At 40.9% G+C, this 59421-nt stretch overlaps 1 protein-coding gene and 1 long non-coding RNA gene across 3 annotated transcripts; both read right to left on the bottom strand.

Annotated features, from left to right (window-relative positions):
• Positions 1-2185: 2185 nt before the first annotated feature.
• LOC123653126 lies at positions 2186-3401 on the bottom strand. Its single transcript, XR_006742761.1, has 2 exons — positions 3004-3401; positions 2186-2769 (listed from the first exon to the last, which is right to left on the bottom strand). It is a non-coding gene; the product is annotated as an uncharacterized LOC123653126 (long non-coding RNA).
• A 221-nt stretch (positions 3402-3622) lies between these two features.
• PAH (phenylalanine hydroxylase) lies at positions 3623-50693 on the bottom strand. Of its 2 annotated transcripts, XM_045587585.1 has the most exons (14): positions 50522-50680; positions 43897-44007; positions 35215-35398; positions 29335-29466; positions 22824-22912; positions 15030-15097; positions 12161-12357; positions 10381-10516; positions 9259-9328; positions 8333-8389; positions 7453-7548; positions 6783-6916; positions 4895-5010; positions 3623-4171 (listed from the first exon to the last, which is right to left on the bottom strand). In XM_045587585.1, exons 1-14 carry the CDS (start codon positions 50582-50584, stop codon positions 4128-4130), a joined length of 1497 nt encoding a protein of 498 aa, XP_045443541.1. In that variant the 5' UTR covers positions 50585-50680; the 3' UTR covers positions 3623-4127. The 2 variants fall into 2 exon arrangements, with proteins under 2 accessions (XP_045443541.1, XP_036312573.1); XM_036456680.2 differs by lacking the exon at positions 29335-29466 and having other exon boundaries at positions 50522-50693.
• Between the last annotated feature and the right edge of the window lie 8728 nt (positions 50694-59421).

Here is a 59421-nt window from a genome sequence, read left to right as displayed (position 1 = left end):
ACTCTTACCAAACCTAAGAGGCAAATACTATTATATTCTTAATTTACTGATGAAGGAACAGAAGCAGAAGGTGGTAAATAAATTGCTTCAGGCCATATATTCAGGGAATGGGAAACTTGGGGTTCAATCCAACTTCAACTTTTTTTATTAATCACCATGTTCTGTTATCTCCTTATTCAGAAAATGCTTCCAAGAACAAAGTTTTGAGAATTCGGTGGCACTTGACTATTCCAAAAACTACCTTAAAATGATACGAGGTTAGGACACCCAGCTAATCCAGGGAAATGACAGAACTTCATCTGTACTGTTTTGATTCAGAAGAAATAGGAGAATACAACCATAGGCCTCTTTCTTCTGAGTGAATATGTGTATCTCTGAGCTTTTATTCTAAGGCATCAATAAACAGGCTAAAACTGGACTTGGGGAGATAATTCATATTATAAATATTCATGTAAATTCATATTATAAATATTCATGTAAATTTCTACTTGGGGCCAAGCATCGTTGGTCTTGGGAGCAGGTTTGGGTGCCTAGCTCAAGGCATGACTCCAGGCTCTTAACAAAACACCCTGGGAGGATGGAGAAAGCAGAGCTAGAGGAGGCCTATCTGGGGAGCCACACTCCAGTCATCTCCAGTGGAACTGGAGGCTCTCCAGGGCCAGAGGGGCAGAAGAACTGGGGCGGGAGCTGTCCGTGGTTCTGGCTGAAGTCCACTCCTGGATATTTAAGGTCCAGAGCAGCTGGCCCATCTTCCCCTAAAATGGGTGGAGAAGTCTGGGGCTTTGGCAGTGGCAGAAAGGGAGGTTGGGGAGGGAGGGAGTTGGTTTTAATCAACCTGCTGACTGGGGAGGTCTGAGAACCCCATTTTCACGCCCTCTGGAGCATATGTCATTGCCTGGGCGAATCTGAAAATTTCTTTTCATGTTCTCCCTCAATGTCACCTCCCGTTTTAGATTTAAAGACTTTAGCTATTTTGATGTCTCTCACCCTTCCCTCTGCCAGAATCTATTTCTCCTCCAGATCCCTCCTCTGCCCCACCTCTAGATGTAGGTGGCAAAGCACAGGTGAGGGCTTCAAGGGCACATGGCCATTTTAATCTTTACTCTTGGTAAATCCAGGGCAGGCTAATACTGGGATTGGCTTAAAACTCACTGTCCTGGCCTGTATTTCCAGGAGATGGAGATTTTAATTTAACCAAATAGAAACTGGATTTTTGGAATGCTGAGGTTTGAGTTTCTTAAAATGGAGCTTTGGTTTGTGGTTCCATCTGAGCAAATTCTAAGCCAGGACTTAAAAATGAAAGACTCTTCCTTTTAGTTCAGAGAGCCCCAGGGTGGAAGAGAAAAGGAGGTCCAGGAGTGGGATGGTGCATAGATGGAAACAAGAACCTGCTGAATCAGCTCAACACAGTGGGGCCACAGAAGCACTACCCCATGCCCCACCCAGTAATCATTTTAATGAGCCTGGTCCGATTAATGAACTGGCAGGGAAGTAGCTGGTCAAATAAATATTTGTTGTTTTACTGAGGATTCAAGAAATTGCAATAAATTGCATTGTTAATCATTGTATATTAGTTGATTCTTTTACAAACTATATAGCTAATGGCTAATTTTGGTGACATTTATTTTATAATCCTTTAATGGGTGGTGATAGAGCAGTACTCTTAAAAGAACAGGATGCTTTCTTATCACATCCATAGTTGAGGGACTAATATGTCCTGCTTGGTTTTTCAAGAATTATTTCTAAGGTTGGCTTTGGAGTGCAGTGCTCAGAGCAGGAAATGACATTGATAATGGTATCAATGTCTTATTTTACTTAAAAACATGTTTTTATTGATTTTAAAGACAGGAAGGGGGAGAGGAAGAGACAAAAATAAACATCTATGTGACAGAGAAACATTGATTGGTTGCCTCCTGCATGCACCCCGGCTGCGAATCAAACCTATATCCTGGACATGTGCCCTGTCTGGGAATCCAACTGGTGACTATTCAGTGCCCAGAGTGATGCTCAATCCATTGAGCAACACCAGCCAGCATAATGACTTTTATCTTAAAAATTGGTCTGGAGTTCCTGCCCTTAGAAAGACAAAAAGTTTGACCACTTGGGCAGGAAAGTCTTAAGCTTGGGCAGCAAAGCAAAGTCGTGTTTTCTTGTGTTGAATTCTCAGTAAAATTCTGGAGAATGATGATGTTTAAATCAATTTTCTTTATGTTAACTGTTACATAAAATGAGCACAACACAATATTCCCAGATGGAAAAAAAACAATTCATTAGCAGCATAGTGTTGACTTTTTGGAGCTTGTAAAACTGGTAATTCTATAGCTCTAGAAGGAAAAGGAAGCTTCAAAATGGTGTGCAACTGTTAGAAATGGGAACAGAGGAATGAAGGTCTACTGCCTTCAGCATCAAAGAAATTTCTATTTCAATCTCCAAAGTTATATTTTTCAAGACACAGGTTTAGCTTCATGTTAATGACATTTCATTATTTTATTGCTTACAATATTAATTTGCCTGTATATATAGATTTGGACTGTGTTGAAAGGTTTAAATTCTGTAGTGTGAGAATTATTTCAAAGCACAGTTTTTAAGGCATTATTATCCTTCCCACTCTTTCTCAGACATCCAGTATTCATGTGAAATGTACAACCAACAAAAGTCGAAGTCTGTTGACTATCCATCCAGATATGACTTAGATGATCACAATGAGCCCCTGAAATGGATTGGAAATCAGATCCTTTGACCATTGTTTCCTGTCACAAAATTATCCAGCTACTATATTTCTTTCTTTTTTTAAAATATATTTTAATGATTTTTTACAGAGGGAGGGAGAGAGATAGAGAGCTAGAAACGTCGATGAAAGAGAAACATCAACCAGCTGCCTCTTGCATACTCCCAACCAGGAATGTGCCTGCAACCAACATACATGTCCCTGACCGAAATTGAACCTGGGACCTTTCAGTCCACAGGCCAACGCTCTATCCACTGAGCCAAACCGGTTTCAACCAGCTAATATATTTCTAAGGCAGTGAAAGAAATGTTTCATTCTAAGAAACACTTGAAAGTGCAAAATTTTGTAACCACTAAATATTTTTAACATAATTAGAAGTTCGCATTTGCTCTTTAATAATGTATTTCCTTATTCATTCAATTACTGTTTACTGAATATCTACCAGCTAACCTTTTAGTTAACATCTAATAAATCTTAAGCGTCTTCCAAATATCTCCCAAACAAACTTTACAATTACTGGAAAATGATGCTGCAAGTTGTAGGGGCCAGGTGGGGAGTAGTATCATCTTCCACAGCAGTATTTATGGTTACAATAAAACATACAGAAATGTTTTTATATTATACTATGGATTTTAATGTTTCTATTTTAATAGGGTTCTGAATTAAAGAATATCTTTTTTTAATACATATTTTATTGATTTTACACAGAGAGGAATTGAGAGGGATAGAGAGTTAGAAACGTCGATGAGAGAGAAACATCGACCAGCTGCCTCCTGCACAGCCCCCACTGGGGATGTGCCCGCAACCAATGTACATGCCCCTGACTGGAATCGAACCCGGGACCCTTCAGTCCGCAGGCCAATGCTCTATCCACCGAGCCAAACCGGCCTTGGCTAAAGAATATCTTTATAGGCAACACAGTAAAGCAGTTATTAGAATCATAGTTCAATGAAATAGAAAATGACTTTTGTAGGATAAGATTTATATTAAACCCCAAAGTTCAATTCTGATCATAGACTTGTATTTTACATTAAGTGATACATACTCCTTTAGGAATTCTCTATGGTAAATATGTGCATGAAGCAGGTCACAGATTAATTAATTTTTATATAAAGTGACATTATTCATTTTAACTCAGTTGAGAGTATATTATTATCATCTCAAAATCAAAAGATGACCCCAAAAGATCCACCTTTATGCTTTGGGGTATGTATTAATATGTTGTCATTTCAGATTATTTAGACTTATTTGTTGCTCCTTCACCTTGTTCAAAAAAGTGACTTAAGGTTGTCATTTCTAATTAAGGTTTGATTTCCAGACTTTCTCAGATAAAATAAAAGAAGTAGTTGGATTTCTATCAACAGATTCTTAGTTGATGGACCTGGTTCTGTCCATGGCTTCACTTTATTTTCTGGAGGGCACTGCAAAGGATTCCAACTTCACCTACAAAAAAATATAGATGAGCCACTCATATCATGAACACATACCCTTCAAGTGTCCACAATGTGTAAAACACTAGGAAATCACTGGGATGCATCTCAACCCTCAAGGAGCTCACAGTGATAGGATTTGGGCAATCATGGCTTAGATAGTTTCAAGTTTTAGAAAGTAAGAGAGCTATTAATGCAATTGGCTTCCTCTTTCTATAGACTGCTTCTCAGGAAAGGAGTTAACAGTTTTCTCACCCAGGAAAATCCCCTTTTGTTCTGTTTCTCTTTTACTTGACCATCCACTGATGCTTGCAAGAAGCTAAGCCACTGAACCTAAAACTGTGGTTCATACAAACCTACTGTGTCAGAATCATCTGGGACCTTATTACAAATACAAACTTCCAAGCCTCACCACATATTTAGTAAATGTATTCTGGGGCTATGATCCATTTATTTTTAACTATTATCCCAAGTGATTCTGATGCACAGTAAGTTTGAGAATTTACAGTCTAAGTAGATAACTCACCCTAGACCACTGGACTAAGTAGGTCTGATGAAACTACTCCCATTCATGCCATGTTCTTGCCATTCTTATTTTTATTCTAATTCATATTTTAATCTTCATAAGAACATGGCAAGAAATTTAATAAATTTCTTCCTCTTTATATTGTGAAAATAAGAAAACACAACTCTCGATTTCTGGGAAAGAGAGCGGCCTCAAAGGTATGTTACTTACTGTTGATGGAGTCAGCCAAAATCTTAAGTTGCTGGGTATTGTCCAAGACCTCAATCCTTTGGGTGTATGGGTCATAACGAACTGAGAAGGGCCGTGGGATTGTAGCAGCAAAGTTTCTGAAACCAAAACCATAGATCTGAGTGAAGGGCACCATTTGAGGAAAAAGTAATTCTGAAAGGTTTTTCAATGGCCTTTCACTTGGCTATTAGTAACACAGAAAACACTAGAACAGAGGCTTTAGACATGTGATGGAGTTTTACTGAAGTCCTCTTGGAAACCCTTTGCTGTTTGTGTGCCTATGTGACTATATAAACACATGTAGACACATATTTATTTGGTCACCTACTTTCAAAAAAGACATAGGCAGTTTATAATAAAAGCCCAGATTACAATAAGGCCCAAATTCTCATTATAAAATAAAATAATAAAATAAAATAAAATAAAATAAGTAAGTAGAATCCAGCTACAGAGTGTTATAGAAAAAAAAATAAGCTCTGAGATGCTTGGCAATCAGTGCAAAGAGGGAATATAGCTCTCAAGAGTTGAAGAAAACACTCCATATGAGTGAAATTTAGCAGGCTCCAGTGCCTCCCCTATAGCAAGAACTATGTTAAGTTCTTACTGTTTTATAGTCTTTATAATTCTCACTCCCATTTTAATCTTCATAAAAACTCTAGCAGGAAGGTACTATTATTTCCCCCATTTTACAGATGAGAAAACTGAGGCTTGGAGCAGCTAAGTGTCTACCAAAGCCATACTGGCAATATATTGTGAAGCTGAAAAGACCAAGGTAGTATGACTTCAGTAGGCCTGTTTCTTCTTTATTACTCCTAGGTCTGGGAGAAATGCACGTTAAGCAATGTAATTAACAAGATCATCTATTCCAAAATGATCCATAAAATGCAAAGGTATCACAAATTATATTTCTAAGTTGGCTTCTGGTGAAAGTAGAAGCTGCCATAATGTGAATACAATTATAAGGGAGGCTAGTAGCGCTCTCCAAGTTTATCAAGTCTGGTGGAGCACAGTGGCTTGATATCCAAGTTCCAGAGCTCACTCACATCCTGAGATTGGTGCATTTGCTAATTACTTGTTGAGTGCCTACTATGTGTCATGCAATGCTCTAAGGGCTGGGAGAAGAGTAGAAAACAGAATAAAACAGAAATAACAAAATCTCTATCCTCATGGATCTTAAATCTCTGTCCTCATCGATCTTAAATTGGTGCATTTGCTAATTACTGTTTAAGTGCTTACTATGTGTCATGCAATGTTCTAAGGGCTAGGAGAAGAGTAGAAAACAGAAATAACAAAATCTCTATTTTCATGGATCTTAAATCCTATAATACAGTATAGTAGACATTATTAAGTAGAAAACAAACAAATAAGTCATAGAAGGGGATAAGTAGCGCTTGGGTAGGGATGAGTAGTGATTTTTAACTAAGTTGGTTAGAGAAATATGTACAAAGAAGGTTAAATGTGGGTGAAGATTTGAAGGAGGTCAGGGAGCGAGTTCTGCAGGTGTCTAGGAGAATAAAGTGAACATCGGTTATAAGATTTCAAAGACTGATTTGGTGGAGGGACTTCTGTATCCACTCTGCACACAGGAGGGTTCAATCTGTGGATTTGGTAGCTATATTGAACAAGGATCGGGTGGCCAGATAGTCTGCAGGGATTGGCATGTGAGGACAATAAGCTGTGAAACAGGGTCTTATGAAGGAACTCCTCCCAACAGAGGGTGGAAAGGGACAAGGGTGGGAGGCTCTGTCTACTGCACACTATTGCTGTGAGCATTGGAGTCCACCTTGTGGCTAACCACCCACCAATCAGTGGCACCAGAGCAAGTAAGGAGGTACCAAGAGCTGCTGACCTGCATTATTTGCCATCTCACCTTACTTTCTCCTTGGCATCATTAAAACTCTCAGCCACATAATACAGGGGCTGGAACTCTGTGATCGTGTACTCCTGGATGGCTGTCTTCTCCAGTTCCAGAGGGAGGCGTATGGGCTTGTCTGACAAGCAGTACTGCAAACATCAAGTGGAAAAATTTCAGTTATATCGGGGCCAATGGTCCCTGCTGCATCCCACAGGCCATTTGTGTGCCTTCTCACACCTCATTTGTATTCCTTCCACACCACAGCCCAAATTCAGTAAACTGAATTACTTTGCATCTGCTATATTCTACCCTCTATAGTTCATCTAAAACCTACAACCAAGATAAAAATAAGTAATGCATTGCAAGCATTTTCAAATAAGGTGATCAACAGATGAAGGGGCCAACCACATTTGCTGGCATGTGTTTTCATACATCTGTAGGCACAGTTCAACCTTGGAATCAGGAGGCCCCTCTGTCCTGGAGCCCTCTGAACTTAGAGTTCAAGTAACACCTACACTCATGATCAAATCATAACTTCGAAGGCAGCAATATCTTCAGGTTAATCCCCTTAGTTGGATCACAATATGAATGTAAATGGGGTTTCCATAGCACCAAGGGAAAAAAAAGAATGGTCAGCTGTTTCCACCATTTTCAAATCTATTGTTAGTTCCTGCTAGAGTCATACCTGTAATTCACCAAACGATGACAGGAGCCCAGCGCCATATGCCTTTATGGAGTCTCCTTGTTTGCAGAGCCCAAACTCCACAGTAAACCAGTAAATCTGGAATGGAAAGTCAAGTTGAGAGCACACCCCAAGGGAGGTAAAGGCAGCAGATGCCCCACAATCAATAAACGGACTGCCCAAGTAAGAGTTTGTGCAGGTTTGTTCTCTGAATCAGCATGACATGAGGTCACCTCTCTGTCTCTTGTGTCTCACCCTAACCAATCATCTGTTGAACCAACAGTTGGCTGAATGCAAGATGAGACAGGAAGCAGTGACAGTGGGGGAGAGTATTGAGGGTGCCCTAAAAGTATACCCCTAACAAATTCTTCTCTCTAGAACAGGAACTCCTCTACCACTTTTGCTTTCTTCTTCATGGAATAAACTAGAGTGAGATGTTCCCTTTTTGTTGTTTGAACTTACCAGGCAATCCCATCAGGCTCAGCAGTGGGAAGCAGGTGATAGGAGGGTGATAGAATCAGTGAAGGGCCATCCCCTCCTCTGTACTAAACTTGGAATTTCTGAAAGACCCCATATCAATCATTGCTTCTAATTACACACATACTTTATGCCAGAGAATTCTCAAGAGCAATCATTACAGCTTATTGATATTTTCAAGGCACTCTGTTTAGAATCACATGTAAACATCTGCATGCAGCTGATTTCAAAATCCAACCACGAAGGAGAAATACAAGTGCAAAATCATACTTTTGCAAATATAACCCAGAGCATTCTGATTTTCTTCCCAAATGACCTGGCTTTCAGGGGAAGATCAAAGCTTCAGAGACCTGAGGGCTGTAACCCAAAACATTTCCACTTCCCACCACAGAAAGACAGAATTTACCGTGGCGAGTTTCTCAATGTACTCATCAGGTGCACCCAAAGAGGCAAGGCCAATTTCCTGTAATTATGAAAAAACAGAGTCATTGGCATGACAAGATCTGCCTATTTTCAACTTTTATCCTCAGTTAAAGATAAAGGTACTTGACCACAGAAGGTAATAGTTGGCGAGGTGTCTTCAGAAGAGCTCAGAGAGACTCTGATTGTTCTGTCAAGTCTTCCTTAACCACACACCATAGAATCACAGATCTCTAGAGTGGGGAAACGATTCCCTAGCTGGCACCTTATATTTGTTTTACAGATGAGAACACTGTGGCACAGAAAAAGGAGAGTCTTTCATGAACCACTTCTCATCACAGCTTTAACTGCAAAATTTCTCTAGCTATCTTTTTTGTCTCTGGTGACATGGTAGGGCCTTGTCATTCAACAATCTCATGATCCATTGATGGTTCTAGGCCACCTCTCAAAGCCTAGAGCATTAGTAGGATTCTTTCATTGATTCCCAAAGCCTTTTTTTAACATGGTCACCATGGTATAGATGAGTCAAGATCTAGCCTGCTGTTTTGATGATAGTGAAAAAACATTTGGCTTATTATATTTTGCCAACTCTGAGTAGGGCTATTGGCATTGGATTCTTGGCAATCTTACTTAATGAAAACATACACCAAATGACTGTTTCACAAGGTAAGGTCACTTCTACATGGGAATCAGAGAGTTTTCATGGATGAAAGGTTGTTATACTATACCTGGAAGGACAAATGAGTTTAGCAAATTCAACAATATAATTTAGAGGATAAAGGATTAACAAATCAAATGCTGTGATCCTAGAAGGGGTATTGCCATAGGACCATACACCCATCTCAGGTGGTAGCACAGAAGTGTACCTTCCAGAGACATGAGGCTAAAAGGCTAAAGAGATTCATTCCTCACCTGGGAAAACTGGGCAAAACTGCGATCTGAAAACAAGGGCACATGTCCCAGCAGTTCATGGCAGATGTCACTGAAAGACAGAAAACATAGAGCTTGGGGGTGAACAAGGGTTACAAGCAATCCTGACTCAGTCTTTCTACATAAGGAATGGGTGGGGAGAAAGGAAGTAATCCCTTCAGGTTTATGCTCTTATTTCCAAGAATAAATTGTGTACAACCTTGGGATCAGGTGAGGGAGAGTACAAGAAAAAAGAAAGAAGGAGGAAAAAGTAAGAGACAGGACAGGACACAGCAGCCAGGGGGTCTTAGGTATGGCCAGTGGGTGCAGAAGAGCCAATATTTCTGTTGGCATTCCCCCAGATACCTGAGTGGCTGTGGATCATGAACACCTCCCATCCCAAGTCCTCACCTTGGCATTGACATTCCTGGGCAGATACAATGTGCTAGTTATTCTCCACAGGAAATGAAAAAATAATTTTTAATAAAATTGTTCCTCTCTTATTCTAGAGTGGGCAGCAGTCAGTCAAGAAAGAAAACGTACATTGATTTAACACTTTATGTGTCAGGTCCTTTAAGAGCAAGTCTTTTCTGATTTATAGTAATAAGCTTTGTAGGCAGGGAAAGACCATTTTAGATGTCCTGTTGACTTTTTGTATAAATTGCTAGCTGCCTAAAGAGATAGATAAATGCAAAAATAAGCAGCATAGTAGCCAGCAATTCTCTACTTCCAGTCAAAACACAATCTAGGCAAAGAAAGCTTAAAATCATGTAGGCATGTATTTAAAAAGTGTTGAGATAGCTTGCCATTTCTTTTTTCTGTTCCTATTTTGGAATTTTATAGTTCTGATTCCTACAATCCCTTTGAAATTTGAATGTGACCTCTCATTCCCATGGTCAGGGAAGTTCTGGATCTTTAGTTCACAAGATGTTCTTATCTCCAATTAGTATGGTCTATTTGAACAGAGAAAAACCCCCAGAAGCGATGAGTTTTTCTCTTAGCATCAAACAATCCAGGCAACTTGTTCTACGGATGAGTCCACAAAGAAACCAAACCTCGTTCCTGGATTAGGGAGAGGTGGCAATCACTGTTGCTGGCAACTGGTGGAGGGAGGATAATACTCACGGTTCAGGTGTATACATGGGCTTGGACCCATGTCTGATGTACTGGGTGCAGTGGAAGACTCGGAATGCCAGGCCACCCAGGAAATCCCGAGAGGAAAGCAGGCCAGCCACAGGTCGGAGGCGGAAGCCAGTGCAACCTAGGAATCAAGAGAGAAAGAAAACTCAAAGCCTATCACAGCAGAGCCAGAGGGCTCTGAAGATTTTTAGGTAGGGAAGCAATACACCCTCTTGTCCAGGAGACGGGTGCCAATGCCAGATAGACTTCTCATCTTCAAATATCTACCCGAATATTTTCTAGTTGGGTGATATGGGCCAAATAAGTTCAAGTCTCTGAGACTCAGTTTCCTCACCTGCAATATGTGGATAAATACTTCTTAGGATCATTTTGAAAATCAAAAGAGCTAGCAAAGTACTTTCACAGAATCTAGCACTTTGGAAACATCCAATAAATTTACCTTCTATTATTATTTGTTAAGTCGAAATGCTTATTCCCCTACTCCTTATATTTCCAGATTATAGAGAAAATTTTCATGGTATTTCCCAGGAAGGAAAAGGATGAAAGGAGCTCTCTAGCTTCTCTATCTCACCTCACACAGTCCACCCCATGAGGACCAGTGACTTCCCTGATTGGGGCCTTTGGGAAGAGCAATGAATATTCACAATTTCACACTTTCTTCCCTTTTCTCTCTTGACTGTTGGTCCATAGAGGAGCACACTCTGGTCTGCTCTTGGCCATGCAATGGACTACACACTGTGCCAATGAATTGGCAAGGAAGTCCATGGTGGCTACACATCTCTACAGCATTCTCTAAGTAGCTTTTATTAATAAAGGTGTCATTTTGTTCTCCATCTCTTTGGTTCCTCTATTTTCTTCTCAATTCGTTTCATACTTAGGAGGAGAATAAGAACAGTGAGCATCATTATAATAATAGCTAATGCTATACATTGCATATTATTTGTCAGACACTGTTCTAAGTACTTTATGCATAATAACTAATTCTCACAATCCCCATATGAGGTAGATGTTTTTACTATCCCCACTTTACAAATGGGGAAGTATGTGTTTACTATGGTTAGTTGATTGTTTTAGTTTGGTTTTGCTAAATTGACACCACCTATTGTCAGAGAGGAAAATCCTTATAACTCCTTGAAAGTGATGTCATCCCAATGATGCGGTTCCCCACTAAGATAGTGAGTCCAAGTTAGCCAAATGCACTGAGCACCTACTATATATGTGTCACTATGCTGGTGATTTCACATGCAGAATCTTATTTCATTCTCACAACTGCTCTCTAAGAAATGCTAAAATGCTGACCCAAACTCCATTGGACAGATGACAAAAGTGATATAGGCTCATCCAACTAGAGAAAGTCCAAAGCAAGATTCATACCAGATGGGTGTATAAACTTGGAGCTTGGGCTTTCTTAGCACTGCCCACAGTGCCCACATTTCTTACACACAGACACACTTCTGCCATCTCATAACATAGCAGAGATGCAAGGAAAACCATGACTGGGCAATCTGGGCTTTGAGTATGAAAAATAAAACTACAATGTTTCAGGGGCATTGATAGGTAAAACCCATGTCTTGTGCCTTTAGGGAGGGAGGCGATGAGCGTACATTAATGGTGGAGGCTGGAAGGGAGGAAGAGCTCAGCAGTGACATTTCATTTTTTCCTGGGAGAATCAATCTACATGCATTGCCACCGGCATACTCACACTAGACTCCATTTATTGCCCTCCCCTCCTGCCCCTTTACCTTTGATCCCTATGTTCACTTACTCTGCAGAAACTGAGACACCTCCTCCAGCTGAGGAATGTTATCTTCACGGAAGCCACAGTACTTTTCCAGAAGTGGGAAGATGTGGTTGTGCTCATAGCAAGCATGGGTTTTATACAAGGACTTCAGGGTCTTGAACACCGTCCCCCAGGTTTTCTTTTCCTCCTCTGTGTATTCCACTCGAGGGATGGGCTGCCCACTAGAACAAAGGCATGAGATATTTGTCTCTAGCAGGACAGGTGCATGAAGGAGTGATAGCAAAGCTGTCACCACTTGGACTCCAATGGATTATGTAACTTGTATGAAAGAGGAAAATTCCACTTCTCGATGTAGGAAACATTCAACTGAATTGGTTAAGCAATGATACAAGATCTAACCTCATCAACTGCCCCAATGATTTGCTGTCACATTGGGAAATCACTTGGCCTTTTTGCTCTCTTATCTCTCATTGTTTACTTAAGGTGGAATTTCATTTACCTTCAGAGGCCAGGCAGGTAATGTAAATATATAAAGTATCAGGTATAGACAATAGGAGTGTGGGATTGAGACAATGAAGAATGCATCCTCTTTCTAAACAAAGGCATCCAAGTTCAATTAAAGCATCCGAGTTCAATTAAAGTTTTGTATTATGTCAACTAAAGTAATTGTGGGCTAACGTGGATTAAATATGTGCACTATGAGTTTAAGACTGACCCTTGTTTAGTGGGCAAGCACTTGCTGGATTTGAGATGTTGGTCCCTGAGAAGTTCTGTAGGTATTTAAATGCATGCTAAGTACGAGATCTGCTTATCTAACATCTTCCGCTATGACATAACAGAACTACAGGGAGCCCTGTAGATCCTGAATCAGTGGGGAGAGGAGGGCCCAAGCATCTAGATTCCTATAAGTTCCCAGATGACATGCTATCATTCCAGAGTCATCAGTTTGAAAGGTCCTTTTGAAAACTATCTAAGAAGGAGCTGTATTGTGAATAGTAAAATAAAAGAAAACCAAAGAAAGCCTGATTTAGAAGACCTGTGACTGTTCTGTGGGCTGGAGGCCTGTTTCCTAACAGGATACACAGTGTCTGGGACAAGGAAAGACTGTTTATCTCAGAATAATGGCTCATCATTAGGCTCCAAACTGGATCACTCCTGCCTTTTCAGAAGTGTAGCTCACAGGAAAGTAAAGTCACTGCTATGGCCTATAGGTGGGCAGGGATCAGGGGGCAGAGACAGATTTTTGCTTAAGTATTGAAAGCAAAACATGCTCAGAGGGTTCTGTAATGGCCAGAAGTGATTGTGGAAAGGACATCAGGTGGATCCCCACCTAAGGCTGCACCATTATTTCAGGGCTAAGTGCTGATGAAGGGAAAGAACAGGCTTTTGACACAAACAGAATTGAGTTCAATACTTGGCTGTGCCAGTTCACAACTAAATTGCCTTGGGCATCTTAGTAAACCTTTCTGAGCCTGTGAAGCTATTACATGGATTATTTGGAGACACATTTTATCAACTGATCACTATACTGGGACTCTATGATTCATGGTGCATAAATTTGACCCCCATGTGGGACAATTATTGAGAAGGCACTAGAGACCCAAATGTGGGGGTTGTTGGCATTGAGGGTAGCAGAAGCTAAGGATGGGGACCAAAATTGAGTCCTAAAAAATGTTACAATTTCTGGGGTGGGAGGAATTGGCCAGAGGAGATGAGAAGAAACCTCAGAAAGGGAGGAGAGAAACCAGCAGAAAGTGAAATCTATGGAGAAGTACAGTCTCCTGCTTCTGAGAGTCCCCAGACACCCATGGAAGAGACTGAGAATAATTGTGGAGTTAAGTAAATCTAAGTTCCTCATTTGAAAGATGACTTTGTCTTCTGTATACAGAGCTCTACCATCTCTTTTGTCTCCCTCAAAATTGTTAAAGAACCACTACTCAGGGTTCTGGTCAATTGCTAAGTTTCTTTTTGTAGACACCTTTTCTCATGCCCTTAACTTAGGAACAGAGCTCAGACACTAAGTTTCCCACGGGAACATCTGAAGTTCCTGGGGAAACTCACAATAGTTCACCAGTTCTCCTCCAAATAACATATTTTTAAAAAATATTTTATTGATTTTTTTTTTTTACAGAGAGGAAGGGAGAGAGATAGATAGTTAGAAACATCGATGAGAGAGAGTCATCAATCAGCTGCCTCTTGCACACCCCCTACTGGGGATATGCTCGCAACCAAGGTACATTCCCTTGACTGGAATCAAACCCGGGACCCTTCAGTCCCCAAGCCGATGCTCTATCCATTGAGCCAAATTGGTTTCAGCCCAAATAACATATTTAATAATTGCATTTTCCTTTGGCTAAAAGAAAGCAGAAGAGGAGCATAGAATCCTAGACAGGGGGAAAAAGACACTCATCTGAAAATTGCCCTTCTCAGCTGGATCAGCTGGGATGAAAGAAGAACACTGAGGCTGGTGTGCCTGAAACCTCAGATTCATTATTTCAGCAAAGCAGCCAACTCCTGAATGTAAATGATGCTCTTTCTCTTTCCATGTTTAATGTGGAGAATGCCAGAGGCTCTTTTATTCAGCACTGAGGCCTTTTATAATTACATCAAATATCGCAGCGTAATTACACAACAAAGCCTGATAGAGAGATAGGCCCTGGTGCACTGGGTAATTTTGTTTTGTCTAGTAGCATTTTTTTAAAACAGGTGTTATTAAAAGGGGCTCTACATGTGTTTGTGCACATGGGCGCGCGCACGCGCACACACACACACACACACACACACACACACACACACAGCAGGCAGGATTCTTCATGCTGGTGTTTTCCAAACTTAGGCAAGGAAGAGGCAGGTTAGGAGTGTGCTCTTCCCCCCAACAATCAAGCAGACTTACTGTCGGTAGTTGTAGGCTATGTCAGCAAAATACTTCCGTCTTGCTCGGTACACAGGATCTTTAAAGCCCTAGGAGAAAGGAGACACTTGGTATCTCAAGGCTTTGAGTGAGAGCCTTGAGCTCCTTCCCTTGAATATACCCTGAAAATAAATTCTCAGCTAAACCAAAGGTAAGCTCTCACACCAATATGAGAGATGCATTATTAGCAATGCCCTTAATTTACTGAGCCCCATGCCATGGGATTCCAAAGTGTAAATAATGTACAGGTTTTAAAGAAATCTCATTCATAAGCATTTCTAACTTGTAAACCTGCTAAATTAGACCAAGCTGGTAGGATTGACATATACGATAAAGATATACAATATCCAGTAAGTGTTTGACTAATGGTATTTAGAATTGCCTCCTAACTTCTTGATAGATAAACAGTACATGCTTACTGCCATTGCAATTTTTAAAAAATACCATTTATTGATTGTCTACTATGTGCCAGTCTCTGTGTGCTAGAAACTTATTTTATGTATAACTCTGACAACACAATTGTAAGGTACATTATTTTGAAGAGAAAACTGCACTCTCATGTTAAGTGTAGCATAAATCACAATAGCCAAGACATGGAAATAACCTAAGGGTTCACTGATGAGTGAATGAATAATATTCCATTGCCTATGAGTATTTATTCAGCCATAAAACAGAAGAGAAAAAACTTCTGACAATATGGATGAACTTTGATGGCATAGTGCTAAGTGAAATCAGTAAAAACAAATACTGTATGATCTTACTTATATGTATATGATTTGAGAAATAGAGAAATCCAAATGTTTCACCATGGAAAAGTAAAATTATCAGACTTTTTTTTTCATTCCACACCTAAGTTCCAGATAAGTTAAGTAATTATTAGTTTAGAAAATTTCTATGACATGATTATCACAAGGTATAACTTGTTTTCCCAAAGCATTGCATTGTTTTTCATCAGTAATTGCTATAGAACTCTGAAAAATCAGAACTACCATTGGGTCTACTCTTCTGGGAGAAGATCAGTTGATGTGATAGGAAAAATGGGCACCATGATTTTATTTCCAAGCAGCACCAACATACTCTTTCATGAAGTCATCTACTGGGCTGAAAGAACAAAGCATCTCCAATCTGAGAACTCAAAATATAAATTTAATGGGTGTCAATCATTAAAGCTTGACCGTGACTGTCATCCTTACCTCCCAGTCTTATTTAACAGTCAGTAGTAAATGGCTTAAACAGCCCCTAGGTAAGAAATGTAGACTTTTGTCCTTGCAAGATGCCTTGAAGAACATCTAGTTCTATACTTTGATCTACATCTGAAGAAGGGGAAGCTCAGAGAACCATCTGCCCAAGAACCCTCAACTAAAGAACCAAGATCTCCACACAGGTTTTCTGGTCCTAACCAGGCTGATGAGTAGAGGTTTGAGGTTGAAGCTAAAAAAGGGAGACAAGAGAAGGATGTCCATAACCCATGGATTTCCACCTCATCATGTCATATCCAGAAATGGGGTGTCCAAGACAATGTATGTTCCCTTTTAGACTCTCTATCTTTAATCTGTAATGTACTTTGTCTAGGTAGTTTAAATATTTTTTTCCATCAGTGAAAAAAAAGCTTGCAATAAATTCATATATCCAATAAATGTCAACTCTGTCAGAGAAATAGGTAAATATATTCATGAAATGGTGGAAGAAGTACACCAAAGCCTAACAAAAGTTATGAAAATGAGAAAAAAAATAACTGTTTTAGTCTTATATACTATTTATGCTTTTAAAGTTTTCTGCTGTGTGTAGGGTGTTTTTAATAGCTAGAAAAAAGTAAAATAAAAGTATAAATCCATCTCAAATAATTATGGAGAGTGGCAGCAAATTCACCCATTGAGATACATCAACATACATACGGATTCTCTCTGTGGGATGGTTTCTAACCACGGTTCTTTTCAACTCAAAGTCACTAAAAAGTTCATTATTAGCCTGCAAGGGGAATCCCATCAACTAGACTGCATAGGCTTTTGCTCTTCTTATTACCAGTGAAAGGGAGCTATAACCTGGAAGTCCATCTCTCAGGGAGCTGGTCTTCCATCCTATGAGCTCCGGGGACCACAGGGCCTCCACACCACGTGGAACACACTGTGAATGAAGCTATGGTCGGTGATGACTAATCATCCTGTCCAATTTAGTCTAACAGCAGCAATGTCAGAAACACTGCATGTAATTTATTTATAATCACCCTGTCTCAATTAGGCTAATAGCAGCAATTTGAGTTGCACTGCGGGTAACCAAGTATGTTTTGACAGGAAAATAGATTGCTGGTGAAGAAGTGATGAGGGGAAGGCGGGAGAGGGGAGGACAGATGGAAGAAAGTATAGAGAATTCTACAGTGTACAGTCTACACACGATTACTTTCCTTATTCTCAGGATTTTTGTTACCTGAGTGTGTTGTAGCATGTGATTTTGTTTTTGGGGAGGCTTTGGGAAAAAAGGGTAGCTATATTGAAAAGTTCTGAGTATCCTTCTAGATAGAGATCTTATATCATTATTTCCTGATATCATAGCTAAGCTTAAACCTCAGAAATGCCATCTTTAGTCACACAGACTGGAACTAATAAAAGTAATATTAATGTCAACTGTAGCTGCTTTCTTTGTCTCCTCCCCAAAACCATCTCTCTTCACTTTAGCCCATGTAAATTTAACAAAATGCAAATCTGGTAGGGTTGCTCCCCTCCTTAGAAACTTTCAATGGCTTGTAATCACTTTTAGGATATAGTTCAAAATCTTGAGCATAGTCCTTAGGGCTTTATGTGATCCTGCCCTACCTACTAGTGTATTTCCTACTCTCTGCACAACTACATATTATATCTCCAAATTTGTCCAGATTGGTCTTATTCTAATTATTTAAACACACCACGCTTTACCCCCCACATGGAGGCCTTCACACACTCTATTCCCTCTAATTGGAATACTCTTCCTCACTTTCTCAGACCAATAAACTACTACTCAGTCTTTCTATCTTGGTTTACATCACACCTTCCTTGATTTTTCCAGTTTATTGGTTTTCTTCTACAATACACTCTCTCAGCAATCTGAGTGTTTTTCCTTTTAGACAATCATTATACTTATTTTTTAAACATAATTTTACTGATTTCAAAGAAGAAGAGAGAGGGAGAGAAAGATAGAAACATCGATAAGAGAGAATCATTGATTGGCTGCCTCCTGTTCGCCCACTACTGAGGATGGAACCTGCAACCTAGGCATGTTCTCTGACTAGATATTGAACAGTGACCTCCTGGTTCATAGGTCTATGCTCAACCACTGAACCACACCGGCATGGCACAATCATTATACTTGTTAATAATTATTTAATTCAGGAATCTGTTTGTCTTACTTATCACTGGATTTTCTGTACCCGGCATACTTGGCACACTCCTGAGTAAGACCTATTAAAAATTATGCAAACATAAGCAAAGCAAACGTAATGGGGTGCCTTTTCAAAATCCTATCAGATCACTATTTAACAAGCTCACTGGGTGCTCCAGGGGAACAGACATTTGCTTGAAGTGCAATTTACAACTTAGTAAGGCCCCAACACTTCAAAGTTGGATACTGATGAATATTTATTCCAAAATATTAGTTCTAATATATTTTATTTTATGATCCTGTTGCAAATGATTTGTGTTTAGTAGAAAAGAGAACACTCACAGTTACAGCTTCCCTGCCTTCTAGGACATTGGTAATTTGTGAAACCATCTTTCTGATCTTATTCCAGAACTCTATTTTTCAAAAAACATTTATACTTTGGTCTCTTGTGTCTTCCTTTGCACCGTCTTTGTCATCTTGCTGGGTCCCTCATTTCTGAATCCATGGATCTTTGACACATGTTCACTATATATACCTGTATAACAGTTGTTTCTAATTTTTTAAAAATTACACTTTGTCAGAGCAACTTAGTTAGAATCCTACAAGTCATTGATGATGACTCTACTGGCTGACTTTTAGGATAGATTCTGACAGGCCCTCAGGTGGAGAAGGTTGAGTGGGCAGAAGGAAGAGAAAAGGAGACAAGTATTGGAAATATAGTCCCTGGTCTTGGGGAAGAGCAGGTTCTTGTTGGCAAGTTGAAAAACAGTTTGAGAGACTTGGATCAAGAACAGAAATAAACACAGGACAGTTTTTGGTTGCTCACATTTTCCCCACTGAAAGCTTTCTGCAGTGTGGGTCTTCATCTAGAGTTTAGACATGGGGGCAGGTGTTGGGGAAATTGAAAGAGAGAGCTCTGAGTGGTAGGGGTCACTGTATCTCCTTCATTGTCTCTGAGAATATTGCTAAACTACTTTTCTCTGCATCCTTACCAGGTTAGTTGTGGGCCTATGACTGAGCTGTAGTCAGTGGAATTTGAGTGAAGAGATGTGAGTCACCTTCTATCCTGGCCCATGTGAACCTCCCATGAGCCATTCTGTCTTTTCCAGGCACTGGCACCAGGCTCAGACTCCAAGGACTTGGAAGATGGTGCAGCTCTTAGTTGGAAGGAGACTTGATCTCTACATATGGAGCAATTTCCCTATTGACTACACTGGAAATAAACTTTTCTTGGGTTAAGCCATGGAGGTTTGGGGGCTGTCTGATAAGTAAGCAGTTAGCCTACCCTGGTTACCAGAGGGCTTAACTCAGATCTCCCTGTTTGGGAAGTCCTTCCTAACCATTCTTCCCACAGTGACATTAAAACTGATAGCATAGCAGTAAACCTGGTACTTACTCATACACTCTTTTTGCTTTATGATTTAGCCAAATAATACCCAAACTATATTCCATGGAACACTACCATTCAAGATAATGATGCTAAGGGTCAGTAAGGGATTCCATGGGTAAACAAGTTTGAGAAACATTAGGTGAAATGAGTTTCTTTTTTGCAGGATTTCCAAAGCCTCTAATGAGACCATGGAACTTGTAAATGCTGAAAATGGGGTTTTAGAACACAGTGTTTCTCCCTTTGATCATGAGATCTTTTTCATAGACTCTAGTTCAGGACACATGAATATGACCCTCCACTTGCATATGTCTTATGGCTCCTGAAGGTTATTATGAGTTATGAAGTGGTGAATTTATTTTGACCTGATACTCTGTGCTCAAAGTATAAATCACAATGACACAGCTCTACAGCATGAGTGTGGGAACCACTGGGCCTGGGGTCCAGGTGGATGGGAGGCTCTAGGGAGGCCAAGATATGTGAGTTGGGCCTTAAAAGTAAATATTGCTTGCATATTAGCATAACCAATGGACACAGACACTGAGGCAGTGGGGCTTGCCCAGGGTAGAAATGGCTGGGAGTTGCGGTTAATTTGGGGAAAAGTAGACATATGTAAAATTTTAAACAATTGATAATAATAATAATAATAATAATAATAATAATAATAAAAGTAAATAGAAGCCTTACAGCAGGGAAGGGGCATCTGGGGGATAAGGAAAAGCATCCCTGCAAAGGAAGCAATGTGAACCAAGCACAGAGGCTGAGAACAGTTGGAGAAAGGAGAATTGCTTTTAGAAATGGAAATCAAACAGACCCACTTGCATTCTGCTTGCCACCCTCATCCCCTCTGCCATCCCTTTGGAAGAGTAGCCACTCACCCTCTTGTTTCAACCTTTACAACTGGAGGCTCCTGGAAGGAAGGGATCCTGTTTTATTAATCATTTCAGCCCCCTTCCCTGCACATGGCCTGGGACACAACTCACAGACACAGGAGCCCACAGCCCTCTCTGGCTGAGATTTCTCACTGGAAAATGAGAAAGTACAACCTTCCCATGGATTAGAACATTTAAGCTTTTAAAATGCAGGGAAAGCATTGAGCATAGTGTCTGGTACACATCCACACTCAAGAAATGTTAGCTCTGAATATCATTCGCTTAATAAACATTAAGTGGAAGGAAGACAGGGGACAGGGATAGAGGGATGGAGAGATGGAGGAACTGATACAGCTAGTCTATTTCATTCCCCTTCATCTCTGTCTCAGGAGCAATCCCTCCCTGGCTCATTTTCCAGCTGGGCTGTGTTGGAGGCCCTGGTGTGGGCTATTGGGTCAAACCTTAGTGCCTACTGCCAAGAGCAGGGGTCAGGGCAAGGTGCACCCCTCCGGAGCCTGTGGGACAGAGGAACAGAGGGTCCTCTCCAAGGAACACCTCTACCCACACCCTGGAGGGCCTGTTCTGACCTTGGCCCATCTCTGGGATGAGAAGCCACGGGAAGGAACGGGAAGAGCCTGGCCTCTCCTCAAGGGAACAGTGTACCTGATAAATTATATTTTTACGATAAAATGCATGTCACTGAGAGGCCAGGGAGCCAAAGACGTGGGCTGAGACTGTAAGGAGAAATTAACTCCAGAATTTTAAGATCAGCCCCATCTGCCTCTCAGAAGGCAGGCACCAGGACAGAGGTGGGGAGATGGCCAGGTCTAAGGACTAGCCTCTGTTCTCACATCCCCAAATGACGGGGTGTGGCCAACGAAAGGGATGTGGGGCAGGGCAAGGGCTCTGGAGCTTGGTAAGAGGAGAAAGGCCACAATGGGCCAACCCCATTGTCTGGGTCAAAGGTCATCAGACAGCTTTGCAGAGAAATCCTATCTTTTTTAAAAATATGTTTATTGATTTATTTTTTTTTACAGAGAGGAAGGCAGAAGGATAGAGAGTTAGAAACATCGATCAGCTGCCTCCTGCACACCTCCTAGTGGAATGTGCCCACAACCCAGGTACATGCCCTTGGCTGGAATCAAACCTCAGACCTTTCACTCCACAGGCCAACACTCTATCCACAGAGCCAAACCAGTTAGGGCAGAAACCATATCTTTGAAGATGCCTTGCTCTCAGGGCCTCCAGCCAAGAGGCCCCAGACATGTCAAAGTGGATCATTCACAACTTACTCAACTGTAAGGACCCATGTGACATGAGAAGAAATTAGACTGTGGGTAAAATACAGACAGTCCCTTAGTGTTAGACTAACCCACTGCAAATGGAAACAGCCTTCAAGTCATTTAAAGATGAATGAAGTCTCTTGCCTGGACGGACAGTAAAGAACAGTCAACATGATCATGGTTACACCTCTTGCCTATAGAGGCTGCTAGAACTAGCTCTGAGCGAGGCTGGGCTGCTCCATCCTAGGACCCCCAACCCCAGAGAAAATGGGGATAAAATCTCACCACAATGGTCCTCTACCCAGAAGCCATTAAAGGACCCACTCCCCTGCCCACAGGTCATGGGTCGCAGTCTGAGTTCTCCATCTTTTAAAACCTGACCCTCACACCTACCACACCAGCCAGCCCTTCTAAAATATTCCAGGTATTTTCAGGACCCTGAACCTTCACATGTACTGTTCCTTCATGTACTGCCTCCTGCCTCCTTGTTTGCCTAGCATCTTCCACTCAGTTTTCAAGATCCATTTCAATGTCACCACTCCCCATGACCCCTGGATCTGGCAGAGTTGTTAGTAGACTTTGCTGTCTTCCAAGCACTTGAATTAAACCTCTGTAATTGTAGAAAGTCAGAGAAATAAAGATTACTTACGTATCTGAGTGTGTTTGTGGGTGTGTCTACACACTTATATGCATATATCAGATATAAACAATAGTTTCTAGATAACTCATATTTGAGCCAACAACAATAATGGCTATGATAATGATGATGGTGTGTGAGTAGGCACTCAATAAATGGCTGCTGTACAAGAAAACAAAGACACATTGCTCCAGAGTAGCATGGGGAGTAACCAAAAGCATCTCATGGGCAGGGCCATGGACTCACGGGGTGGTCTGCATCCAGTTCTGCTCCATAGCTGAGAATCTGGTTGGCAAATCTGTCCAGATCTTGAATGGTCCTTGGGAACCAAGGTACTGAAAAACAGAAAGAGCCAACTGAGCAGCAGATTGGCAGGACATGGTCAAAATCAGAAGTATGCAATCGGCCCCAATTAGTCAAGTCAGTGGTAGTGAAAGTGGAGTTCCAGACAGCCACCAAATTACTGATTCAAAAACTATATCCTGTTTTCCTTGAAAACTATTTTTTTTTAATTTCAGCTTTGTTCAAGTATAAGTGACAAAATGGTAAGATATTTGAAAGGTACATGACTGTGATTTGATGTATGTATACATTGAAAGAATCCCAGCCCACGTTTTAATTAGCACATCCATCACCTCACACTTATTTATCTTCTTTCAGAGGGATGTGAACATTTAAGTTCTATTCTCTTAGGTAATTGCAAGTATACAATACAGTATTACCACCTATATCACTGTTTTATATATTTGATCCTCAAACCTTATTCACCTTATCGCTGAACATTTGTAGCCTTCTACCATCTCCTATTTCCTCCACCCTCAGCCCCTGGCAGCTACTTGTCTATGCTCTGTTTCTATGAGTTTAACTTATTTTTTAGGGTCCATATATAAGTGACACTATGCAGTATTTGTCTTTCTCTCTCTGCCTATTTCACTTAGCTTGGTAGAAACTAATTTTAAGTCACATTCCCAAGCATTTTCTCTTTCCTGGAGATTTTCTCTGAATTATCTCAAAATTAATCTCCTTCCCACCTATCATAGTAGAGAGGAACAGTTTTTTTATGTTTTTCTTTAGCAGCAGAATATGGATGAAATCCCAGAATACAATCCAGATTAAACCAGAGCTGTTATATTGTCAGCAAGGATGAGCCCGTGAGACCCCATCTTCTTATCACGGGTCTCCCTCGCAATAGTCCCAGGCATCCTGGAAGACTCTTTGGATGCCAACACCCATTTGGAAGCCACTGGTGAAATGGACTGAATGGAGTCAGGTAGCAGGATTTTAGAATGCTTAGCAGAATCCAAGGAATCTGTGGGCTTGCGTGTGTTTGGAGCAGCATAATAGGAAAGAAGATGGGGTCTGAGCTGTGTGGCCTGCAGACATTGGTCATGCAGAGGTGGTGGCACCCAGATTGCTGTGGCCTATAGCAATCCTAAGAGTGGCATTGTCCCAGGAATGAACAGAGACTAGGGCATTTTGGACTGTAAGGTCCATGAGGGCAGGAACTATGAGTGCACTGTAGTTCCAGGTGCATAAGAGGAAAGGAAGGAAGGAGAAGAGGAAGGAAAGAGGGAGAGAGGATAGAATAGGAAGGAAGGGAGGGAGGAAGGAAGGGGAAAAGTCTGGTCATGTTAACATGTAAGGCATTAATAACAGTAACCATCATGCATGGAATATCAATTCTGGTTTAGTTGCTATTTCTGAAGCGTCTCCAACGTTAGGAAGGTATTATGCTTTCTATTGTTCAAATGAGAAACAGAGGCTCTGAAAGCCTAAGTAACTATTTTATAATCACACAGGAGTAAGAAAGTGGTAGACCCAGAAAATAAATAGAGAACATAAGTAAACATAATGGGCGGACTGTGACGTGAGCCCAAGGCACCCCTCAATACCCTGAAATGAGATTTAGGGGAAAGGATACTGAACTTGCAGTCAACCTGGCCTAGGTTTGACTCCAGGCTCCATCTACCTATTATCCTACTTGTGCCTCAGTCCTAACTATAAAAATGGGAATAAAAGCAACAATAATGGGAAGCATAGCAAAAAATGTTGAGGCCTTACCATGTACCAGGTGCTCGCTTAGCATTTTGGTTGGAATGCCTCTTTTAATATGAGGATTGCTGTGAGAAGTAAATAAGAATGTAGGCAAGGCGTGCAGCCCAGTGTCGGGCCCATAATAGGTAGCTTTCCACCTGGGGCAAATTATTTCTGATTCTGCCCAAAGACTCAGGTCCAGGTCAGGCAGGAAATAGCATGTGTGCCATCTAGTGGCCATACTAAGGAAACGTCATCCATGATCTAGACACACTCCATCAAAACAGGAGGCTTTTCTCAGCAGTGTTAATACAGGTTCATTAAAAAAAATAATAATAAATAAAAAAATTTAAATAAATGTTCATTTTGAGCCTTATTTCCATGGATCTGAAGTGCTAAGATCTCTACTGCCTATGTGAGTAATAAAAAGTAATATTTGACCTATGAAGTGAGTGCTATTGGTCTCCCCATATTACAATGAGGAAGCTAGGGTACAGAGAGGTTGAATAGCAAACCCAAACACACACTGCTAGAAAACAATGGTCAGTGACTAACTCAAGTCTGGCTACTCCGCTGTCTCAGGCCTTAACCATGAATCCACCCCAACACATGGGCTGGGGGCAGAGCACACTGGTTTGGACAGCTGCCTGCCTGATTGTCTTTGCAGCTTCCCACCTGGGGTTCCCATGGCCTCAAAGCCCAGCCCATGTCTCCCAATTATCTCTCTGTGATGATAATAACAACAGGAACAAAGATGGGCAACAGAGCTGGACAGCTGGGGCTGAAACACCTTCTCTGCGCTGACTATCTGTGGCACCCAAGAACTTCTTTGTGCCTCAGTCTTCGCAGCAATAAATTGGGGATAATAATAGTGCTATAATGTACTACTTTAGAAGAACAATATGAGGGTAAATGAGTTAATATATGTGACTTGCTGAGAACAGTACCAGCACATCGTAAATACAGTTGACCCTTGCACAACACAGGTTTGAACTGCACAGGTCCACTTGTGTGCGGATTTGTTTCAATATTTATTCATAGATCGTTTGTTATTGGTAAAGCTTTTGGTCAACAGCAGGCTGTTAGTAGTTAGTTAAGTTTTGGGGGAGTTAAGTGATACTTGGATTTTTGACACAGTACAGGGGACAGTGCCCCTAACCTCCCATTGTTCAAGGGTCATCCGTACTATTATTGCTCCACTACAAACTCCAGGGAATTATTTTTACTGGGCCCTTAACTCAACATAGCATAGAGGACAAAATAGAAAGCCTTCTACCAAAGCTAGAAGGTCTGCCACTTATTTATTGTATAATTGAGCCAGCATTTTATCTCTCAGAGCCTTAGTTTCTTTATCCACAAAATGGACAAAAACTGTCTTATTGCATGAATTAAAATAGCAAATGTGACAATCTCAGCACAGTGACTGACTCAACATAAGGGTTCAGAGTTCACCATTAGGATGACAAAGATTTTAATGATGATGATATTTAGGGAGAGGAGGGGAAATGAAGGAGAAGCAAGTCTAGAGTCAGGAAGCTGTTGGTCAGCCCAGCTCTGATATTAACAGGCTTTCTAATCCTGGGCCTCAGTTTCCTTCTCCATAAAATGTGAGAGTTTGGATTCACTTGCTGCTGCAATCCCTTTGGGGTTTCAGATTCCAAGACCTACGGAATGCCTGTGACGGGTTGAGATTGGCCTAGACCCCTGAAAACACACTTCTACAATAGTTCAATCTGTGTGCAGCCTCACTTGTTTCTGGAAGTATAGTCACTCCATTTGCTCTGCTCCCAAAATGCATTGCCCTTACCCTTTCCATTTCTCCTCTCACCAAAGAAACAAAGATCTTTACCCCACAAATAGAAGTCTGGTCCCACACCTTGATTGACTCGCAGCTGTGTGTGCTGGCTGTTTCTCAACTGGACGCCAGAGGGCAGCAGAACCAGCATATTTTCAGCTCTGAGTGACTGTGTGTGTGTGTGTGTGTGTGTGTGTGTGTGTGTGTGTCTTCCCAAGGGAAAACATTAGTTGAGCCACATGACTTAGTTCAGACCCCTTGGTGGAGAAAAGTGGCAAATTTGGGAAAATTGCAAAGACTCAACCAACTGAAGTCTTGGTGAAGCTAAATACAGCCTATGTGTTGTCCGGGTAGAAAGAGGACCCTGCCAGGCCTCCTGATGAGGAGTTCACCAGCTGTCCCTTGGAGAGCAGAAACAAGGCTGAAGGAAATGAGACCCAGAAGAGGCAGTTCGAGGTGTAGGGAATATGGTATCAATGTCCCAACAGGCCTTAATTTCTGGGGAAGAGGCCAACCCGAGCAGGGCTGTGAAGTGGGCAGTGTGGGGACACCATGGGCTCCAGGGACAGAGACTGCAGAGGACCCCAGACAAAGACAGGACCAAGTCTTTACACCGGTGCCTGCCCTTCATACTGCTCAATGGGAGTGCACACCCTGGACTGGAAGCCAGCAGGTCTATGTTCACGTTTTCTCTCTCCCACCCCAAACTGCATGACTCTGAGCATGTCACTTGAGGCCTGAGCCTCTGGCTTCCCATCTGTAAAATGGGTCAGGCAATCAATCCCTCACTGGCCTGCTGGGTTGGGGGGAGAACAACTGATCAACAGTAAGTCAAGCTGTGTCTTCATTACACAGAGACACTTCCTAGTTGAGTAAGGTGACGCAGGCCACTGGTGGTAGGGCAGATCCATTTCTGTGTCTCCATCCTCTACAACGGGGCTTTTCCAAATTTCCCAGCCAAAAAATTATAGCTACCTTGTTTTTTTATTATTATTATTTAAAGTTACATTTTTTTTGAGAATTTACGATGCACCAGATCCTGTGCTAAATGCTTTCCTTCCATTATCTACTTAAATTCTCAGAGCAGCCGAAACTGGTTTGGCTCAGTGGATAGAGCATCGGCCTTCGGACTGAAAGGTCCTAGGTTTGATTCCAGTCAAGGGCATGTACCTTGGTTGTGGCACATCCCCAGTAGGAGGTGTGAAAGAGGCAGATGATCAATGATTCTCTCTCATTGATGTTTCTAACTATCCCTCTCTCTTTCTCTCTGGGAAAAAAAAAAATCAGTGAAATATATTTAAAAATAAATAAAATTCTCAAAGCAACCTTAGGTGGTACCATTATTGTTTCTGCTTTACTGATGAGCAAACTGAGGCTCAGAGAGATGAGCAGACTTGCTCAAGCTCCCTGGGCTGGAGTTAGAACTCTGCAGCTTGTGTATTCCACCACTGTTCTGGGCTGGCTCGGAATAAGGTAGGCGGCACAGGGGTCCTTGGTTTTAGATTCCTGTGCTCTCCCCAGGAGAGGGAAAGGAGGTGACGAACCTGAACAGGAATCGAAAGGCTCTTGAAGATAATCCCCAGGACAGCCCAGGGCCCTGCCACCTTTCATCCCAGGCCTCTCTGGATTTAGAGGTGGTGACTTTTTAATTCCTAAGTTCTCAGCGCCTCCCACACATTTTCTCTTCTTCGATGAAGGTCACAGGCCTCCCCACCACCCGCTCTCACTCACAATGCTGGGAAATGTAGACTGACCCCCACGACCCGGCCTCTGTTTTGAAAAGTTAAATCAGATTAGTTCATTAATGACCTTTGCAAATACCTCGGTGGTGGGCTGGCCCCTGCGAGCCCCTCCATAGCCTCGCGGACTGCCCGGCTTGGTGGTTAATGAATGACTTGGGTAGCCTGGTGCAACAGAGGCCCTCTGTGAAGCCAGAGGCACTGGGGATGGGGGAGGGGGGGAGGCAGATCATTAATGAATATTGATTTGGTTCCAAGGGAAGCAGCCCGAGGGAGAGCTAGCCCTGGACACCCACGTCGTGGTCTCATTATGTTGGGGTCAACTGCTCAGCTCAGACACCAAGGGGAGACTGACTGGCTTGGGAGGGCTCCTGAGCCAAAGGGCCCCACAGACCCAGCTGGAGCCTGCTTCCTGGCCAGTGGGTCAGAGCAGGCCCCTTAAATTTATAGCAGTTCAAGGTGCAGGCGGAATCCCATCTAACCCCCTCCCTCCACCAGACTTTCACCAGCCCCAGGGGTTAGCCAACAAGGCACCCCAGCCTGCCCTAGACTTCTGCCTCCAGCCTGTCTCCATGAAAGCAATAAATCCTCCATTTCTTAGGCCCAAAATAGAAGGATGCTTCTCCCACCCCCTCCCTGGCTCCTGGGTGTCTCTCCTCCAAGGCAATGACCTCCAGCCCCCAAGAAAAGCAGTCCCTGTGCTAATCACAACATCTCCCCCTGAGAAAGGAGGGTGGTTTGCCAATGTCCTGCAGCATGAAGACTTTCAATGGTTTTTGTTTGTTTTTTTTCTCTGTGAAGGGGAATCTACTTGCTTTCTAGATAAGGAAACCTTCTTTAGGAAAGCCTTGGTAAGAAGGAGTGATCCAAATGCTGGATGGTGGTGCCAGGCTCTCCCCTGCCCCTCCTGGTCAGGGCAGTGGCCATGGTGGGTTCAGAGCCCACTTCTATAATTGATATGCTAGGCAAAGCATTTGCTCTCTCTCTCTGTCCATATGTTAAAATGAGAATGAGAACTGGATGGATAAAAGGAATCTAGCCATGAAACAAACAGTAAAAATGTGTTGAAATAAATAAATGGATGAAATGAGTAAATGGTTATGAATGAAATAAATGCATTTTTTAAATGGCCTGCAAGGTGCCCAGCTGGTGTGACTCAGCTGGCAGGTCACATGCACCAGGCAGTCACCTGTCTGATTCCTGGTTAGGGCACAACTCTGGTTGCAAACTCGATCCTTAATAGGGGGCATGTAAGAAGCATTTAATAGATGTTGCTGTCCCATCAATGTTTCCATCTTTCTCTCCTTCTCACTTCCTCTCTCTGAAATCAATTGTATATATTAATAACCTGCAAGGTCATTATTCCACTCAACAATCTACACTAGAATGTCCTCCCAATATCCTTTTTAAGATGTCAATATCTCATAAACATATTTTTGCAGGTTGCCCACTCTATCTCCAAATACTGAATTCTGATTTCTGAGCACTCACAGAAAGATCTGATTACCTATCACTTACAACTGAAGTTACTGTCAAGCTACATTGGATGATTTTTAAAAAAGATATCTGAAGACTCTTCCATAGAATGTCCATCACTTTCCAGGATCCCTTCTCCAACCCTATTGACTTCAGAGGACTCAGGCCATGCCTAAGGATTTAGACAAAGACTTCACCAGCAGTCACCTTGAAGATCTGGGACAAGGTTTAAGGAAGTAAGATCCGGGAGAAGCAAGTTCTGGGTGTTGGGGAAGATGGAATATGTTGAAACAAAAGTCCTGTTGCCAGCTGCCAGGATGTATGGCAACATCAACACATCCAGGAAAAATCCAGGTATAATGCAAATGGCCATCAATATGTGTGTTTTTACAAACATGCAAATACGTGGTCTCCTGCAGACTCAGGACCACAAGCATCTACAGCTCAGAGAGGCTCCCATGGGCCAAGTGAAATGCACGGGAAGAGATTTGGAACTGAGAAGGGGACAACAAGAAGGAGGGAACACACAACAGAGGGGCAGAGGAAGCAGCCAGCAGGAGAGAAGAAAGACAGGCACAGGTGATGGGAATGAATAAAACCCCTAACCATCTGGACCTCCCTCCAGCCTTAAGCAACTTCTCTTAAAAAGAGAAGTTGTGTCTCTTAAAAAATATGCAAACATACATTCACACACACACACACACACACACACACACACACACACGTACCATTATGCCCCAAATTCAGGGTCTTTTCAGATTCCTCCCTATCCTTCTTCTCATGCCAATTGATCTGAAACTTCTGTTCTTTGGGACAGCAATATTGAAGCAGAAAAGAGAAAACTCCAGAGGGCTGGGAGGGCAGAGGTGTATGAGAGAAAAGGAATGAGTATAATGATGTTGCTTTAGGTCTTCTTGCAGTGATTTTCCCCCTTAAATTGTTGCTTCATAAACTGATCCAAATAAAAAAAAGAAATAAAATCCTAACTGCCCCAAGGCTAGATAGATAGATAGATAGATAGATAGATAAAATAAATAGCCCTCTACTTCCTCACACACAAGAGCAATCTGGACTCCTTTTGCTTCCACACCAGGATCTTCATAATCACCACAGCTTGAACAAAATCCACTAAATGTCCATTTGCTTTTGGAAAATAATTCCCAACAGATAATTTTCTCCAAAGGTGATGATCCTTTACTTCCGTCTAGCTCAGACATTTGGTCTGGCTGCTTTTGCTGGCTGCAATCTGTCTCCACGTAGGAATTTCCCACCTCCCTCCAAATGCAATGTCATGCAGACGACTCAAAGGCAAAGATAAAAGGATTAGGAGATGGATCGATGGAAGATATTAATGCTCTTTTATGTTGGGTTGAAGAAGGATTTGAGGTCATCAGAAGAGAGGGTAGCAGGAGAATAGAACTCAAGTATTCAAAAGACTCTCTGGATTAAAATCCTATTAAACTCACATCAGCTTCTCCGGGAGGCATTTAAGAAGGTTGGGGTTTCTTTAACTTGTCACCATAATTAACCTTCTCTTAAGCTCTTTTGGGTGGGGAAAGTTTAGCAATTAAAAAACTGAAAAGTTTCATTTTCTATCACCCACATGGCCTTTTGAATGGTTTAAACACCAGAATGAAAAGTGGTTTAGCCTAATTGATCTGAGGGGTTCAGATCTCCCACTTCAACCTGCTGTCAGACTTGCTCCTGAGGTCTGAGCCCCTCACTAGACAGGGCATTTTGTCAAGTGAAAAGAATCAAAGGTTCAGATCTACCATGATGCTTTTCTTCCTCTAATCATCCTCTCACTGAGCTCTGCAGAAAGAGCAACTCTGCAAAGGGATAGCTGTTTCCCCTAAAAAATCTGCTTCTGGGCCCAGGCTTCACTTCATAAGAACTACCCCCAGTAGCCCAAAGAGCCCATCTCTCTCCACAGGTGCAAAATTACCCAAGTTTCAGCATCACCTGTGTCCCTAGCATCTGTTCTGTTACGAGGATGTGAAGGTCAGGAAACCCTGACAGGTAGGGGCAGCCAGTATGGGATGGAGCAACCAAGTATCTGAAGAAATGAGAGTTACAAAACATGTGCTGTTTTAGAGGCTTAGTACTCAGAGTTTTTCTCCGCCAGGCAGAATGTCAACCCAATTTTAAATCTCAACACTCCGCTGGGGAATCAAAACTGTGCTATGTTCAGCCCTTGTCCCTCTACGGTATCCACCTGGGTGTCTCATTGCCTCCGTCAGCCAGCCTTAAGGACAGGCAGTGTGGCCCTCTGTCTCTCCAGCTCCTAGCACAGTGCCTGGCACAAAGCATCACTCAACACACGCTTACCCACGACTGTACTGGATCCACTCTGCCTTAAGGCAAGTCACGGCCTCTGTTTTGTACCATGAAAAATTAAGGAGTCTGTTGGGCTGCATGACCTCCGAGGTCATTTGCTGGTTCTCAGAATCTCTGAAAAAGGAGCTGTGTGTGGGCTGGCTTTTCCTAGCTCCTGTGCTCGAGCCATTATTTATAGCAACCGTGATCGTGGTATAGAGAATGTCTATTAAGCCCTTCAACACACTCTGCACTGCTTTCGATGCTCCACCGCTGTTATTTCATTAATCCTATGAAACAGAGTCTCTTGTTGCTCCCATGTGATACAGTGGGAGATCGTAAAGGCCAGCAATTTGCCCCAAGTTCTATTAAGCATGGTGTCCCCGGGTTTCGAAATCTGGGCTCCTAACTATTCTTCCACGGCCATTAAGAGCCTTTCTGAGCCTCCAGTTCAGGCTGCCAGCCCTTCATCTGATCTACATACATCTTCCCTGGCTCCCCAAGGGGCCGTGTGCCTGCCTGTCAATTGCTTTGATTTCCTACCCCAAGGCCGCAGCTGGCCAGGCCTCCACCTGCTTCAAGCAGAGGCAGAGCCTGGCCCCGGGTCCAGCAGGGCCTTTGTCCTGAGAGCCTGCAGCTCCTGTTGGGAGCAGGTGGCCGGAAAAGCAAAAGGAGATGATCATCAGGGAAGCAGCTTGGAAGGTGGAAGGGGGAGGCAGGTGGACAGGGAGGATCTGAGGAAGAATTCCAAGTGCCCTCCCCTAGTGACCTGAGCCCAAGAGCATGCTGTCCACCCTCAGCAAGGGCAGAACCCTGGATGGGCTTGTGTGATAGCCACAGGAGGATGAGGGCAGAGAAGGAGTAAGATCTTCTAGGAAGTCCTTGGAGGCATCTTATAGAAACTGTGTCAATGGCCTGTGCTAAGAGGTGGGTCTTGACTCATTTTAAATATCTCTGCCTATTAAAATGCTATTTTCAATGGCAGAGCCTGAAATCCGCTTGACATAAACTCTTCAGTGTTTAAAAACAAAACAAAATACAAAACACAAAACACAACTTTTGATTGTACAGTAGAACTTGTTTAGTTATTTAGAAAAACTAATTCATCTCAGCATTTATACTTCTACATATTTACCCAAATGAACTGAGAACTCAGGATCACGCAAAAACCTGTTCATGAGTATTTATAACAGTTTTATTCATAATCACCACAACCGGGACACAACCAAAATGTCCTTCAATAGGTGAATGGATAAGCTATATATATATAGTACATCCATACAATGGGACATTATTCAGCACTGAAATGAAATGAGCCATTGAGTCACGAAAAGATATAAAGAAATTAAATATATGTTGCTAAGTGAAAGAAACCACTGCATAATCTGGTCCCAACTATACACCATTCTGGAAAAGTCAGAATCATGAAAACAGTAAAAGTTCAATTGTTTCCAAAGGGATCAAGAGAAGAAGGAGAGAAAAATCAGTGGATCACAGGGCATTGGGGGGGGGGGGGGGGGGGGGGGGGGGGGGGGGGGGGGGGGGGGGGGGGGGGGGGGGGGGGGGGGGGGGGGGGGGAGCAGTTAAACCAACTGCATGAACCTGGAATGATGGATACATGACACTACCTACCATTGTTGATCACCATGTCATTATCTGCATTTGTCAAAACCAAAAGAACTGTACAATACAAAGCATGATCTATAACATAAACTATAGAATTTAGTTATTAATATCGTATCACTATGGCTCATCAATTATTAAAAATTTAGCACACTGATGCAAGATGTTAATAATAGGAGAAACTGAGGTGGAGTGGAGGGAGAGAAAGAGATCATGTGAGAACTCTCGGTACTTGTTGCCCAATTTTCCCGTAAGCATGAAACTGCTTTAAAAAATAAAACATTTATTAAATTTATTATTTAATAAAACACTAGAGGCCCAATGCACAAAAATTTGTGCCCACACCCTCTTGCAGTCAAGGACCCCATGGGGGATGTCTACCTGCCAGCTTAGTCCAACTCCCTGGGGGACTGGGCCTAAGCTGGCAGTCAGATATCCCTATGGCAACCCAAGAGCCCTTGGGGGATGTCTGACTGATGGCTTAGGCCCACTCTGCATCAGTCCTTAGCACTGCCAAGGGAGGCAAGAGAGACTCCTGCAATCACCACTGCACTCACATCCATCAGCCTGGCTTGTGGCTGAGTGAAGATCCCCTGTGGGAGCACACTGAACACCAAGAGGACAGCTCCAGCATTGAGCGTCTGCTCTCTGGTGGTCAGTGTGCATCATAGCGACCAGTTGTTCCACCATTAGAATCATTTTGCATTTTACCCTTTTATTATATAGGATAGTTTTATCTCAATATGTTTTGATCCTAAAAGCAATCACATGGTTCCTCTGTATTCCTTTTAGGGTGTGCATAATAGTAACAACAACCACATACAATCATTCCCAGACAGGCAGTATATGTGTGAACTCATTTAACCCTCACAGAAACCCCCTGAAAATTTGAGATCAGAGCAGTGAAAGGGATTTGCATGGGTCTCAAAGTCTTTAAATGGAAGAGGTAGGACTTGAACTGAAATCTGTTCAACCCCACTTTATAGCCCTACTTTGTTGACTTATTGCTCAGGGGTCATCAATGGGCAACACTTCAGTAAGTCAATGAGGAGACAGGGCAAGTCTTGACAACTCCTGGATTTAATAATTCACTCCCAAATATTTGCTCAGCACCTGTGTTCTAAGCACTGGGCTAAACTCATAGGATATAAATATTTTTTTAAAAAAAAATACTCCCTTTGCCTATAGGAAGCTCATAATCTAGAGAAAAAGACAAGTAAAGAAATGAAAGCTCTAAGACAAGGGGCAGGCAGTTGCTACAGAATCTACATACTATGGCAAGGATGTGGGGAGAGCTCTTTGGTTGAAATGGCAATGACCATGGAATTTGTCTTGAAGTTGTGTTTACATAAAAAGCACCCAAGACATTCTAACCATCCTCCCTATAGAGATAGGAGATGGAGAGCATACCCCCCCTTCAAGAATGAAAAATATATAAAAATGGCAACAGCAGAAAGAAAACAATTAATATAATAACTCTCCAGAGGAAGCGGGGAAAGAACTAACATTTACTAAATGTCCAAAATATGCTAGGCTCTCATCTAGATCCCTAACCTATATCCTCTTGCTTAAACCCCCAATGGTCTTCTAGAGTATATATTATTATGAACACAATATAGAGTAACTAGGGTTTCAAAATTCCTCTCTTTCTTACTTGTGTCTTTCTTCTTCTCTCGAGAAAGCTCATGCACGGTGGCACCAATCTCATGCTTCAAGGTGTTAATGATGTTGGCCAGAGTAGGCACGCTTCTCTTGTCCAGACTGGTGAAGATTTCATACTCATCTTTCTTTAAGCGCGAAGGTCTGGATTCAATGTGAATCAGATTTATTTCATTCTCCTAGAAAACAGAATTGGGCATGTGAAAAGAACAGTTGTTGGCATGAACACAGACCAAACACACCAAACCAGAGCAGAACACACCATACAGGAAATGCACACAGATGGCGAATAAGATTTTCCAAATCAGAGAAGAAGAAAGTCCTTGAAGTTGAACAATTTGCCTATTTTCTTTTGTTTTTACAAAACCCAATAACAAATGGCAAGATGTGATGATATAATTCCAATACTGTAGAATTTAACCACATGGAAATCTGCTCATCACCTAGAGTTTCAACCATAAATGTTGATTTGGTTCAAATGTCTAGGACAGTGTTTGCCATAAATATTTACATAGGAAAACTCCATTTACCAAATGAAATCCCATAGAATCTCAATAAAATATCTCAATAAATAGGTAATATCGAAGCAACATTTTTCTGCTTGAACAGGGTCCATAGGAGTTAAGTTAATTGGGTTTAAATCTAAGTCCTCAATTATATTGGCTATAACACTTGAAACAATTTATTTTATGCTTCTAACCTTCAGTTTCCACATCTGTAATTTGGTGATAAAAGTGACACCTGCTTCATAAATTTATTGGAACATGATACATGTACACTGCCAGGCATATGGTAAATGCTCAGTAAAAAGTATTTAGTATAATTACTGCTCATATTTTTATTCAAATATACAATAAATGTGTAGGCAGTACCCCTTACTCTTTTAGGTTGTTGAGCTATATCAGTGAACAAAACAAAGGTACTTCTCTTTATAAAAGCTTTTATTCAAGTTATAGGGAGATAAATAACAAACATAATTCAGTATTTAACAGAGTGGACACATAAGGCTCATTGAGAAGGGGAGAAGCTGCTTGTATTAAATACCACAAAAATAATAATTACTTGATATACCTACTCAAATTCAATGTTGTTAGCTGGTGAGATTTCACTATTATGAATTTGTAATTAAAAAGTCAGTTACTTAAATTGGTGTGAAATTTTAAAGCATGGCAAGTTATCTGCTACTTGTTCAGAAAGTCTGTTATTTCATTGAGAGTGCTGCTCATTGTAAAGACATCCAAGGGGCACCCTCTACCCTTTATTAAAATAATCAAATAGCCCAGCAAGTGTGGCTCAGTGGTTGAGTGTCAACCTATGAACCATGAGGTCATAGTTCAATTCCCAGTCAGGGCACATGCCTGAGTTGTGGGCTCAATCCCCAGTAGGAGGCATGCAGGAGGCAGCTGATCTATGGTTCTCTTTCATCATTGATGTTTCTATCTCTCTCCCTCTACTTTCATTTCTGAAATCAATAAAAATATATTTTTTAAAAAGAAGCAAATAAATAGGGTTACCCCAAACATTTAAATAGATAGAATATACCCTGAAAAATAATGTTTAACTTGAATAACTTAACAACTTCAAAACACAAAATTAATCAATTTTATCATTTAAGAAGTTTTGTGGGGGTTTTTGCCCTTGATGGTTAATGGCAGGCAAAGAGAACACAAATGATTACAATATGAATATATTTTTCACTTTAAATATCACTTTAGAGTTTAGAATTATTTTCTGTGCAGGCCCACAACCCTTTGAGAAGGTTAAAGGAGAAGTACAGAGTGAAATCAGAGATGAAGGGGTTCTGCAAAAGTTATAGGAGACAGGGGCCTATTTTTTTCTAACTTCAGACTCATGGTTATCTGTGGGCACCAGCTACAGAGGATATAGGCCCGATGGTGACTCCAGGTTACCCCACATGAGAATGGACCAGAGAGAGAGAAGGTGGAGGAGAGAAGGCCAGAGAGATAGAGTTGCTTTGAAGCTTTCTAAGCAAACAGAGGTAACTTTCTAAACAAAACAAAACAAACAAACAAACAAAAGAATATTGTCATCCTTCTTGGCTCAGGAAGAAAGAGAGTGGGTGAGTTCCACCGGCTATTTACATAAGTTGAAACTTCAAAAAGAAGAAAGAACCAATCCCTGACATTTGGAGAGCAGAGGACAAAAAGCAAAGTCAATAGCCAGGACAGGCCACACCTCTGGCAAGCTTCCCTGCTGACTAAGGAGGACAGAGGTGGAAGGCATGGGGGAGGGTGGGAGGGGGAGGAAGGGCTGGAAGGCTGATCATAGGCTGTTAGTACTCACCACCCACAGCACTGCCTCTGGGAAGAGCCATAAAACAATTTGTACCCCAAAATCAGTTTGTGCTATTCTAGGGACTTAATTTATGGGAACATACTTTACCAAGGTGTATAAACTAACTAAGTTCTCACAATAGGGAAACGGGTAGGTAGACTATAGTGTAACCACTCAGTAGAGATGACACAACTATTAGAAAAACTATTCACAACAACATCTTATATAAAATAAAGTGCCAGTGGCCATTGCATGACATGGGAATACTGGTGGTCTGCAGATAATGACCCCAGAGGTGATTTTGTTTCCTTCTTCCTATTTTCATTTTTATCACAGTTCAACTTTTCTAAAACAATGTTTATGACTTTTATAATGAAAATTTCACTTTATTTCTTACAGGGTTATAATGATAACCCCTTGGGAAAATACTATTTATATTTTAACTTATGTAAATAGGTTGTGTGCAACTTGGAGGAGACTTCTTCCTGGGGAAAGCTGGGGAAGCAGCTTCATCCAGGATCTTTTCAAGGCTTTAGAGAAAATGCCTTCCTTTTTTTCTTACATTCCTCTTTCTACACCTTTTCTTGCCACCAGAGTGATATGATCAAAAAGGCACTGTGGTCTGTTCCAGTCCAGGCCACCGAAAAGCAATTACCGAAAAGCAGTCAATGGGCCACAGCACTGTCTAACGTAACTTCATAACGAAAGTGGGGAAAGTAAGCTCTCTGTTGCTACTTCTCAAGTGCGTCCAGCTCTGAACTGTTCAGCAGCTAAAAACAGTGCTAATTTTCCACTCAAGGTTTTTCCCTTCAACAAACAGGACATCAGGCCTGTACGAAATGTTTTGTGCAGCACCATTTGTGTGGACAAACCACAGAAGCCACCTAGGTATCCACCAACAGGAAGTGAATAAATACAGCCACACAAAAGAATATAGAGAGGGGGAAGGAATGGGCAAGAACTATGTGAGCAAATCTCCAAAACAGTGCTCACCACCCTCTCCTCACAAAAGTGAGCTGCAGGGAGAGTTACAATGTTATGAAGATTAAAGCTTGCAAAATGAGGCCTTGCATCACTAATACTTATTTACGTAGAACAAAGTATAAAACATGTATGGGAATCCCATGCATAAAATTCAGATTCACAGCTACCTCTCAGGAGGGAGTGCAGGAGGATACAATGTTTTATTTCTTAGGCAGGTGAGTTACATAGTGTTCTTCACATCATTGCCCATATTTGGGGACTTAAATAAAATGAAAACGTCATTTGGGTTTTAAAAACCTTTCTCCTCCAGTGAGACTCAAAGCTCTTTTTATTTTTATTAAAGAAGAAATGTTTCCCATAAGCATTTTTCTGCTCACGAGTGCCTGGATCTAAGGCCAGGGTGGGGTAAAAGCAACCCTCATGATTTACTGTCAATCCTGTACTGCTCATCAGGTCCAGGGGTCACGGGCAGGCCTCAAAGTCCAAACTTCAGAGTAATAAACATTGCCTGTCTGGATGCCTCCTGCCACCTGGCCTCTGTCCCCAGGGACACAAGGTGAGCAAAGGGCCAAGGATTTGAGGATTTCATAACCAGATCCCCTGTTTATTCTCTAACTTCAAGTCATTTGTTTCTTTGTTTTGGAATATACTTCCCTCTGCCTCTCCCCTGACCCACCCCTTCATGTTTCAGCTTAAACCTTTCCTGACCAACTCTGTCTCAAGTCTAGGTTAAGGAAGCTTGTGGAACCCTGACCTCTTCCAAGGTCTATAGCAACAGAGTATGACTGTCTGGCTCATCCCGGTCTCCACAGCACCTATATAGGGTCTGAAAACAGGAGATGCGTGTGTGTGTGTGTGTGTGTGTGTGTGTGTGTGTGTATATATATATATATATATATATATATATATATATATATATGCTGAATGCATACAGGAGAGAGCATGAGCCCACTGAATATCTGATGAGGGGGAATCGTGGGTCGTCTGGGCAGAGGTAGATAGAGTGTAGGACATGAAGGTGACAAACATAGATTGTGCCTTTCCCATTTGGTTCCAAAAGACCAGTCTCCTGTGAAAAGGAGGGGGAAGTCTGAAGCAATGTTTAGCTCCCAGTGTCTAGCCCTGGGCAGCTTGCTTTGCCTGAGCCTCTGTGTCTCCATCAATTACATGATGCTAATGGGGTGTACCGTCACTTAAGAGCTCTGCATATCTGCTGATTTGCTTGTTCCCTTCCCTGGAGAATACACAGTGTGGTGATTAGCAGAGGGCTGGTGAGGGGAGAAAGGCTGCTTCTGTGCAGTCTCCTCCAAGGATCCTGCTCCTAATTTTACAGCTCATTAACCACTTGCAGTAAAGTCTCACAGGAGACTGTTTTTGTTACGAAGGCATGGGGCATGAAGTAGTAGAGGCTAACAAATAGAGAGCTATGGAAAATGTTTAAATAAATGCATAAAGAATGGGCAGAACAAGTCACCGAAGACAATGGGGCATTGGTAGGTTAGCAGGTGCAGGTTTTGGTATCTTCCTAGTCTTGTGGCCCCAACTCACTGAAAACATTTGCTTCTATGCTCCCACTACCCGCCCAGCACATGCAAACACAGCACCCGTGTGTCTCTGTTATAAACATTAAACGCGTTGCATTGCATTCTGATGTTACTAGCTGAGGTCTGCAAAGACACTGGCCCATTGGCAGGCAATGTCATCTCTTCATGAGATGGTGGCTTTTGGTGCTTATCATCTAAGGAAAAGATGGGCTCTCAGGAAGGGAATGAAACCTCGCCATGCTGGGAGAAGTCTGCCCTCCCCTGCAGACCTCACTTTTTGTGTGTGAATAGGGGCTAAGAAAGCTTCCAGGCATGGAGTACATATTAAGAGCTTAAGAGCTTATATCTCAAAAACATTGCATTCAGAGAAAAAACTATATAGCAATTCTTACTGAACACTTAATATGTAACTGCACTGAGGGTTTTCTAGGCATTAAGGATTTAATCCTCACAACTACCCCTTAAAGCAGACACTATCCTATTCTCATTTTACAGATAAGGAACTAAAGCACAGGCATATCAAACAGCTCTCCCAAAGCCACAGCACCGTGGGAGAGCCCAAGGTCTTGACCACTCTACTGAACTGACGCAAAGAGGTTTCAGAGCAATATGCAAAGCATGGTACCTGTCAGCATTAATAGAGCTTTTTAAAGGACTGGAAGGAAATATACTAAACTGATAAGAATGTTGCCTATCCCAGCCATTGTGGCTCAGTGATTGAGTGTCAACCGAGGAACCAAGAGGTCACCAATTCGATTCTTGGTCAGAGCACATGCCCGGGTTGTGGGCTCAATCCCCAGTGCGGGGAGTGCAGGAGGCAGCCAATCAATAACATTCTTCTCTCATCAGTGGTTCTATCTCTCTTTCCCTTCCCCTTCTTCTCACTCTAAAAAATCAATAAAGACATATTTTAAAAATATGATAATAATGCTGTGGCCAGGATGTTTGCAGGATAACAGGATTGAGGGACTCTAGAAAGAACAATGGCTATATCTTGAAAGTTCTATATTTTTAAAAGAACAATATGTCAATTTGTAATTTTGGAAACCATAATTATACATACAGAAAAATGAAAGTGAATATATCCACATGCTAACGGTGGTTTATTGCAGATGGTGAAATTATGGACAATTACGTTTCTTGTATTTTGACACATTTTTCAATTTAAAAAAAAAAGAAAGAAAGAAGGAAGGAAGGAAAGAAAGAAAGGGAGGGAGGGAGGGAGGGAGGGAGGGAGGGAGGGAGGGAGGAAGGAAGGAAGGAAGGAAGGAAGGAAGGAAGGAAGGAAGGAAGGAAGGAAGGAAGGAAAGAAAGAAGGAAAGAAAGAAAGAAAGAAAGAAAGAAAGAAAGAAAGAAAGAAAGAAAGAAAGAAAGAAAGAAAGAAAGAAAGAAAGAAAAGATCCTCCTGCCCCCAAAGAATGGGAGGATGGGGCCAGAATATTTGTACATCGGAAAAACTCCATAGATGCTTCAGGTGTACAGGGAGAGCTGTATTTGGCAGTTCAAAGAGAGCTTGTGGGCCTTGGAACCTGAGATGCAGAGCTCAGCCCCATCTCCACCACACCTTAGCTGTGTGGTCCCCTCACAGAATGTCAGTTTTCTCCTTCATAAAATGGAGTAATACTTCTTCACCAAGTTGAATGAAGACAAATCAAGCCTGGCTTACTACCTAATGTGGTTCCACACACACTAGAATGAGATTTTCCTCCTTGCCTTGGCACTTTGAATAATTATAATTTAACTCTGCATTTTGCCAGGTTGGTAAGGAGGAGCAGAAGGCATACTGGCTTATACAATGTTTAGGGCAGCTTCTGAAATACATCAGGGGAAAAAATCATTACATACCAACACCAGGCCTTTTACCAATCACCCAGGATAATCACTTCTGTGTCCTCCTCTATAAATGGGTGTAATAATTTCACATCTTTACAAGGGCAATTCAGATTTTTGGATAATGCTTTAAGAAGTTCACCCAATCAACTGAAGGACTTGTATGCATGCATATAAGCATAACCATTGGACGCAAAACACTGGGCGGTGAGGGCATGTATGGGAGTCGGGGAGGCCATTGGTAAACTACGTGCACATATAATACCTTAATTAAAAAATGGGGGGGAAAGTTCACCCAAATGGTGAGCACACAATGCAATGCACAGACAATGTATTGTGAAATTGCATACTTGAGACTTATGTAATGTTAGTAACTGATGTCACCCAATGAATTTAATTTTTAAAAGTTTAGCTAGAGTATACACACACACACACACACACACACACACACACTCACACTCCTTGGATATATTTCATCCAGTCTGGGTAATTTAGTTACTTGTGGTTTATTTATTAAGTTGAAAACATCCTATTTATTTACTATTATTTAATTTATTAACTCTAATGTCTGACCTCTCAAGGGAAAAATGCTGATTTGATTGACTGAATAATACAAAGGCTAAATTGTTATAAAGGAGCATTTTACAGATATATTATTTTTATAAACTGTCATTCAGAAAGTACCCTGCCTCTCTTCTCCAACCATTGCTTGAGAACCAACATTTCCCACTCCACCTATCTTTTTGGATAGCCAAGTTTAATTTTTTAATAAACTATTTTTAGATCAATTTTAGATTGACAGAAAAACTGAGAGTATACTACTGAAAATTCCAATGTACTCTGCATCCAGTTTCCCTATTATTAACATCTTATATTGGTGGTGAAACATTAATAAACCAATATTAGTGCATCATCACAAACTAAAGATATTACTGCATTTGAATTTCCTTAGTTTATATCTAAGGTCTTTTTTCTGTTCTAGGATCCCATTCAGATCACTATGTTACATTTAGTCATTATGTCCCTTAAGGCTCCTCCTGGCTAAATTAATTTCTCAGCTATTTCTAGTTTTTTATGACCTTGAGTTTTAAGGAGTTATGGATCTGGTATTTTATATATTGTTTCTTAACTAAAATTTGAGAGATAGTTTTCTCATAGTTAGACTGTGGTTATGCGTTTCGGGGAGGAAGACTGCAGAGGTAAGGTACCATTCTCATCATTATCAGTATGACTTGTCACCATTGGTTTTGACCTTGATCACCTGGCTGAGCCATTCCTTGTTAGATTCTCCACAGAAAGTTATTCTTCCCTCTTCTCATATTGTTTTCTGTGAAAGAAAGTCACTCTGTGCTACCCACACTGAAGAAGGTTCTCGCCTCTGAGTAGAATATCTGCTTAAATTATTTGGAATTCTTCTCCACAGGAGTTTTGTCTCTTCTCCATTTATTTTCTTATTCAATCACCAGATTTCACTTTATTAAAAAACTCATGATAAAATTAATCAGTTCAAAAATATTCCTTCTTAAAATCCAGGGCAAAAGAGTAAAAGAAAAGTCTGACTTCCTTTGTTTATATTTAAATTTAATTTCATTCTTAATTGATCGCTTAATATACTAAAATTTGGGTGTGTAGAGGATATAATATGACTAAACCAAGGTTCCCTGCCTGAAGAAATCATCCTCGGGACCAGAGAGAAATGTCTATCCTGAAGGCAAACAAGCACTACTGGTAAAAGTAAAAACATTGAGAAGATGGTAATTAATTCAAGAAAAGTTTGATAAAAGAAATCTAAGGCCAGGGCTGGTTTCCTAGGTGTGCAACCAGGAATCTGAATGATTCTGACTATGAATAGAGAAACTGAGGCTCAGAGAGAAGAATGACTTAAAGTCACACAGTTAATGCAAGAGCCCACACCAAAGAGCAAGTCTGCCAGTTCCAGATCCTATGTTCACTGCATCCAACTAGAAAATGACCCAGAAGTCAGCTACGCCACGATCCCAGGCAGCAATGAATCACATTCTTACCTCAAATAAGCGCAAGACTTTGGCCAGCGCGCCAACTTCTTCTTTGAGTGTGAAAATAAGTGATATGGCATCATTTTCATTGGAGTTGTTGTTTTCAATGTAGCTTGTTTCCTACAGAATTAAACATACTTAGTTAGAATGTTTTCCATGGCTTAGCAACTCATTTCTGTGAAACCTCCAGGGAGGAGACCATCAGGAACTCTTTTATCTAGTTAAACCTTGGGCTGCATAGATTCTATAGAGAAGTATATAATGTGGTGGGAAATAAGTCAAGGCCTGTGATATTGTCAATAACACTCCTAGGTCAGATCTCAACTTTAGAAGCTTCAGGTATTCACTGGTGTCACCAGTCACCCTGTAGATCCAGTACCTTTTATTTTTTTAAATATATTTTATTGATTTTTTTTTTTACAGAGAAGAAGGGAGAGAGATAGAGATAGAGAGAGAATCAGAAACATCGATGAGAGAGAGACATCGATCAGCTGCCCACCCGCAACCAAGGTACATGCCCTTGAATGTATCAAACCTAGGATCCTTAAGTCTGCAGGCCAACGCTCTATCCACTGAGCCAAACTGATTTTGGCAGATCCAATACCTTTTAATGAGCACCCACTAAGTGCCAGGTAATAGGGTGCAGAGATTCAAAGATGAAGAAGCTCAAAATTTGGTTGAATAGACACACAACAAACCAAATAACTAACTAAAAAATAAAAATAAAAAAATAAAAGATCCTTAGTGGTGGTTCAAAAAGTGTTCCAGGAAAACATTGAAAAATACAGGATGGAAAGTCCTAAAAACAGAACACACAGACTTTTGAGTCTGAAGATGTGGGTTAGGGTCCTCTGAGCTGAACTATCGATACTTTGGGCAAATCATTTAGCCTTCATAGTTTCCTCATCTGTAAAATTATGCTAATGACAAGCCCTGTCTAAACAGTGTTCAGATGATGAAAAAAGAAAAGATAAAGAAGTTTAAGTAGGATATTAAGAGGAGCCTATAAAAAATGATAATTACATTTTCAATACATGAGAATGACTTCTTGGCCTTTTGCAAAGCTATTGGGGAAGCATTAACTTGTTCGTGTATACTGGGATCTTCTATATACAACTGTAGAAAAAGTTATAGGATACATAAAAGTACACAAATTACCCACTTGAAGGCAGATGTCTTAAACAAAACAGCAAAGCATGTCAAGGACCTACCAATTTCTACATGCATGTGACAGCAAATTAGGGTGGGATTAGGATTGGCAGTCCAGAAAGTGCTGAAATTTGTTACATTAGTTTTATAATAATATTTAAAGTTCCACGTGTGCCCAAAAATAAACAGCATGTACCTAAAACTAGGAAGAAAAAGAATATACAGAAAAGCACTCTCTTATAAGCAGATTAAAGAAATTAGTGGAATGGATGTTACATTATCTCAATGGGAAGGCTGTGTCGGACAGGGTCTATCTATGACTTGGTGTAATAAGCCCTGCATAAACACCAATGCCCTTAGGATGAACTTCTTTTCATTCAGAAAATAGATTTCCCCAGAACCTTTTCTGAAACAGAGCAAGTGTGATTAGAAGGAATTTCAAATGAATTAGAAGACTGAACTGTTATATCGATATATCTTTATATGGAGCATAATATAGTCTTTCTTAAAACTTTTTAAGCCATCATTTATTAAGATCCTATAATGTCACAGGCATTTGGATGATCTCATTTATTTCTTGTAACAATCTAGAACAAGCATGTCAAACTCACAGCCCGAGGGCCGCATGTGGCTCACGACGAATATTTTTGCGGCCCAGCCAATATAACGGTATGTAAGAAACATTTTAATAAAAATTTTGTAACTTAATTTTTACAATATTTTGTTGTACGTAATTATTAATAATGAACTACAAAGTTCCCTGATGACTGATTACTATAATCCTGTTGCATTCATTTCCATTACTCGCCTTATACACAGGCGCATCATTTCTCTCAACTAATACCAGCAGAGAATATATTAGCAGCTGATGGCCAAGTCATTAGTCTTGGGCTGACTTGTTTGGTGTGCGCAACAGAAAATATTTTGCTTTTGGAGAACAAGAAAAAGTTTTATTGCGTTACGCTTATTAATTTATACAGTTATTCAGTTTCTCATAAGTTAATATTCCAGAAAAAATATTAATTTTTATTAAAATGTTCTATTATTTTATGTTAATTATGACTCATTTATTTCAGCCTTTTGTATTCAGTATGTCTCTATAAAAATAAACCTACATTCCTATGAAAATTGAAGCTTTTGGTTTTTTGCGGCCCACACAAACTTAAACCTTGTTTATTTGGCCTGTGTTAGCCTTTGAGTTTGACACTCTTGATCTAGAAGGTAGATTTTATTCATTTCCAAGTGCCTCCTTTTACTGATGAAAAAATTAAGGCTTAGAGAAATTAGGTAACTTACCCGTTGTTATGTAACCCAGAATACTATCTATGAATCAGGATTTACAGCAGACTCTGTACACCTTCTCCCTCCTCTAAGCCCTGCCAAAGATATGCAGATGAGTTTCTTACAGCAGTCTTCTTCCCACCAGAGAACACTGAGCCCTTAGTCCTTTCTGATTTCCTTGAAATGACAAAGGATTTCTCTGTTTCTAGTTCCCTTGGCAACATTCTCTTATTTTGTTGGCCTCTAGGAAAAGGGACATATTACTGATATGTATCCACAGATGTCACTTCTTAATTCAGATATGTATGTACCATGCTCAAAATTCCATCACCACCCCCTTTCCACTCCTGTGCATGTTCAGCCAACCACCAAGACCAATCTGACCTTATGCAGACGGGGTCAGGTCCTTCTTTTGTTCCTGTTGCCAGCACACTAATCTAGCTCTTAGTAATCCTCATTGATCAAACCCAAGTAATTTTGCTCATGTCCTTTTCCTACTAAGTTTTTTAGAGGCTCCTCATGGCCAGTGGGATAAAATATTGAATACTTCCTTCTGATAATCAAGAGCCTCTTGAGGCTCACCCACAAGAACCTCCCCACCATACAATGGCTTCCTCCTTGGGGTAAATCCACTGCACTCCTCTCTCGCCCACTTTCAAATAGCTCACTCTTCCTCAAAAGCCGTCTTGGGTCTCACTTCTTTTAGAAACAATCCCTCTCCATTGCTTTGGAACTTGAATTTTGACTCACAGAGCTAGACTTGGCTTTATAGTTCATTTAGTTCAAACCCTCATTTTTCAAATACAGAAACTATGGGCCAAAGAAAGTGATTCAGCGGAGGTCACACAGGTAGTGGTCCCAGGTGGAGAACTCAGGCTCCTAATTATCAGTCATTCTATACAATTCCCTGTGCTATGAACAAAAGGTCCATATGAAGACCTAGTTTTCTTGCAAAGAGCTCTTCTCTGATCTAATCACCAGTTACTCAATACCACTCCTTACCTGTTCCTGTGCCTCTTTCACTTTCTCCATTCTCCCCACACAATTTCTAAATCAGGGTTTCTCAGTGAGTGTTCCTTGGATTTCCACTCCAAAATTACCTGGTGATTCCTTATTCAAATGCAGATTGCTGGGTCCCTCCCAAACCAATCAAATCAAAATATCTTGGGTAGGATCTTAGAACCTACATTTTCTAAAGTATCCCACATAATACCTAACCATGAAATATTTTTAAATCACTGATAAAAATATACAGCCCATTTTTTTTTCAAATTACGACTTTTCTCAAATGTGCCTACAAATTTAAATTTGCCATATGATATGTCACTACTCTTTCGTATTAGTAAAATTAATACTGAGTTCCCGCTGTGTGCCAGGAGCCATACTTTGTACTTTTCACAATTAATAAGCTTCATCTTTGGCAGCAACTAGCACTATTCTATGGGTTTACATGTTTCCACAGTAGCCTCATGAAGTAGTTTAGTTTTGCAAATGAGGAAATAAATCCAGCAAGGTTAAGTGGCCTGTCCAAGACACCCAGCTCATAAGTAGCAAAGTCTGGACTTGAACTCGAGGCCAGCAACTTTAAAGTTCTTATTCTGCCTCCTAATGGCAGATTCAAGTGGGACTACAGCTCCTCTTTTCAAAGCCTGAGAGACTTTAAATGAAAGGAAGCTCAAGAAAGTTTGTGAAATTGTGTGGTCTTGGGTTCATAGTAATTTCAACATTGCTATATTGACTTAGCATGGGATCTTGGCCAAATTTCTTCCAGAATATGTTTTTATTGGCTCACAATCCAAATGTTATTTGTTTCCAATAGACACATGAGTTGACTTAAAACACAGGTAACTCTTGTCTGTAAAGACAGACAAGAGAAGCTCAGAAACTAAGTAGGAAGAAATAGGGCTGGGAGAAAGAACTTTACTAGGAACCAGAAAGAAAAGTATTTTGATCATTGAGCAATACATTTACCAATAGAAATATATTGTGTTGGATTGTGTCTAACAAATACATTCATTGTGTATGGAAAAAGGACATTTTTTCCAAGTTATAAGCAATAATACTCTGGCAAGGATATTCCAGGGGCAATGCTTTTCATTCTTAGTGCTTTGGAGGGGCCATAGTAAGAGGTACATATTTGCCCAAGTGGTTAAACACACATGTATTTACAGTGTGAGACAACTGAAAGGAAGATGCAAGCATCCTGGCATGGACACACTATACCTCTGTATCCCAGCATTTGTCTATAGGAGAAAGCAGTGAGGTAGAGGAGCGTACAGGGGAGAGGGAGGGCTCAGAGTCAAATCTGGTTTTGAACACTAGCTTATCATTCTTAGTTGTGATTTCTGAGTTCCCTTCATCTTCTATTCCATTCCCTGTACTACTTTTTCTTCACAGAACTTATCTCTGCATAAAATTGTATGTTCGTTTGGTTAACTTTGTTATTGTCTGTCTCCTATAATACAATGTAAGTTTCTCCAGGGTAGAAACATGGTAGGTGCTCAGTCTTTGTTGGGTGAATGAATGAGTCAACATCACTTACAGAATTGTTCTGCTTGTTGCATGTGTGTAGAGTGCTTGCCATACCATATGCCTTCCAACCTGTGTCACACACAATTATATCCAGTGTATGGTCTTTATCTGAGCTAATAGCTTCATGAAGGCATAAACCATATCTTTTTCACAGACTGTCAGACTTGGATGGAATCCTTAAGTCTATTCCAGTTCAAACACTCCCCCTCCCCAATTTTACAGTTACAGAACTGGGCCTCTCCCCATCCCAGGTCTCCTGACTTCATGCCCAGCATTGCTCCCTGACAAAGCTACACTAGTCACTATATCTGACTCAGTGCTGGTCCCTCCTGCCAATGTTCCAGACACATTTTGTTGAACAATTAAGCCCATCCCAGCTATATACCACTGACACTTTCCTATGTTCCAGGAACTGTGCTAAGAGCTTTATAGTTATTTCATTTCATCCTCACACCAACCCTAGGATGTGGGTACTTTTATTCAAATTTTTCAAATGAATAAAGGTGAGGCTCTGCAAAGTTAAATAGCCTGCTATCAATGTGCAGGGGACACCAGGGCATGTTCTAAACCCTGCTCTTTCCTTCAAGTCATTAAGAGTGACGATTTGTGGGTCTCAATCTTATTCTCAGTGCCTTATAAACAAAGCTTTACTCTCCAGATGACTGTCCCTAACTTCTCCTCATGATTGTGGAAGTCCATGGCCAAAAACACAGAAACTAAAGGATGACACGTCAGGGTCTATTCTGGGACTTGTCTGACTCCCACACCATCCCTCTTCAATCCCAAACTCTCCCATCTTCCAAGCATCACATACATTTCTAAGGTCTTCTTTCTCAGAACTCAAAACGAAAGTCAGTGTGAAAAGTTCTGCCACTTCTCTGGTTATCCTAAAACATCAACTACTCATCCCCTCCCCTCCACCTTCCTGTTCTCTAGATGGTTCTCACTAACCCTATTAATGAAATGTGTCTGCAGAGTCAGGTTTGCTCCCTGAACTGGGCTTTTGTTCTGAACCAGAGAGTTCAGGAGCGTGATAAGTCAATAAAAGAATGCAATTGTTCACCTCAAGAGAAAGGCAGCAAATCCCAGAGAATCAGACAACACCTGGGCCTTATCCCCAAGTCACATTCCAAGTCCAAGGCTAACTTGTTCGTTTTCCTCTCTGTTTAATGTTCTCCTTCCCTAGGTCTGAGTAAGTCTGAGACTTTCTTCATGCCCCATTTTCTCCGAAAGATTAAAAAAAAAAAAAAAAAAAAAAAAGTTGCAATTTCTCACAATTTTGCCACTACAAAAGATGGCTGTGAGCATTTCATAAACATCACAGGAGAGCAGATGGAGAAGAATCCCATCTCCCATTCCAGACCATTAAAGATCAGACCCTTCACTATAGAGAAGAAAAAGCAGGCAACAGAGTGGGAGAGTGACCTGTCTAAAGACACGCAGCTAGTTGGTGGCTACTCAAGGCCAGATCCCTAACTCCTAAAGTAGTGCTCTTTCCCCCTGAAAGCCACGCAGGGCTGATGTCCTGCCTGGAAAACAATTGTTGAGGACCTATGTTATCTGACGACTTCCTGGACAATGTCATTATCTTCAAATGGAAATAGACATCGCAGTGAGCTTATTGAAGTAGGAAACACCAGCATCCCCTTGGCCCTGCGCAGCTGAGGCTCACCTGGCCAAAATCAGAGAGTTTCCTGGACAGGCCTCTTCGGCTCTCCAGAACCACAGCTGACATGTTGGCTCTAGCAAGTGAGGTCTCTGGCTCTAGGCAGGCAGTCACAGGCAGGTTTGTCAGCAGCACGTGGTGCTGAGGTTTTTAACCTGACATCAGGGAGAAGAGGGTTGTTTGCAAAGGTGTCTCCCGCAGTGCTCCAGCTACAGTACCGCCCCCAGGGGGGCGTGTTATGACGCAGTGAGCTCCAGGCCACTGTCTGGGGCTGGAGGGTGTGAGGAGGCCAGACTTGGCTGCCCGCCCTGGGTAGAGGAAGCTGCCTGGGAGGAGCGCAGGGCCACCTGTGAGCTGGTGATTTGGCTTTTCCAGGACTTTCAGAAGCAAGGGAAGCAGGTTCTCTGCATTGGAGTAAGCCCATGACTGCTGATGATTCTAATGATACAATTATAAGAAATAATCCTTTGTCCCGCCCTCTGCTCACAGAAGCAGTCAGGATCCCTAATTGAGATTTTTTTTTTTTTGGGGGGGGGGTTGTTCCTTTTCTATTAACCACTAAACAAACTGCCTTTCTGGGGTTTGACTTCAGAAAACTATATGCAAGATTGACTGGGAACGCTGAGCCCAGTCGCTAAAGAGCAAAGGTGAGAGAGAGAATTGGATTGAAATCCAGCCACGTGTCCTAAAGGTATATACCTAACTTCACCCCAAAAAGATGGCAGAGCCCCCTTGCCAGGGTGTTTCAAGAATAAGAATATTAAGAGTAATGAGGTAATGCCTTAAACAGTTAGTACAGTTCTTGCCTTATAGTTAAACACTTAGTAAGTGGAAGGTATCATTTCAAAGTGTGTCACTCAGGTCCATAATACTCTCCAGGTCCATCCATGTTTTGTAAAGGGTAAGACTTCCTTCATTTTTAAAAAAATATACTTTTATTGATTTCAGAAAGGAGGAGGGAGAGAGAGATAGGAACATCAATAATGAGAGAGAATCATTGATTGCCTGCTTCCTCCACTCCCCCCTACTGGCATGTGCCCTTGACTGGAATTGAACCCAAGACCCTTCAGTCCACAGGCCTGTGCTCTATATACTAAGCCCAACCTGCTAGGACAAGACTTCCCTCATTTTTACAGCCAAGTAGTATTTCATTGTGTAAATGTACCACAGCTTTTTTATCCACTCATCAACTGATGGGCACTTGGGCTGCTTCCAAATCTTGGCAATTGTAAATAATGGTGCAATGAGCATAGGGGATCATATGTTCTTTTGAACTAGTATTTCATGTTTCTTTGGATATATTCCTAGAAGTGGAATTGTTGGGTCATAAGACAGTTCCACTTTCTTCATGCTGCCAAGTGAAATACGCCAGTCAGGGAAAGACAAATACCATATGATTTCACTCCTATGTGAAATCTAAGGAACAAAATAAACTAACAAACTAAAAACAGACTCAGAGAACAGACTGCTACCTGTAAGAGGGGAGGGAAATTACAGAGCTGGGTGAAAAAGGTCAAGGGATTAAGTAAAAAACTAATAGATATAGATAACAGTATGATGATTACCAGAGGAAAAGGGGGATGAGAGAAGGTAAAAGATAATAAAGGGGGTATAAATGGTAATAGAAGGAGACTTGTTTTGGGGTTGTGAGAACACAATGCAGTATACAGATGATGTACTATAGAATTGTACACTAGAAATCTATGTAATTTCATTAACCAATGTTACTCCAATAAATTCAATTTAAATCAATAGCCCTGGGTAGTTTGGCTCAGTGAATAGAGTGTCTGCCTTTGGACTGAAGGGTCCCACATTCAATTCTGATCCAGAGCACATGCTCAGTTGCAGATTCAATCCACAGTAAGGGGCATGCAGAAGGCAGCTAATCCATGATTCTTTCTCATCATTGATGTTTCTCTCTTTCTCTCTCATTCTCTCTGAAATCAATAAAAATATATTTAAAATAATAATAAATAAATAAAAAGTATGTGATCACAAATAACTATTAAGGACCTGTACTGCACTCCAGTAGGTATTTGGGTATAGCAGTGAATGATACTTCTGTCTTCACTGCTGATACAGTCAGTATCACTCACTGCTGAACAAAGGACCCTGCCTCCCCACCATGTTGCCATTCTAGAGAGAGTGGAGAAGACAGAAAATAAATAAATGAGGGAAGGCAGAGCTAGGCCTCCTAAGAAAATAAAAGGAGGGTTAGAGTAAGTGGGTGGCTGTTGGAGAGTAGACTTTCTCATTGGGTAAGAAGATGCCATTCATCCCATATTTTTCAGATCAGGAAACTGATATGAGGCATTTGTTGCCAATAGGAGCAAAACAGTATATAAAAGAACACTGCAAACTCAAAGGTTCAGGAAGGATATAAAAAAATCAGTGGCATCAAGGCCTTGAGTTGGCTGCCTAATATTTACCCAGGAGGGGGTAATGGATGGAGAGGAAACAAGCCAATACTAGAGTTTGCTAAAAATCCACCCTCTTTCCTCCCACAATTATTGGATGGAGAGGAAACAAGCCAATACTAGAGTTTGCTAAAACTCCACCCTCTTTTCCTCCCACAATTATTTGGCAGAATCAAGCATCTGCCAAAAAAAGTCCCAGGTTTGAGATTCAAAACAAATAGATTCCACCATTGATTGGCTGTGTACCTTTGGTCAAGTCCACGCTTCAGCTTCTTTGCTTTTAAAGTGAGGCTTCAGACTTTGTTAAAATCTCTCAAGCAAGCAGCAGCTGGCATCAGCATGCCCCAAACCTATTAGTAAAAGACCTAAGACTCAGCACTATCACCAGCCTGCCTGGCTTTTCAGCTGGGCCCACCTGGGCACTTCCAAGCTTGATACAAATAGCAGCCATCTGCAGACCTATCTATAGCTTAGGTCATGTGGTCCCAGGCTGATTTTGGAACTCCCAGGAGGCCCCAGAGCCAGTGCACCTGGAGGACAGCTTTAGACTATACCAAAGTACAACTCACACACTCAAGGGGCAGACCCAGTGAGCACCAAAGCTCCACTTAAATAGGATGTCTTCTGCATAACAGTTCTTCCACTGTAGTCACAGTTAGTCCTTACAATCAATTGGCCTGGAGGTTAACTCCTCCAGTGACACCAACAGTAATCAAAGCCCATCTACAACAAGAATGTACACACAGCTCACGCAGGGATGTACCTAGAGTTCCCAGCTCAGGTGATTGGGGAGGCCAAGCCACTGGATCCTATAAGACACCTACCACACAAGGCCACTCTACCAATTCCAGGAGACAGAACAGCTCTACCTAATACATAGAAACAAACACAAGAAAGCAGCCAAAATGTGGAGACAAAGAAACATGTCACAAATAAAAGAACAGAATATATCTGCAGAAAAAGAACTAAATGAAATGAAAGCAAGAAAACTATTAGATACAGAGTTCAAAACAATGGTTATAAGTTTTCTCAAGGATCTTAATGAGAGTTCAAGGGACTTGGCGAGACTTTCAAGGATCTTAGTGAGAATTTCAAAAACCTTAGTGAGAACACCAAAGACATGAAAAGGACCAGTCAGAAGTTAAATATATACTAACTGAAATGAAGAATAATTTACAGGAATTCAACAGTAGAGTAGAGGATTCCAAGAATAAAATCAATGAGGAAGAAAAAAAACCACCCAATCAGAAAAGCAAAAAGAAGAAGGAATCCAAAAATGTGAAGATAGTGTAAGGAGCCTCTGGGACAACTTCAAGCATACTAACATTCGCAAAATGGGGGTACCAGAAGGAGAAGAGAATGAGCAAGATATTGAAAACCTATTTGAAGAAATAATAACAGAAAACATTTTCTACTGGTAAAAGAAATAGACTTAAAAGTTCAGGAAGCAGCCAAAACTGTGGATAGAGCATCAGCCTGTGGACTGAAAGGTCCCAGGTTCGATTCCGGTCAAGGGCATGTACCCTGGTTGAGGGCACATCCCCAGTAGGGGGTGTGCAAGAGGCAACTGATCGATGATTCTCTCTCATCGATGTTTCTAACTCTCTATCTCTCTCTCTTCCTCTCTGAACAAAATCAATAAAATATATTTTTTAAAAAAAAGTTCAGGAAGCACAGAGAGTCCCAAACAAGAAGAACCCAAAGAGGCCCACACCAATACACATAATAATTAAAATGCCAAGGGCTAAAGACAAAGAGAGAATCTTAAAATCAGCAAGAGAAAAGTAGTTACCTACAAGGGAGTACCATATTAATGTCAGCTGATTTCTCAACAGAAACTTGCATTGCTTTACAAACATCATTTATTCCCTTGATGCTGCTGGTATACTAAGGGAAGAAATAAATGTGAACACCAGCAATACAAAAGGCATATAGTAAACATGCAAGCAAAAACAGCTACTTATTTCTATGTGCACTGTGTGTTAGACACTGTGCCAAGTTCTCCATAAGCATGATTTCATTTTTTCACTCAACAACCTTATGAACAATGCATCTCCCCTTGATAGATAAGAAAACTGAGGCCCAGAAAGTTTAAATAAGTAGTCCAAAGTCACACTACATTTCACCTGTTTGCAATGTGTTGGCTCTTAAATACTCTTTCTTTCCTTTTTAAAATAGTGATTTTTATTAGGAAAAAAATAATAGCATGTCTCTTTTCTCCTCACACCAGCTAAAAATAAAGTTTTTAGTCCCTACACACACACACACACACACACACACACACACACACAAATGCCACAGATCTGGGTTGGGATGAAAGCTTGTTTAATTGTATGCTACCTCAGAGAAAAACACTAAAAGCTTCTTTAAAAATGTTTATTCTGGCAAAAGAAAAGGTGAAATGTATCCATATATTAAGATAAAACTTCACTTAGGATGAGATTGTGACATACATTTTGTAGATGATTTTTAAACTCTCTTTTTATTTAATTTGAATGGAATACTGTGTGTTGCTGTTACTGACAAGGGAGGTGCTGGATCCTTAGAAAATTGTGCTTACAGTGTAAAACTAGAAGGAACATCCAAGAATTTAGCCCATAATCCACTGAAAAGGTGTCAAAGGCCATGAAGATGTTGCAAGATGTACAGTTGTGAACCTGGTAAACTTGAAGCTGACCTTCACTGATTTGGAAGTTGAAGATTTCCCAACCACTGCTGATTACCTTTTCATTTAACCTCTTATGTAGAGGGTTTAGTTAATCATAACCTAGGAGTTCATGGCACGTAAAAGCTCCAAGGCCCCTCTCTTGTTTTATTTATTTATTCTCTTTCTATTTTCTCTTTCCACTTTCATTCCCTTCTTTTAGAAGCAACATCTCTAATATGTTTACTATTTAGCCTTGTGTTTTTAAAATGCAAGGATATTTTGATGCATGCATGTATTTCATGGATATGAGTGATTTTTTAGTATAGGTTTATTATAGTAGATAGAGCTACTACAGATTTCATAGTTTCTTTTTTTTTTAATTGTGTTCTTAGGATCTTGCCAAGCTGCTAACTGTACATCTACTTTTTAAAATATATATACTTTATTAATTTTTTACAGAGAGAAAGAAAAGAGGCAGAGAGCCAGACACATCAATGAGAGAGAAACATCCATCAGTTGCCCCCTGAACATTCCCCATTGGGTATGTGCCCGCAACTAAGGTGCATGCCCTTGACCAGAATCGAACCTGGGACCCTTGAGTCCCCAGGCCAACACTCTATCCACTGAGCCAAACCAGTCAGGGCTACATCTACTTTTTGCTTTTTTTTTTTTTCTAGTATGGATTTTTCCATAGTTTGCATCCATCACATTTGACATCTTAGTTCTCCAGTGATAGACACCTAGGCTGTCTCTAACTTCTTAGCACCCCCAAACAGTACTGGGATAAACATTCTTACCTTGTCCCCTTAAAACCTGTGTTAGAATTTAACATACTATTAGAGTAGTAACTAAACCTATGGGTTTCAAAACATTTGAGATAGTCCCTTAAATATTTAAGCAGATCCATGCATTTATGCAGAATTTAGAAATGGGCAATACTGGGAGGTAATCCCCTTGGTGTGTACGCATTTCTTGGATAATCTTTTCAAGGACTGGTGGGTGGGGAACTGTATAGTAAACAACCTTGATCAAGATCAGATTTGTTTCCTAACAAATATGATAAAGAACTTCTCCATCCCTGAAAATACTACATGATGATAAGGTCCTTCTTCTTTCCCCCAGACAAAATTTGCTTGCATTCCAGTATAAAGATACTTTGTCTCTTTTGGAGAGGATAGAGCGGAAGTCAATGATAAGCTCCTATAGAAGACCCATGTTTCTTATGCACAGTGTCCTTCAGCTGGGACCTAGATCCAATGCATCAGCACCTACCCGGATTCACTCTTTTCCACCCTGCAAAGTGAGCTGGCACTGACACCAATGGAACTTGGTGGTGAAGGGGACCCAGTGGAAACATAAAACTCACTTTGCCTGTTGTGCTCTTAGCTATAAACTATCTAAATCCATTTCAGCTTAATATTTTTCTTACTGGTCAATTTCATGGAAGTGTGGCGAGACAGCCTAATTGTTACATTGATGTTAGGAACTGCTTAATTCATTTGATAAAGAAGAAATGGGTGTGGCAAATATGGCTCATCACCCTGTTTTCTTTCCTTCTCTCTCATGGAAATAAAAGTTCTGGATGTTAGCTATGCAGGCCCCGAGACTTCCCAGAATAAAACTACATTTCCCAGCGTTCCTTGCAGCTAGGTATAACTACAGGTCTACTATTTGACCAAAGAAATGCAAGGAGAGGTAGTCTGTGCAACATCGAAGAAGTGTCTTTAAATAAAACACGTTCTTGTCCTTCTACTTTCTCCTTTCTTAAAGGAAAGAATATAAAAATGCTGACTGGAGCTGCAGCAGCCTTGTTGGATTATGAGGTAAATTTAGGAATAGGAGCCATGCTTTTCGGAACAAAACCATCAAGAGAGAAGGAACCAGGTTCTTGACACCATGGAACATCACTCCAGCAGCCTTGGGCTACTTAGACTTAGATTTGTGAGAAACTTTTGCTTAAATCCCTATGATTTTGAAATTTCTGTCATTCATAGTTAAACATAGTTCAAACAATATAGGGAAGAAAAAAAAAAAACTATGGTAATGGTGCTTCAGATGGGATTACATGTCCAAGAACTACACTTTTCTCATCAGAATTTAGAGAACAATGCATATCCCATTGTAAAAACTTGGGAAATTCCCACCTGCAAAGTCAGCTGGCTGGGAGCTTCTTCAAAGCATCATTTCTATTGTATTTCTTTTTAGTCTAACTTTCCCCACACAGACAATTCAGAAATCTGAAGATCATTACCAACCAAAGCCCACACAAACTAAATGCAATTAATCTATGAAGTCATGGTTTGTATCAAAATAAGATTTAGAGCAGGCTATTCCAGGAATGCTCAGCAGAACTTAGACCTGTCTTTGGGTCATAATAAAATCAATTGGTAAATGAAGTACGCTTGATCACAGGTTTATTAAATGAAATATATACATATGTAAAATCTCAAGACTCTGGGGCTATTACATTATCATCTCTTTTTGACAATATCAGAGTGAGGTCACTGAACATTATCATTCACATACTCATTCATTCAACAAATCTTGGTTGAGGGCAGCCCTTATGTCAAAGATCCTGTCCTAATTTTTTTCTTTAGCTTTTATTTATTCTTTCATTCACTCATTCATTCATACTATATTTCATATCCTAAAGGATTTATAGCACACTAAAAATTTATATATCCACACACACATACACACACATACATTACATACTGGTAAAAGTTAGGGTGCTTTGCAAATTTAAGCCTCTAAGAAGTCAATGCCAATACTAATATTGATAAAATAAAAGCAGAGCAGTTATTTCAGACTGTCTCAAACCAGAGATTAAATCTTAGTCTTTCTAAATCCCAGGACTAAGCCTTATGTCTGATACATAGTAAGTACTCAATTCATATTACCTTAGTCACATATGGAGAAAAATATGCACAAAACTGTTCAGGGAGGCATTATTCAAAAATGTTTATACAAAAGTGAAATCTTCAGCAATAGGGAAATAATTAAACAAATTAGAGTTCACTCACATAATGAATGCAGGCATAAAAATTAGTTTTAAATCATAAAAAAGTATATCTTAAATGCACACAATTAAACTAGTTATTGATAAAAGTAACATGAAAAATTTTATACTTCCCATTGGGAAGACATGTCAAGAGGCATACAACAATAATAAAGAACAAGAAAGGCATTTTCTCTAGGTAGTGGGATTAGAAGATATTACTTTTGATCAACTTTTACTTTTCCATTTAAATGTATATAAAGAAGGAAAGTTGGGGGGGGGGGGGCTTGCCTAGAGAATTTTCCCAAAGCCATACTGGATTTCTATTAGATATAAATGGGCTATTTCTCAGCCTTATTCTTTCTAGCTCATCTTCTCTGGGAAGAAAAATAGACAAATAATTATTCAGCACTCAAATATTTACTGACTACCAGGCATATTGCAGAGATCATCTTTTAATTCTTTATACAATCTAGTGAAATACAATTTTAGTATTTCATTGTATGGATGAGAAATCTGAAATGCTGTAGTCTTGTGGAAGAGGAGGCAAAAGAGCTGTGATAGTGATGTTAGAGTTGGGAAGACTACCCATCATCCTCTCCGTTAGACTCTTGGAAGAGAACAGAACCATCTGCTGAAGAAGAGAGTGCTATAAACACCCCTGTCTACTCAGGAAGTGGCAGATTAGAGCATTTGAAAGCTACATTCTGTAGTCTTGAGTCATCTAGGTGACTGCAGTTATTACTCATTGAGGTTGAAGAAAGAAGTTGGCTTAGATATGGTGGGTGATGGGAGAAACAGGTCAAAGATGACTCATAGGCTATTGAGTAGATGGAGACAGAGC

This window comes from Pipistrellus kuhlii, unplaced genomic scaffold (genome assembly GCF_014108245.1).
Source record: "Pipistrellus kuhlii isolate mPipKuh1 unplaced genomic scaffold, mPipKuh1.p scaffold_m20_p_3, whole genome shotgun sequence".
NCBI lineage: Eukaryota > Metazoa > Chordata > Mammalia > Chiroptera > Vespertilionidae > Pipistrellus > Pipistrellus kuhlii.
The sequence above is the reverse complement of the archived record's forward strand: the minus strand, read 5'-3'. Positions and strand labels throughout refer to the sequence as shown.

Coding starts and splice junctions, on each gene's coding strand:
- PAH (XM_045587585.1), bottom strand. CDS start 50,584: ATGTCAGCTGTGGTTCTGGAGAGCCGAAGAGGCCTGTCCAGGAAACTC. Junction 22,913..29,334: donor CCTAACCAGGAATCAGACAG/GTGACTGCCTGG, acceptor TCTGTTTTTCAG/TACCTTGGTTCCCAAGGACC. Junction 5,011..6,782: donor GATGCCAAGGAGAAAGTAAG/GTGAGATGGCAA, acceptor TTTTGGTTTCAG/AAACTTTGCTGCTACAATCC.